The sequence below is a fragment of the Xyrauchen texanus genome, chromosome 6, assembly GCF_025860055.1.
Source record: "Xyrauchen texanus isolate HMW12.3.18 chromosome 6, RBS_HiC_50CHRs, whole genome shotgun sequence".
Classification (NCBI taxonomy): domain Eukaryota; kingdom Metazoa; phylum Chordata; class Actinopteri; order Cypriniformes; family Catostomidae; genus Xyrauchen; species Xyrauchen texanus.
Genome location: NC_068281.1, coordinates 37,014,801 through 37,086,889, shown reverse-complemented (window position 1 = coordinate 37,086,889; position 72,089 = coordinate 37,014,801). Strand labels below are relative to the sequence as shown.

Below are 72,089 nucleotides of genomic sequence, written 5' to 3'. Positions count from 1 at the left end.
AATGATACACCAAGAATGTAACTGACTGCACATGAAACATGCACTTCTCCTCCTCAAGCAGTCGCTGAAGAACCTGCCTTTCATGCTTCGAAGCATGCCTTTCACGAGCCCTTGGAAGATGGTGGGGGCATTGACTAATCAGAAAGACATGACCAAGTATTCGAAGCTCCCACTACGGGTGTTAAACGCAATATTCCACTCATCCCCCTTTCTAATACGGACCAGATGGAAAGCATTTTGTAAGTACAGGACATCAATGACAGAGGGTAATGGTTCTTAACCATGATGTCATTCAGACCTCAATAATCTATACAGGGACTAAGTGTGCCATCATTTTTCTCCACGAAGAAGAACCCTGCCCCTGCAGGCGAAGAGGAAGAGCGGATGGCACCGGCTGCTTAAGAATCAATAATATACCTTTTCATTGCCTCCCTTTCAGGAGCCGAGAGTGAATACAACAATCCTCGAGACAGAGAAATGGAGGAAGCAATTCAATAGCGCAGTCGTAATGGCGATGAGAAGGGAGGGTTGAGGCTTGGGATCGGCTGAACACCTCCCTCAAGTAGTGACATTCCAACAGGATGCCTGACACATTTGCCGGCTCATCCTGCAACGAAAAAAAAAGACTGAACAGGGGAGACAGCAGAGTTAAGACAATGAGAAGAACAAAAAGAGCTCCAAGACCAAAGAGAGTTGGTTGCCCAATCAATGTGAAGTATATGTGTTACCAACCACGGGTGCCCCAGCACAACTGATATATTTAATCATGGATGGAGCCAGATAACTGCTGCAAGAAGCAATCATGCAAAGCGTGGTCATTCCAGTCACAGGAGGCAACCAGGCAACCAATCCACAACAGATCGGTTCCCCAGGGAAAATCTAGATGAAATTCTCCCTGCTTCCCTGCCTTGTGTGCTGTGGTCGAAAACCCAGCAATGCGCTGTGGGAAAAGCCTCATAGGATGAGCAGCTTGCATGACAGTTGTCCCATACAGCCATTCACCATTCTCCAGCCTTCCAGGAAAGGTGCGTGATAACACAGGCAACCTTCATGATGTCGGAAGTAAAAGTAGAGGGCTGCATGGAGAAAAAAAAAGAGAACACCAAGAGAGAAAAGCCCTTACAGATCCTTCACCCGAGTATGGAGCTGGGGGAAGAATTTGCATGTCTTGAGTCAAGTCAAGTCAAGTCAAATGGTTTTTATTGTCGTTTCAACCATATACAGTTAGTACAGTACACAGCGAAATGAGACAACGTTCGTCCAGGACCATGGTGCTACATAAAACAACATAGGACAAACCCAGAACCACATGAGACTACACAGACTAAATAACATACCTATATAAAGTGCACGTGCAAACGTGTGCAAGAAGTACGGGACAGTACAATAAATTACTAACAATGAACAGGACAACAGACACAGTAAGAGACAGTGCAGCGCCGACTAGTACACAGTAGTGCAAAAAGATGACAGTTTCTAAAAATGCCAAATGTAAAAATAACATACTATGAGATAGTGTTCTATAGCAGCCAGTTATAAAGTGACAGTAATTAAAGTGTAACTCAGGACATGTGTGTGTGTCAAACCAGTCTCTGAGTATTGAGGAGTCTGATGGCTTGGGGGAAGAAGCTGTTACACAGGGGCGGGTCTACGTGGTGGCCAGGGGGCACCGCCCCCCCTGAAATTCGATTGGCCACCCCAGGTGCCCCCCCTATAAGATGTCTTGTGATTGGTTCATTTTACGGCCAGTCAGTTTATAGACTCTACTGAAGTTCGTGATTTTTTTTTTTGATTGATTTTTTTTTTTTTTTAAAGCTTAATAAAGTCATCTTTATTGCCAAAAAAAGGATACAAATCACAAGTGACTTATCAAAATATACATAACAATTTTCTCAAATAACTACTGTCTACAATTGCCGTAAATTGTTTCGACATACTTTTTTTTAATTTTTATTATCCTTCAACAACACAAACAAACAAGGTACATCAACGAATATAACCTCAATTGTTCAGCCATAGGTTGAGCATAGCTAGTACAAAGAACAGAAAACTATGAACAAACCAAGAATTAAATAGAAAAAAAACAAAAATAAATAAAAAGGGACTTTTTAAATTAATTTAAACGTATCCAAAAGAGAAATCAGTTTAAGGGCTTTCTGATTTTTAACAAATTTTAAAGATTTGCACAAGAGTTTAACCTCATTCATCCAGTGATTAAAGTTGGGTTTAGATTTAAACCATCTGCATTTATGAATGAAAAACTTTCCAAAACATAACAAGAAATTAATGCTATTAATTTTTAGACCTTAACCAATTCTGCACCTCACTCCAAAAGGGTTGCACCATATCACAATCAAAGAAGACATGCTCTAGATTTTCAATATTTCTTTCACAAAAAACACAATTATTCACATCAAAATAAAATTTCAATCTTAAAAATTCTTTAGTAGGATAAATCTCATTTAAAATTTTGAAGTTCACCTCCTTAGCTTTAGGAGGGAGAGGAAAAGACAAATAATTTTTCCAATTTATTTTTTATTTCAACCTTATCAAAATCTGGGTTTGGGTAATAAGCCTGTAAAAAAAAAAAATTCTAATGACTCTATTTGTACATTTTTTTATCACAAAAATCATAACCTTCTAAGGAGAGCTGTCTCAGTACTGGGGAGATTTTGGAGTACAACATGTCTTCTTTAACCATTAATCTTAACGGAATTGGTATAGCTCTAATCATTCTATTAAACATATTAACGGTACACTGTACTTGGAATTTCTCACAAAACTCTCTATACAGTAACAAATTTCCATTATCATCCAAGAAATGGGCAATAGCCCAAATCCCTTTAGATATCCATTCCTCAAGATATACAGATTTTCTGCCAAATTTTATATATCTACTATTCCAAACTGAGTGTTGTGAGGAGTGAAGTTATGTTTGAACAATAGTTTCCAATAGAGCAGCACTTGCTGATGGAAGGATGAAAGTTTAACTGGTAACGAGGTGCACGCAAAGTCACAACATAACAGAAAGTGTATTCCCCCCAGTTTGTTAAAGATAGCATTGGGGACAATAAACCAAAAGGAGTGGTTATTTTGAATGAAGGATTTTAACCATTGCAATTTCAAAACACCATTCATAATGTCAAAATCAATAGCATTCACCCCACCGTCTTCATATTTTTTAATCATGTCCTCCTTTTTAATGTACTGACACTTATTTCTCCAAATAAATTAAAAATTCACCTTATTTTATTAATTTAATCATTCGTGTCGATATGGGCAAGGAGAAGGCTGGATAGATGAGTCTGGACAAACTATCCATTTTAGATAAAAGAACCCTTCCAAAAATTGTAAGATCCCTCTGCGGCATTTATTCAATATGGACTTACATTTATCTATGTTATTCAACACATTTTTATTCTCCATAACATCCTTATCTCTAGAAATAATAATCCCCAAATATTTAACTTCCCTTTTAATTTGTATATTAGATAATGACTGCAAAGGAAACTCATGCAGTGTTAACATTACACATTTGTTTAGGTTTAAATGTAGCCGAAGCTTTAGAAAACTGGTTAATAGAATGTAAAGCTAATGGAATTTGATATTCATTCTTTAGAAACAATGTTGTATCGTCAGCAAACTGGCTTATAAGTATATGTCTATCCAACACTGAAATACCTTCAATACCATTATTTTTAATCAATATAGATAATAACTCTGCAACCATTATAAATAATAATGGTGAGCTTGCCAGTCACCACCGAAACAGAAGAATCCAGCTGTTTTAGTTGAGGTCTGCCTTCTTTCTTTTTCGACTGTTTTCCTCTCTTTCTGCTACTGTTTTTATTGTTTCTAAACTAAAGACTGTTCTTTAATATATTAGCAGAGCACAATGTAATGGTTCCATATTTTATTTTTAAACTGTGGTGTTTTCATTTGAACTGTTACAGTGCTAAATCTTTTACTCTGTGTTACTCAGTGTTACTCTGTGTTTTGGCCAAACCATTTGAATTATTACAGTGGGGGATTTTTTTATTTTTTATTATTATTATTTGAAAGAGATTGTGAATAAAACTACTGTATATTGTAATGGCCAAACTAATGAAAAGAAAATAGTTGACATCGTTTCTGCTTCTGGGTTTTTAAAATTGCTCATTATTAAAATTGCTTTTATTTTATAAACTTGTTAGTTTTATGAAAACACAAAAAATAATAAACACTGGCTCTCAAATTTAAATTAATGGATATATACAGGGATGACAAAAAACAAAATTAATCAAAAATGTGCTTTATTACTACATTTGTTTACAAGTAACTTTATATACCACCCCGTTTGGAGGCAGTGCCCCAGCATGGCCCCCCCACTGAAAATGCTCTAGACACGCCCCTGCTGTTACACAGTCTGGCCGTGAGGGCTCGAATGCTTCGGTACCTCTTGCCAGATGGCAGGAGTGTGTAGAGTTTGTATGAGGGGTGTGTGGGGTCGTCCACAATGCTGGTTGCTTTGCGGATGCAGTGTTTTTTGTAAATGTCTTTGATGGAGGGAAGAGAGACCCCGATGATCTTCTCAGCTGTCCTCACTATCCTCTGCAGGGCTTTTCAGTCTGAAACGGTGCAAGTCCCAAACCAGGCAGTGATGCAGCTGCTCAGGATGCTCTCAATAGTCCCTCTATAGAATGTAATGAGGATGGGGGGTGGGCGATGTGCTTTCCTCAGACTTCAAAGAAAGTAGAGAAGCTGCTGGGCTTTCTTGGTAATAGAGCTGGTGTTGAGGGACCAGGTGAGGTTCTCCGCCAAGTGAACACCAAGGAATTTGGTGCTCTTGACGATCTCCACAGAGGAGCCGTCGATGTTCAGCGGAGAGTGGTCACTCTGTGCAATTCTAAAGTCAAGAGGGGCGAACGCCCAAAACAACCGACAAAACAACCATCTCTTTTGTTTTTTTGACATTCAGAGACAGTTGGATCTACACCAGTCCGTTAGCCGCTGCACCTCCTCTCTGTATGCTGACTCGTCGTTCTTTCTGATGAGAAGTCGTTCAGCGCATCTGGAAGGGAGGCATCCTTGTAACAGGCAACTGATGTTGTCCTGTAGTTGGTGATGGCCTGGATGCCCTGCCACATGTGCCGCATGCCGCCGCTGTCCTGAAAGTGACTGTGGATTCTCTGGGCATGTGCGCGCTTTGCCTATGTGATGGCCTTTAGGAGGAATGACAAAGAACACAGCCCCATCACCATTAATGGAGCACCAGTGGAGAGAGTCAGCAGTTTCAAGTTCCTCGGTGTTCACATTACTGAGGAACTCACATGGTCCGTCCACACTGAGGCCGTTGTGAAGAAGGCTCACCAGCACCTCTTCTTCCTGAGACGGCTGAGGAAGTTTGGAATGAACCACCACATCCTCACATGGTTCTACACCAGCACTGTAGAGAGCATCCTGACTGGCTACATTACCGCCTGGTACGGCAATAGCACTGCCCACAAAGACCTTCAAAGGGTGGTGCAAACTGCCAGAAACATCATCGTAGGTGAGCTTCCCTCCCTCCAGGATATCTATAACAGGCGGTGTGTGAAAAAAGCTCGGAGGATCATCAGAGACTCCAGCCACCCGAGTCATGGGCTGCTCTCACTGCTACCATCAGGCAGGCGGTATCGCAGTATCAGGACCCGCACCAGCCGACAACATGATAGCTTCTTCCCCCAAGCAATCAGACATTTGAACACTTGAACTCTCACGATCAACAATAAGCACTGCACTTTATTAATTATCATCTTGTATCACACACTGGACTGTCAAATATATTCTCCCCAATTCAACTACTGTATATATATTTTATATACCTTACTGTTATTTTTTATTTGTATTGTATGTGTATTCTATATTGTGTGTATTGTTTACTGTACATTGTATATTGTGTTGTGTAAGTATGTGTACATGTGTTATGTAAATTGTGTTGTGTAAATATGTTGTTTATTGTAATTGGTACTGCTATGTTATTCGGAACTGCACACAAGACTTTCACCTACCGTTGCACTTGTGTACACAGTAGTGTGACAATAAAGTGATTTGATTTGATTTGATTTGATGGCCCAGGACAGTTTGGCCCTCACTGTTCTTAGGGCTGCCTTGTCGCCTGCTCTGCGCGTGCACCTCCGCAGTCATCCACAGCTTCTGGTTGGAGAAAGTGACATCATCAATACACTTACTGATGTAGCTGGTCACTGATGCTGTGTATTCCTCCAAGTTGGTAGAGTCGCCATATGTTGCAGCCTCCCTGAACATTTGCCAGTGAGTACACTCAAAACAGTGTTGAAGAGCAGAGATGGCTCCAGCAGGCCAAGTTTTCACCTGCTTCTGAAGCAGTTTTGTGCATCTGATGAGCAGTCTGTATATAATTAGCATAACAGAGATGTGGTCTGAGTAGCCGAGGTGGGGGTGGGGCTCCACCCGGTACACGCCTGGGATGTTCAAGGAAGATCAAGCTCGTTTGCCCCTCTCGTTGCAAAGTCCACATACTGATGGAATTTAGGGAGCACTGTCTTGAGATTCGCATGGTTAAAATCTCTGGCGACAATAAACAGTCCGTCACATGAGATTTTGTTTTCTTGCTAGCTAACAATTAGAATGTTGTATCGACCTTAGTAGCATGAAATCTTGTGTTAACAAGGTGACAGAATGTCTGTGGTACTTATCTCTTGATTTACAGTAGATGTAGCCAAGTGGAGAAATTTCATGAAATATTCCTCTTATCATAAATTGGACATGGCCAATTTTCTTATGCCTATTTTCTGGCACTCTTTTGTGTTGTGCATGTGTGCTGGTTAAAGATGTGAGAACATGTATTGCTAAAGAGAGCTCCAGGTTTTGTTCACCAGTTGAGAATTATTTGGGTAAGAATCTAATTTTACGCCAAAATTATTTTAAATTGAGTCGTATGTTCAAATTTTGTGTATGTTATGGATAATATTTGAAGGATGCATATGGATTGCATTTGTGGAGTTTGATCACGTTTTGTGCTCATGCAAGGACTGAGCATCTACATTTTGTAATAATCATACTTTACTTAAATGATTCATAGCCCAGTGTTTTCTAGTTTACTGTAAACACTAAAATAAGTGTAATTCGTGAAAATAAGAGATGTATTGTAGAAACTGCAATACATGTCATTAAAACCTGGTTAAAAATACATAAAATGCTTTGAGTGATTTAAGCATGTGTTAAATGCATAATATGCTTTTAGTGATATACAGTTGAAGTCTGGTGTTTACATATACTTAGGTTGAAGTCATTAAAACTAATTTTTTAACCATTCCTCAGATTTCATATTAGCAAACTATAGTTTTGGCAAGTTGTTTAGGACATCTACTTTGCTAAAATTAGCTTCTGATAGGAGGTGTACTGAATTGGAGGTGAACCTATGGATGTATTTTTGGGCCTTCAAACTGAGTGCCTCTTTGCTTGACATCATGGGAAAATCAAATAAAATCAGCCAAGACCTAAAAAAATATTGTGGACCTCAACAAGTCTGGTTCATCCTTGGGAGCAATTTTCAAATGCCTGAAGGTACCACATTCATCTGTACAAACAATTTTACGAAAGTATAAACATCATGGGACCATGCAGCCATCATATCGCTCAGGAAGGAGATGCATTCTGTGTCCAAGAAATGAACGTAGTTTGCTGCAAAAAGTGCAAATAAATCCCAGAACAACAGGAAAGGACTTTGCGAAGATGCTGGAGGAAACAGGTAGACAAGTATTTGTATCCACAGTAAAATGAGTCCTATATCGAAATATCCTGAAAGGCTGCTCAGCAAGTCAATGCTCCGAAACCGTCATTAAAAGCCAGACTACAGTTTGTAAGTGCACATGGGGACAAAGATCTTACGTTTTGGAGACATTTCCTCTGGTCTTATGAAACAAAAATTGACCTTTTTGCCATAATGACCATCATTATGTTTGGAGGAAAAAGGGTGAGGCTTGCAAGCCAAAGAACAACATCCCAACCACGAAGCATGGGGGTGAAAACATCATGTTGTGAGGGTGCTTTGCTGCAGGAGGGACTGGTTCACTTCACAAAATAGATGGCATCATGAGGAAGGATATTATGTGGATATATTGAAGCAACATCTCAAGACATCAGCCATGAAGTTAATGCTCCGTCGCAAATGGGTCTTCCAAATGGACAATGACCCCATGCATACCTTCAAAGTTGTGGCAAAATGGCTTAATTAAGGTCAACAAAGTGAAGGTATTGGAGTGGCCATCACAAAGCCCTGACCTCAATCTGCTCAATTTGTGGGCAAAACTGAAAAAGCATGTGTGAGCAAGGAGGTCTACAAACCTGACTCGGTTACACCAGTTCTGTTTGCACGCAATGGGAGGATTCTGGGGAGGCGAACAGGGCTACCTTTGCCTGCCCGTATGGACTCCAGATTAGCTGAACCACCTGAGGGTGGCGTCTCCACTCTCCCTTGCGGGTGACCTGTTGTGACAGTCCGTCCGCCGCTGTGTTGAGGTCACCCGGTATGTGAGTGGCTCACAGCGACTTGAGGTGCTGGCAACATGAGAGTGGAACATAAACCACCTTGGCGGTTGATATATGCTACCGTCGCCATGTTGTCTGTTCGAACCAACACATGCTTGCCCTGGATAAACGGCCGGAACCTCCACAGTGAGAGCAGTATTGCCAACAACTCGGGGCGGTTGATGTGCCAACGTAGCCGTGGGCCCGTCCAGGCCACTGTGCCATGACCATCTAGGGACTCGAGTCTCATATGCATCAACCCGAGCAGTGTGGCCACCGCTGAGGATGCCATATGCCTCAGGAGCCTGTGAAATAGTTTCTGTGGAACTGCTGTCTTCTTTCTGAACGCCTTCAAACAGGTCAGCACCAACTGAGCACGCTCGTTCGTGAGTTGCGCCATCATCGAGACCGAGTCCAACTCCAGACTGAGAAAAGAGATGCTCTGAACTGGGAGGAGCTTGCTATTTTCCCAGTTGACCCGAAGCCCTAGCCAGCTCAGGTCCCTGTGTGCACACTATGCTTCTCCAGAGTGAGCTATGATTAGCCAGTATGCGAACACCCACTTCCCTTAACAGGGCAGGGACAGCCTCTGTGATCCTCGTGAAGACGTGAGGAGACAAGGATAGGCAGAAAGGGAGGACTGGTACGCCCAACCCTCGAATGAAAACCGCAGGAAGTGTCGAAGTAAAATCGAGACGTATAAGTAAGCGTCATTCAGGTCTACCACCACAAACCAATCTTGATGCCGGACGCTTGCTAGAATGCATCTTAGCGTCAGCATCTTGAACGGGAGTTTGTGTAAAGCCTGGTTTTATTACCCGTAAGTCCAAGATTGGCTGCAACCCACCGCCTTTTTTCGGTACAATGAAGTAGGGGCTGTAAAACCCCTTCTTCATCTCAGCTGGAGGGACAGGCTCTATCGCATGCTTCCGCAGAAGGGTGGCGATTTCTGCATGCCAGGTGGCGGCTTTCTTGTCCTCCACTGTGGAGAAGTGGGCAATGCTGAACCTGGGCTGGCGCCTGGCGAACTGGTCTGGGTACGCCATCGCAATGGGTTGGAAAGTGCGACCCACACGTCCAAGCTCCGAGCGAGGGGGACCGGGGGAACAATCTAGTTTGATGTACCAGCGGGTTGGGCCTCGCGGTGGTGCGGAGCAAGGGAGGCCACATTGACGGGGTTTGAGCCCTGTGGCGGTGCTGAGTCGAGAGAAATAGAAGCACTTACCTGCCTCCTGATACTCACCAGTGGATCGGTCAAGGAGGAGGGAGGAGGTGCTTTGTCCCCACTGTCCATCGAAACCACCCGTGATTGAGCATGTTTGTGCCACAGCTTGGTGCGCAGGGGTGGGGAAACTGCCTCCGGTGCGCTGGACCTGCCAACCTGTGGTCGGGGTGACGGCCATGACGGAAACCGCTCTTTTGTTAAACTTTTGGGTACCACAGCTACTTGAGTGTGCTGCAAAATTAAATGAGAAAGGAACAAAAGATTCTCCTACTGGCCCTCCACTGGGGGATGCAGTGGTCTGTTCACCAGTTCTGGAATAGCGGGTCTCCTGGTCCATGAGGCGTCCGTCTCAGGGGTACTTCGAAGCCTTCTTCTTGGTGGACGGTCATGAGACGGGTGGCGTCTGCTTCCTGCGGGGGGGTTGGACACTGGGGCGGGCCAAGAAAGAGCCTGCGCAGGGCCACAGAGGCAGGCCGAGAAAGAGCCGGTGCAGGGAGATGCCCTTGGCGACGAGCAGACAGGGTGCCGCTTTCTGGGGAGGATGGTCTCTGTCTGCTGCTTCACTGTCGAGAATTGCTGGGCAAAGTCTTCAACGGTGTCGCCAAATAGGCCAGCATTGGAAATGGGGGCATTAAGGGACCATGCCTTGTCTGACTCACTCATCTTGGCCAGGTTGAACCATAGGTGGCGCCCCTGTACCAACAAGGTAGACATCACCCGCCTGAGAGACAGCTCCGTGACCTTCGTCGACCAGAGGCTTTGGCCGTCAGGGACGACGTAAACCTACAAGCGCTAGACGGGAGCTTCAGGCGCCCGTGCCATGTGGCAGCGCTCTGCGGGAATAGGTGCACTGCGAGTGCATTATCCACTGGGCCGCGGGGATTTACCCGGCGGAGGTGGTCCCATTCTGGTCCCCAAATCGCCCACTGTGCTCGCCACACTGGCCTCATACCATGGGTAGAAGGACCGAGGCAGGGAGCCATTACTACAACGTTGCCATTGTCTTGTCCTCGCTATGAGGACATGACGCATCCATGAAAGATGTCTCGGCATGGGCAGCACCCAGGCACAAAAGACAGCGATTGTGGCCATCTGAAGGCAAGATTTATCGACCGCATCCAGGAATAACACACAACCGGAAGGGCATCTTTAAAAAGACGCATCTTAAAAAAGACGTTCCGATGTGAGAGAGAGAAAAAAAATTTTATAGATTTTTTTTATAGTTTTTTTTAAGGACGTAGGATCAGGAAGACACTAAGACATCTAAACAAAAATCATCTAGTTCAACTTTTTTTTTCCCACCCAGGACTTCCATAAAGTTGGACTGCATCATCTGAATCTAAAGCAATGGAGTAACATATGTGTTTGGATATCAGAGTCAGCATGCCCTTGATTTCTTCTGAAGCCGACTCCAATTACCATTCATAGCTGAAATGAATGCCCATATTCTCAGTGGGTGTTTGGCTACATACAGTCACATCAGATCCCTGATGTCTTGACCTGCTGTGGATTCCTGAAGCCAAAGTACATTATAAAAGCTTTTGCACTAGAATACAGGAGGTCAAAGGTGTCTAGACTCAAAATTTACAGTAAATACATAAATGACTGCAAGACTCCCCATATGTATTTGTATGTGAAAGTGTTCTATGGGTTTGAACAGTGCATGATGTTTGCTGTAGCATTCATTTTCTGTCAATGTGAGTACTGAGGCGGTAATGCTTGACCTAGCAAAGGTTAATAACAACCTATGAAACTACATAGGTTATAATTAAAAATCTGGGACTTGGCAGTATTTCAGTGCATAACATTATGTACCTGAAGAGAAAACCACTGTTACCGATAATTATCCAGCATGCAGAAGCCAAATTATTTTATAAACTCCCTGAGGCAAAAACTAAATAATGATGGTTGTCAAACAGTTTGTCCTCAGCTCCCTGCACAGGCATAAACTGTATAGCTAGAAAAAGAAACCTTTTTATCCCATATAATGCAGCAGCTATAACAAGCTATGAGTCCTAATATCCAAGAACTATTGCCCTGAAAATTTGAAATGACTATTCCTTCTGATGACATTGAGTTGTAAATCATTCTCGTGTAACATATTGACCTCTATTTGAACATAACTGCATTTACATGAAGTTGTTATTGTCACATAACAGATAGGCATGTCCCTTGGGAAAGTCAACGGTTGTTCTACAATGTGGTCAGCACTGATATGAAGAAGAATATGGTTGTCTGTGTTGAATATTAAGCAATGCAGCATAAGGACAGTGAAATTATTGAAAACATTGATTGTGAAATTAAAGTTTCATTATGAAAAAAAGAGATGCATGGGTTTGAAAATTACACTATGTTGGATTTTATATCAAAGGATACCTAAAAATTCAAAATACCTAGTTCCCTTACGATTACTGTTCACTCGACATTGCGTCAAGCTGACGCATAAGTGAAATGCATTTTCTGGCAACCTAGTTGAAACGTTCTACAATAACAGCAATTCTAAGATTGGCCATGCATAGAAGCCCTCTACATTCATCACCATCGAAATTGGACAGAATATTTGCAAGCTTAGAAGACTCTCCACTCTCCTGCAGTGTTCCGGCGGACATTCTAAACCTCGCCGTTAGACGTTTCCTTGGTGAATGGGTCCTCAATTCAGAAACACACCTACTCCATGCAGCGCTTCAGCCTGAGTATCCTTTATTGCAATCTGCTATTTTTGAAATATATAAAAGAGCCATTTATGTGTTTGCAACTCTAATGGAGACGAACTGCTTTAGGTCTCAAGGTGCTTTGCTTGTGAATCCAAGCCGTATCGACAACGTCCACACTGGCTGGAAAATCACACTCAGCAGCGGGCCAAGCCGGTTCAGCACTCAATGTGAGCAAGGCTACGAACCAGAGATGTTTAAAGAGCTCCAAACCCCTATGGACTTAAAGCTGCGGGCCACTAAATTCACTGCACAGGCCATTGGCAAATCAATGGGCAACCTGGTGGTCTTGGATTGTTACATCTGGCTGACACTCGCAGAAATGCGTGATGCAGAAAAAGCCGCCCTCTTGGATGCACTGTTGTCTCCAGCCTGCCTATTTGGCAGCTCTGTGAATGGGTTTGTGGTCATGGCTCAGCAACACTCACAGGCTATGAGACATTTTAGGCTGATTCTAAAATGATGGATCAAAAACAGATCTTATCGCATGTTTGCCCACACGATTGTTTTGTGTCGACAGATCTGAAAAACGTGTTCTTTCGTGTACAAATTGTACCACATCACAGGATGTTTTTGAGATTCGCGTGCAAGGGAACCGTGTATCAATTCAAAGTCCAGCCCTTCGGATTGTCCCTTGCTCCTCACATGTTCACAAAGTGTATTGATGTGGTACTCACCCCTCTGAAACTGAGCACCATGCACATTTTTAACTATCTTGACAATTGGCTATTACTAGCCCAATCAGAGGCCCTGTTATGCCAGCAAAGGGACTTATTGTTCCAACATCTGAACAGCCTGAACCTCAATGTCAACTGGGTGAAGAGCACACTCTCCCCCAGCCCCCAAATCTCCTTTTTGGGAATCCATCTCGACTCCATGAGCAAGCGTGCACATCTCACAAGCAAGCATGTTCAGGCCATTCTCCAGTGTCTGTCTCAGTTCAAACTGGGGAGAACCCTTCCACTGAAGCTTTTCCAAAAAGCATTGGGGCTTATGGTGGCAACATAAGCCATCATTCTGTTAGGTCTTTTACACTTGAGACCTCTTCAGTACTGGCTCAAGCACTGTGCAACACGGCATGCCTGGCACCAAGGATGCATGCACATCACTATATCTCGGCGCTGTCTAGCTGCTATAGCACCTTGGACATCTCCTGCTTTCTACCAGCAAGGTGTGATGCTGGGGCAGGTTTTAAGATGGAAAGTGGTGACCACGGATGCTTCCAACATAGGTTGGGGTGCATTGTAAGATGGATGCCTGGCCTTTGGCACCTGGACAGGTGAGAGGAGGGTGTTTCACATCAACCGCCTGGAGCTGTAGGCTGTTTTCCAATCTTTGAAGGCTTTTCAATACGAAATAGAAAATTATCTTGTTCTGATTTGCTCAGATAACTTGACAGTTTTGGCATGCATAAACCGCCAAGGTGGAATTTGTTCCCTGCCAATGATGAGACTGATGTGTCACCTCCTCCTGTGGAGCAAGCCTAATCTCCTCTCCCTGCGGGTGACATTTATCCCAGGCCATCGGAATAGCAGTGCAGACCTGTTGTTACACCAAGTAGCAATGCCGTACAAATGGAGACTCCATCCTCAGACTGTCCTGAGGATTTGCTAAATATTCGGCAAAGTGAAGAAGCCCACTGTCCCCTCTGGCACTTCAAGTCCCAAGCTCCGCTAGGAGTTGACGCAATGGCTCACAAATGGCCTGCGAAAACCAAATGCACATTTCCCCTTCACTCTGTCATATACAAATTCCGAGAGGACAAGGAAACGATTCTATTAGTTGACCCGAAGTGACCCAATCAGTCCTGGTTTCCAGAAATTATAGAGATTCTGGACGGCCCTACATTGGAAATACAGATGAGGAGAGATCTCCTCTCACAAGTGCAGGACACAATCTGGCACCCTCAGCCTAAGCTGTGGAACTTGTATGTGTGGCCCCTGACTGGACCATGCTAAACGTGCCAGAACTGACAGCTGGTTCTGACACCATTTTACAGGCTAGAGCGCCATCTACGAGATTCCTTTATGCACTGAAATGGAATGTCAGTAATTGGTGCTTTTTACGCAGCAAAGTTCAAGAGAATTGCCCCGAATGCTGGGCTCACTCCGTCAACACTCAAAGTTTATGTAGTAACATCATTGTGTATTACGCACCTGAAACCGGCACCTCTATAGGCAAACATGATTTTATCATAAAGTTCCTTAGGGGAGTGAAGTGGCTAAATCCCCATCACCCGGCAACAGTCCTGACTTGGGACCTAACTTTGGTCCTAAATGCACTCGTGGGGCCCCTCTTTGAGTCTCTGGACTCTGTTGAATTGCAAATGCTTTCTCTTAAGGCCACATTACTGTTGGCTCTGATCTCAGTAAAACAGGTCGGCGATTTGCAAGTACTGCCAGTCGACAATTCATGCCTGGAGTTTGGTCAAAAAAGCCACCTTCAAACCCAGAAAAGGCTCTGTGCCAAAGATTTTATCCATGCCTTTCAGAGCTCTGGTGGTTCACATTTATGCCTTTTTCCCTCCTCCATTTAATTTGGATGAAGAACAGTCCTTGCATTTGATATACCATGTGCAAGAGCTACTCACAAATGTTGAGTGCATCCACCAGTTCAGACTGTCTGTCCAACTCTTTGTGTGCTATGGAGGAAGCACATAAGTAATGTCCATCTCCAAGCAAAGATTTTCCCACTGGATCGTTGATGCGATCGCCCTGGCTTATGAGTTGCAGTTTGTGAATTGCCCAATTTCAGTTAAAACACACTCAACTAGAGGCATGGCCTCTTCATGTGCATGGACGAATGGTGTGTACTTACAAGACATATGTTTTGCAGCAGGTTGGTCTTCTCAAAATACATTCACAAGGTTTTACAACCTAGACGTAACGTCTCTCTCTTCACAAATCTCTCTCTAGAGTGCTTTTTATTTCGTTGGCCAAACATAAACTTATGCCCCCTTTTTAAGTACGGGTTCCACCAACATTTTACACAACCACCTACATTCAAACCATTTTAATTTCCCATGAAGTCACAAGCACTTTTATTGTAAATATAATGTCCCTTCCGACAGGGTTCATGAAGGGGTTAATTCATACTATATGACTATAGTTCATATATCCATTCTAAGTACTTCCCTACTGGCTCACTATGAGAGTTATTCACTTACGGCATACTCATGTCAGTCACCGTCTGCGAAATCATGATCTTTTGAACCCTCTCTGGGAGGGTTATGTCGTGTAGTGCGGCATGATGGACTCTGTTTTCCATATATGTCAGCTTGACACAATGGCAAGTGAACTGTAATTGTAAGGGAATATCTCAGTTACGTATGTAACCTTGGTTCCCTGACATGAAGAGAACGAGACTTTGCGTAAGCTGTCACACAGGGAATTTGTCATGAGAGCTATTTAAATAAAAAGTCAAATTACACAAATGTTCATTTCCTTTTGTTGCAGTTGTATGCTGGTTTCAAACAGCTGTCTTACATTTTAATACATTTATATTTTTGTAATAGCTCTTGGGTAAATATGTGATCACATTCAAATCAAGCTTTAGCTATAATAAATATATTTTAACTGTTATCTGTATAAATGTCAGGTCAGGGCAAGTTGACACATGTATTTCATATATATAAAGGTATATATAATTTATTAATTGCAATTTCTGTTGACAAAAACCATGACTTACTAGTTTAGTGGGTTTTTATTTTGCTGTTTCATGATTTTTTGTTTGTTAGTTTGTTTGTTTCATAGTTGTTTTAGTGTTTAAATTTTAAAACATATTACATTTTAATAATAATAATAATAATAATTCACTTTAAGAGGCTGTTCAATGACAGACAGTCATTGTGACAATTTACCCCATCTAATCTGTGACAATGTGCCCTGCTATAGGACAACATTCAAAAGGTCAACATGTGCTCAATGAACTGTATGTTTTTTTGCTGGGCAATAATGGTGGAAATAGCTTTTCAAAAGCTTCAATAAAGCTATAGGTTTATTAGCTTTTTGCAGCCAGAACTTTAAGGTATGTTAAGGTCACATTAAGGAATGTGACTTTCTTAAAAAATATTCACTGTAGTAAAATGTTTGACAACTAGCCCCGGTCTCTTCAATACAGTTTTTACTTTTTTCAGGGATAGCATTCTACTGCACTAAAATAAGCCATACATTAACACCAGTATGTGTGACTAAATCATATAGCCATCAGGCTTGATTTAGTGCTGACCTCAAGCTGCGTTTGGAGACCGTTTTAGTAATATATTCTAAATGTTTTCCCATTAATGTCATGTAGCACCAGCACTTTTCTATATTTAACCTAACATGCCTTGACAAGAGCTGCCTTAAACTTCTGCATGGTCCTGCTGCACAATTTTGCAGGAGGTGTTGGTCATTGTATTTGTTGTGATTATGTATTTTGGGTTAATTTATATGGCTAATTTTCCAGTTACAGGGTTTTAAAGAATTAAAGGCACAACAGAGCTCCTCACCAGTCATCAATTACTCACCATAATGTCATTCTTTGTCCCATGGAACACCAAAGGAGAAGTTCCGCAGTCTTCCATACAATGAAAGTGGATGGGGGACTGTCAAGGACAGGACCAAAAAAAAGCATGTAAAACTATAATTAAATTAGTCCATGCACTATATTCCAAGTCTCCTGAAGCAATTGAACAGCTTTTTATGATGAACAGGCTGAATTTTAAATTGTTATTCACTGAAAATCCTTGGAATTCTTGCTTAATGTTCTCACCATTTACTGTCATGGTATGGAAAGCAACACCCACGACATTTTGCAAAAAAGAAAAAAAAAACGTTTCATGAAAGAAAGTCATCTATTTCTCAAACCATGAGGATAAAGAAAACAATGAAATCAATTTTATTTTTGGGTGACCTGTTCATTGAGAGTTTGAGAATGAGATCTACTGTACATTCAAGGATAATTATTTTAAGTGCAGCAAGCTACCACCTAATTTGATCTAAATCTCTTGTATTGCACATGGATAAATCTATTTCAAGGTATTACTTTTTTAAAACGTAATTTTCCTCTAGGTTTTGCTGTGTTCATTTCATCCCCAGAACAGAGGCTGAGTAAGCAAATCAATACTGTATCCCAGCATGTTGTCTGGGGTTTCATTTGCTGTGCAGTTGAAAGTAATCAAAGAATCTAGAGATGACTAATCAAGGTAAAAGAACAGATCCATTCACACTTAAAATACCAGAAATACTCTACTGTATTGTACTGTACTGTATGAATACTGCATATATCTACCTGAAAATATTGCATCAGATCTATTAGTATTGCACAAGATGAGAAAAACCACAATAGATATTGTTTTGTCAGTGTGTGTGTGTGTGTGTGTGTGTGTGTGTGTGTGTGTGTGTGTGTGTGTGTGTGTGTGTGAGCGTGTATTTATCACTTTGTGGGGACCAAATGTCCCCATAAGGATAGTAAAACCCGAAATTTTTGACCTTGTGGGGACATTTTGTCGGTCCCCATGAGGAAAACAGCTTATAAATCATACTAAATTATGTTTTTTGAAAATGTAAAAATGCAGAAAGTTTTCTGTGAGGGTTAGGTTTAGGGGTAGGGTTAGGTTTAGGGGATATAATATAAAGTTTGTACAGTATAAAAACCATTATGTCTATGGAAAGTCCCCATAAAACATGGAAACACAACATGTGTGTGTGTGTGTGTGTGTGTGTGTGTGTGTGTGTGAGCATGCATGCGTGCGTGCGTGTGTGAGTGTTTAGATGCTGCTCTGGCATCACACATTTTCTTATTATTCCCCCAGCACCCCATATGAATATGTATGCACATGCATTCCTGGCGGGGATATAGTTAGCTATGTATTTCTATGGATGCATCAGGACTATTAATTAATATAAGGCATTATGTTTATGCTGCTTAAGCCCTTAAGCTCAAAAAGTCTTCAGATCTCTTGCAGAAACTTATGGGTTTTAATTTGTAGGTTTTTCTGAGAACTATCCTGTTTTAAAAGGTATCTAGGGGTTCTCAATTGGGTTCTGCCACTGTGGCAAAAAATGCATCACAACCATGGTTTGGAAAAAATAAATATTTCTTTCCCTTTGATTATCTAGATTTATGATGAAAAAACTAAAACATTGGAGTACTTAAACAGAAGGAGAGTATTTCATTTTAGGAAGAGATGTTCACAGACTAACATCCAAAAATATTTCATCAGCATCTATAGTGATTACCTCTTTTCATACAAGTCAGGCTTTTAAAGGGACAGTTCACCCAAAAATTCAAATTCTCTCATTACTCATCCCCAGGCCATCCCAGATGTTTATGACTTTCTTCCGTCTGTAAAACACCAAAAAAGATTTTTAAAAGAATATTTAATCTCTATTGGTCCTAATGCAAGTGAATGGCAGCCAGAAATTTGAAGGTCTAAAAGAATAAAGCAACACAAAATTAATCTATACAACTCCAGTGGTTAAATCCATATGTTCTGAAGCACACGATGGTGAGAAACAAATCAATATTTAATCCTTATTTACCGAAAATCTACATTTTCACTTTTACATTCAGCTGTGACTAGTCATGTGACTAATTACTTTGGAGCCTCAGAAAAATACATCTTGACCATGTAGACTGGCTGATGGCACCACAATAATCACTTTCTTATCTGTGCATGTTGATGTCAAGGACAGTAGACAGAAGTAGATAAGTCCATTTCACACTTGTAAGAGCCCTCCAGAAATCAGCACATGTAAAGTATCTACTAATATAATTAAATATTTTCAATGTTGCTTGAAAAATATTTTGTCAATGCATGGCTACTTTGGCCGTCAATGAAGAAAGATGCTTTTGGCCATCATAGTGGTGTATTTACCAGCAGGGACTGCCGATCATAACTGGCCAAACCCTGACCACTGAATCTCCACAGCTCATTTTTACTCTACCTAGAAAGTTAGAAGGTATAAATTCATTTCTTACTACTCTACTTTTATGGAGATTAATATTATTATTATATGTTTTCTGCTAATCAGAGAGGTCAAGGTAATCCTGGAATTAAATTTTGATTTTGCAAATTGCAGTATGTTAATATTTCATACATGAAATCTGCTGCAGGATGTTCTTAACATGCTATGACTCTTTATAAACTCGATTTAATGCCACACACACACACACACACACACACACACACACACACACACACACACACACAAACTTGTTTTATATCATATAAAACCATCTCCATAGACTTCCATGCATTTTATGGATTTTATACAGATCTAACAATAATTGCTTTCCACTAACCCTAACCCTAACCTAAATCTAACTCTCAAAGAAAACTTTTTACATTTTTACATTTTACGTTTTTATGTTTAATAAGCCATTTCCTTCGTGGGAACCGCTTGTTGGGCCCCAGAAGGTAGGTGATCTTAGGTTTTACTATACTTGTGTAGTATAAACATGTCACTCACACACACAGACCTTTGTCCCATAATAACCCAAACTTCTCCAGAAGATACATATATATCCATATTCTTTTGGTTTGGTTAAAAAAGAAGCATTAAAAAAACAATCAAGCTTCTCTCCAGAATGGAAGATGTGCCTCAGCGATCGGGTCATCTATGCAGTGTGTTCTACTGAGGTGCAGGAGATGATTACCACACAAATAAGCTGTGTGCCTGAATCCCTCAGCTCTGCAGGCTATGTGAGGAAGATAAAGAAAGGAAGGGAGCAACAAAGAGTAGGAACAGCGAACAGGGGGTAAAGTGAGGAACAGAGAGTGAAATGAACATAGGAAAGGGGAAACAGGGAAGATGGGAAGAGTAAGAGAGGGCAGAGGTTTTGGAACATTTCAATTACTCTGTAAACAGACAACAAAGACACTGGAGACTATAGCAGTCTTTAGCCTCAAGGGAAACTCATTTCCCCTCCCTCAACTCTGCTCCACACTGAAATAATTTCAGAGACAGGCAGAGCATACATTTGATGTTCCGCTTTTACTGACAGACTTTCATTACATCTGAAATTATCTTCAAATGCTTGAGGGTAATGAATTGCCCGTAAAGATTAAATGTGAGCAACTTACCAAGAGCGGAGATAACTTTTTAAGAGTACGTAGAGAATATTATGAATAAGTGTCCGGAGTATTTTTAATTTCACTTTAATAAATGTGGTAATAGCTTTTGTAATTGGTTGGAGCTCCACATGGAGAGCCATGATCTGGACAGAGCAGCTGTATTTTCATTAGGCAGAGAGAGAGAGAGAGAGAGAGAGAGAGAGAGAGAGAGAGAGACTATGAGTTATGCTCTGGCAAGAGAATAAGAGAAACAAAACAAGTGTTCATTATTATCCCTCAGTTTTGCCATATACAGTATATATTCTGTATAAATGCCATTCAAAAAAAAAATAAAACTCTCTTTGGCTGAACTTGATTCAAACATGGACTGTGGTTCCACATGTTGGAGTTTTCTTAGCTTAAAATGACTTTGTAAATTCAACTTAAATACTTTGTGATGAGAAAACCTTATTGAATTTAACAAGTCAAAGTAACTCAAAAGAATCTTTGATTTCTTTATTAGCTAGAGATAGTTAATGTTAGTATACTGAAAAAATGCTGATGCGAAGCACTATATAGTACAGCTTGGTGACTACACTATGGTTATCATAACAATTGCTCAATAAAGAGAACAATAAGTATCATGTACTCTACATTCCTGTCTCCATCCTAAACAACAAGCTCCATTCTTTACCAAAACTCCAACATATCAGAACTCTTCTAAATCTCAACTTAACAAAACATTAAACACAAAAAAGTCTCCCCTTTTACATTCATTTTGTACAAAAACACACAATAAAATAAAAAATAAAAATACATTTTTAACATTTACTCTCCCTATCGAGTCTTATGCATAGCATGCTACAAACTAAAAATCGCCTGACCAGTTACGGGATCCCAAACAAAAGTATTCATGTTGTCTCAATATTATAAACTCCTCGCTATCCTAAGGACATGTTCCAAGAAACTTGATCCTGGAGAGCTAGCTATTTTTTAAACCAATTAAATGGTTTTTATGTCGAAAATACTAGAAAAGGTAGTATCCTCCCAAATTTGTTCATTTCAACAGAGAAATAGTATATATGAACAATTTCAGTCAAGATTTAGGCCTCCTCACAGTACAGAGACTGCACTTATCAGAGTTACTAATGACTTGCTCTTATCATCTGATCATAGTTGCATTTCACTTCTAGTGCTTTTAGATCTTAGTTCTGCATTCGACACAATAGATCACGACATTCTGTTGGATAGGTTAGAGAATTATGTTGGCATTTGTGCAGTTGCATTAGCATGGTGTAGGTCATATTTAGCAGACCGCTACCACTTTGTCTATGTAAATGAGGAATTGTCAAACCAAACAAAAGTAAAGAATGGAGTGCCACAGGGATCAGTTTTAGGGCCTCTACTTTTCTCCATGTATATGCTTCCCCTGGGAGATATTATCAGGAATCGTGGAATAAGTTTACACTGTTATACCAACGATACCCAACTTTATATTTTTTCAAAACCTGATGAGATTTTACAATTCTCCAAATTAGCAGAGTATCAATTAAATAAAAGATTGGATGGCCAGAAATTTCCTTCTACTCAGTTCCAACAAAACAGAGGTTCTAATTATTGGACAAAAAACCTCTAAAAACAAGCCGCTAAAATATAATTTGACTCTCGGTTTTTGTACTGTTACATCATCTTCAATAGCGAAGAACTTAGGTGTTATATTTGATACCAATCTGTCCTTTGAAAATCTAATTATCAATGTTTGTAGAACAGCATTCTTCCACCTAAGAAATATTGCTAAATTAGGACACATGCTCTCTGTTGCTGATGCCGAAATATTAATTCATGCGTTCATGACCTCAAGACTAGATTATTGTAATGCATTACTGGGAGGATGTCCAGCAAGATCAATAAATAAACTTAAATTGGTTCAAAATGCAGCAGCCAGAGTGCTGATGAGAACCAAGAAATATGATCATATTAGCCCCATTTAATCATTGTTACATTGGCTACCTGTTAAATTGTGTTGTCATTTTAAAATTCAGTTAACTACATACAAAGCTTTGAATGGTCTAGTTCTGCAGTACTTAAGTGACCTTCTACTACACTATATTCCATCACGTTCATTACGATCACAAAATTCTGGCCTGTTAATAGTTCCTAGTATATCAAAATCCACAAAAGGAGGTAGATCCTTTTCATATTTGGCTCCTAAACTAAGGAATAGTTTCACTCAGTTTAAGTCTAGACTAAAGACTCATTTATTTAGCCAGGCATACACCTAATTTATCCATCAACTCACAATTAAGCTGCTTTAGATAGGTCTGCCGGAACCAGAAACAGTGATCATGATCTATAACTCTGTAATAAATTGAATGGCATCTATGCTAATATTATTTTATTTGTTTCCCTGTCTCAACCTCGGGACTCCTATCCTGAGGCCAGATCCAGCTCCTGCTTATTGTTGGACTCCACTGCTACGTGTCGCTGTGTGATGATGACTAATAGCAGCCGGTGCCAGCCAAACATCAGTTCAGTCTATTACAATGGACATCAGGGGATGATGCCAACTCCAACCATAAGACATGGGATACATCACATGCCATTGTCTGAACCTTGGACTTATGATAGTCCTCACTGAAATTACCGGCCAGGTTGAACTGCGATGCACCTCACTGATCTCTGCCTGCATCACCTCGGTCTAATGATGGACTACACTCTTATAATGGAATACACTGACTATCAATTAATTCTCAACAAAAGGCTTCATCAGCCAATTAACAAGGACAATTGCATCTATGTGAACTTCTGCAGTTAATCCTGGATGGACTTCAAAGACATTAGTCATTAATCTTACAGTTCATATAAAATCTTTATTTAAACATTGACCCTGAACACTTACCTAGTTTAATAATTTTAAACCATGATTTTAACTATCATAAGTAATATTTACATTATATTCATTATGTTAGCCAGAGGGAACTGTCCCCCACAGTGAATCTGGTTACTCCCAAGGTTATATAATTACTTATTTTACTTATTTTAAAACACAATTCACAATTGTATTTTATCAAACTACACAATGATGACTCTAAGACATTATAGACATTACAGCTGTATCTTCTGTTAATGCCTGATCTTCTGTAAAGCAGCTTTGAAACAATGTGTGTTGTGAAAGGCGTTATACAAATAAAAATTATTTGACTTGTCCCAACACAATTGGATTAAAGTAAAATGTTTTTTTCTTCTTCATTAAAACAACTTAGTTAAATTGAGTTTACTTGGTTACATGCATTTTTGGAGTAATATGAACAAGGGAAGATAAAGTAAACCTAATGTTAGTGAAAGTTATTTTCAAGTGTGTGTGTGTGTGATGTAGTAGTAACATACAGTGGAGTCCAAAAGTCTGACCATTTTTAAAATCATTTGTATATAATTTGTTTTTATTTAAATCTTGAAAATAAACAATGTTTAAGAATTGTGAAAAATGAAATAAATAAATAAATACTAATAGTTTTCACATACAATGAAAAACAAATATTTAAGAATCTGCTCTATTTCTGGGTCACTAATCGTGTGCAAACTAATTCCGATACTGACCACCTTACATCTTTTACAAAAGTCAAATATTCTTGCTTCTTTTGCGGCATATGTTAACCGCTCCGACAACGACCACAACAAGCTTTTGATTTTCTGTAGATTTATTTGCCCCAGAAATGTTCTCTTTTATTTTCTGCAAAAGATTCGGGGCGGAAAACTTCAACATCCACAACAGGCATTAACTCCTCTTATTCTCTATATTTTTACTCTCTAATCCTACTTCTTACAGCACACCCAACATTATATATTTTCTTAGGTTTGCCATATATATATCCTCTTAACATATTAGTGCCAATTATCTACAATAAACCTAAAGACATGAAACAAATTAAATAACAATTCTTTAAGGTCATTACACATACAAGATGCTCTTTGGAACATTCTCAGATCATGCTGGTATAACAAGGATGGGGGTTTGCACAAACATGTATGTTGTCGATAAAGCACAAGGGGGGCATTCCAGATACAAAAAAAAATCTGAAATTCATGTACATCTTTTAATTAAACTTTTGGTATTAAATAAAAAAGGATGCTCAATAGAAATATTGTCACTAGTGGTGTCAGACTTTGGACCCTACTTTTGAGAAAAGAAAAACTCAACTTAAAAAATGCATAGACCCAGCACTAGGGTAATGCTGCATGTAAAATGTATTACACGTTTGAAAAAGTAAAAAGTTGCACTAAAATAGACAATATTCCACTACTTACAGGCATCCTATGCTTGATTGATTAAGTCTCTTGTGAATATAAAACAGCTCCTTTCTTATACTTTCTCCTCTCTTCCCAAATATAGTTTTCAAAGTTTCGTAGCATAATCAATGCTTGTGGATATGTTCATAGTCTCCAGCACAGTTGAAATGTGTATGTGGCCATACACACCAGTTGGTTTAACACATTAACCAATGGAAAAGCTGTTTAAATTATGGCCACACTACAATTTTTTCAGGGCACGTTTTCCAACAAAAAGGTGAGGTGAAGGTGCAGAAAGAAGTGATAAAGTTAGTGTGTGTGTGTGTGTGTGTGTGTGTGTGTGCGTGTGCTCAAGAGAGAGGGGGGGCGTTATAGCTCAGAGTGAAAAGGCAGATGTTCGGGTAAGAAACAGGCATTCATGCTCTATCACATCTAACAGCTGATCAGCACTGGAGAAAGTCATCCAACGTGCGAACCATAGAACAGAGGAATCCAAAGAATACTTTATGCTTCATATTGCTCCGAAGAGCGTTACCATCGCACGTTTCCCTAGTATGCAAAGACATTTTCGGTATTTTCCACTTTGTTCTCTGTGAGACGTGATTCAACTTCCATTGAGAGCGAGCGTGGATTTGGGAACGCCTGCGCACCTGGTTTCAACCACTCCTGATATTTTGACGAGACCAGTTCCATCTATTCTGAAAGGATCGTTTATGTTGATTTTTTCCCCAGTGGATTTTATATTTATTTATTTTAAGTTGAATATTTTACACTTCGTATTTTCTATCTCTTGGATACCTATGAAGTCATATCAGGTAGTGACCCTCTTTCAGAAATGTATATGATGTTAACTTGAAATCAGCGTTTGAACACACATATAGCCTATTATTTGAATTTCAGGAGAAAGAAGGGATTTGAGATGAAACATGTATGGCTGAAGGATGTGGGCTCGGAGTGTTGGTCCCAGACCGCCTGACCTAATGCTCTTATGGGAGGGGATGGTGATCTGTCTCCGATGGTGCTGTGTGCTCGTCTCGCTGGCTGTGTACATCGGCTCAGCGGCACCACTCGACTGGCTGCTGTCCGATAAAGGTCCGTTCCACTGCTCCCAGGAATTCATTGAGTTCACCGAGAGATACCAACACGGGTTTACAACCAGATACAAAATATACAGGTACGACAGAGTAACTCCATGCGCAATATATATATATAAAATGTATATATATGTATATATATATATATATATATATATATATATATATATATATATATATATATATACATTATATATTTCAACCCCCTATTGAAAGTGTATGTCGGTTTTGTTTTTAATTAAACGTTTTATAAGTGTCTATGACATTATTTTTGCCATTCTAATTGCAAGTATCTAGTGGTGTAGATCATATTTGGAAATATCACATACTTTTTTCATTTACCTTTTTAAAAATTCTTTAATAACCGTGTTGGGTTACTCTAAACTCTAGTAATTACTCTAAACTCTAGTAATTAATTACTAACTACAAATGACATCTACTGTGTAATTAGATTACTTTACTAATTACTCTGTCTGAAAAGTAATTGCATTACTTATTACTAACTACTTTCTAAAACCCTTATCAACCTCAACCAGATAAAAAATAGGCTACAAGGATAGACATGAAACTGTTCTTTTAATTCTTTAAAAAAAATCATATAAAATCAAATACATTTTTCGTGAACTGGCCAAAGAATTTAAGGGAGCAGCATTAAATTAGGAAACATAAATTTTAACATTAGATGTTAAATTTCGATTTTAAATTCGCTATTATTTTATATAGAATTGTTCTATAGTCGATAGAGTATTTAATGCAATTACATCAGAACTAATTAAATTACTGACAATTAAGAGTAATCCCTTAATTACAGTAATGAATTACTTAGTAATGCATTACACCCAATACAGAATTAACTCCAGTTAAAGTTTGTCTTGTACAAGACATTTAACATGAAAGTTCTCAGTTTGACTTGTATTGTAAAATGTTTGCTATTTAAAATAATTTTGCATACAGAACTGCAATTTGTCTATTTATTTGCATGCTGATTTACGTTTGATGTGTGTTAGTTGCATTCATTCGCATTTTGTTCAAAATTGAAAAATAAAATATAAATATCTTTTTATTTAAAAAGAAATAGGCAAAAATGAGAAAACGGCTTGTTTTGTGGTTACTCGTTTTGTTTTAAAAATTGAAAAGTGAGAAATCAGCAAACTTTTTCATGTTTATTGTTCATGAATTTAAAATGAATATTCAGTTTGAATTTGCACATGTGGATGGATCTGAAACATGATTGGTCATCCTGTGCTATCTGTCCTGCCTCAATCATGTCTGTCAGAATAAGAGTTCAACACCATACAACTTTGCAGATCAATATAATTTTTTTTAAAAGAATTAACATTATTCCAAACGTTTGGCAGTTTTTTGCAACTCTGCTCTAGCACATAAAGGAACCAAACAATGGATTTCAAGGCCAGCTAGTAGTTGTTTTATCTCAGTAACTGCTCTGTTATTTTAAACTTGCTCTTACAGTAAAGTAATCATGACTGACTGTGAATGGCTGTGTCTATGGAATATCAAATCACAAATCTTTTGTAGTCCATTTTCAACTCACCTCAGCATTCTTAAAGCAGTTCTGTGCTTGATGCCATGATTACATCTTGTGCTTTGATCATGTATGTAATATACAGAACAGCTGTGCCCTGAATTCAGTTCGGTTTGTGTGCATCGCTAACGTGCCCTTACAGCGTTATATTTAGGGTGCTCCAGATTTACTTCAGTTGCACATTTGCGTAACTCCAAATATGTTTGGCCATTACAAGTGTGTAAACAACGTAACTCCATTGTACTGGGGTTGTGTTGATCGAAAAATGGAGATGAGAGCATGTATTATATAAGCACTTAAATATGTAACTTTTTAGCACCAAAAGTGTTCATGCTTTAGAAGACATCAATTTAACCACTGGAGTTGTATGGATGTCGTTTATGCTGACTGTCTGTGATTTTTGGAGCTTCAAATGAGAAATCTCTATTCACTTGCATTTAAGGACCTACACAGCAAAATCCCCAGTGTTAAATGATTAGTCATTGGTGTCTCCACAAGTCCACTCTACAAGAGTGTTAATAACAAACACTGAGTAGTGTTGAATCTACTCTGTGTTGTGATGAATGTTGAATTGGCCAAACAGTTAATGAGATAAAGTAGATACATTCTATGAATGATGATTGATCATTAGTGATGACACCTGCCGCTAACATGCAGTCTACTGAAGGATATACGGCAGGTATCAACGGCTTTCTCCTTCTCTGCACGCCAGTGCAGCTTTGCCTCTGGGCACTTCGACAGCGCTTCTGAAAAAGAGAGAGAATATTTTCTTAAAAGAGTTTATTTTCTCTAAAAGAGCACACACAGCATGCGTTGAACATCCTTTTCAGGATGCGTCTTTTTAAAGATGCCCTTCCACCTCTGTGTAGTTCCTGTATGCGGTCGATATCTCTCCGCTCCTGATGGTCATAGACACTGCCTCGTGTTTCTGGGCCGCGATCACACTGAGGCAGCGTTTGTGGATGGTTCTTGTTCTCACTGCGAGAAATTAACCATGGCAACGTTGCAGTCGCGGCTTTCCTTCCTAAAAAGGAACGCCCCCTGCGATTTGGGGATGGCAGCGGGTTCTGTTTTGCCTGGTAAATCCCCACGAATGGCACGCTCGTTGAATTCCGTCCAGCTTGAGGTGAGTGCGGCTCGCCTCAAGGCCAGTCCGACTTCTCCCTTGGACCCGCCGAGTTGGATGATGTATTCGCTGCTGCATCGGAGAGGATCCCGGCATCTGACGCGAAAGACTCGACTGGGTTCTCCTCAGTCACTAACCCGCCCCCTGCCGGGTGTGCAGAGCAAGGTAAATGCTTTGAGTCTTTTCTCAGCACCAAAGTTGCGGGATGCGCTTTTGCCTCCCAACGCAACACTGCCTACTCCGCCCCACTGCTCCACCCCGCCTGGTACATCGAAAACGATCGTCCCCTTAGTGTCCCTTGCACGGAGCTTGGACGCGTCTAAGTCGGGAAGCACGACCTGATCATCAGGGTCCTCAGAGATCCCATGCCTATTCCCCTCATAGGATCTCTCCATGGTCCCTTCAGGCCTCCAGAGACCCCCCTTCGAGCTGCTAGAATCAGTCAAGCTCAGAGCCCTCTCCTTGAAGTCGGCCATTCCTGATTATGCTCACTTCCATCAAGAGGGTTGGGGACCTGCAAGCCTTCTGTCAGCAACACTTGCCTGTAGTTCAGTCTGGCAGACACCCATGTCATCCTAAGTCCTCGACCGGGCTATGTGCCCAATGTTTCTATGACCCCCTTCAGGGACCAGGCAGTGAACCTGCAAGCGCTGCCCCGGGAGGAGGCAGACCCAGCCTTATATTTGCTGTATCCGGTAAGTGCTTTGCGTACCTAAGTGGACCGCATGCAGAGCTTTAGATGTTCTGAGCAATGTTCAACTCCCGTTGGTGGACAGCGGAAAGGGAACGCTGTCTCCAAACAGAAGCTAGCCCACTGGGTCGTCGAAGCCATCGCTTTGGCCTATCAGACCCAGACCATGCCCGCCCCTTGCGGGTTCCTGCACACTCTACGAGAAGTTTGGCATTCTCGTGGGTACTGGCCAATGGCACCTCCCTAGCAGACATGGGAAGGCTGGGAAACACCCAATACCTTTACGAGATTCTACAATCTCAGGGTTGAATAGGTTTCGTCCCATATTCTCTCAGGTCTGAGCACGTAGAACTCGGGAATACAGAACGTCTGACCGGGTGTTCTGCTTGCACATAGCGCCCTTCCCCTCCACTGAGGCGATCACGTGCGCTCTTTCTCCCAGGAGAGTCCACTATACTTGCACTCTCTAGATATCCTTCCTCCCTAGCCCTCTGGTCCGCGAATTCTGCGGAGGAATTCCCAACCAGACCCACTATGGGTACTAATTACTCTGTACTAGAATAGGTACTCCACAGGGTTGGCCTTCACAGATTATCCATGTGTGTATTTTCCGTGGTACGGACCCCTGCCGGCGGACCTGCGTCTCCCTTGGACCTGCGTCTCCCCCTCTGCCCCCCAGTCGCTGTGTTTGTAGCAATTCCTGCCTCGCAGCAGGAAGGATCTACCACCGCGCCACTTTCACATGTGTTCTGAAAACCTATGTGATGTATTCGCCACATTTAACCTCCCCCAGCCTGGGCAGGATGTGGTCTCCACCGGGTCTTTTCCCCCTGAAAGAATAGGAGTTGGGACAGAATGCCTTCCTCGATGTGTGTTATAGCGTTAAATGGCCCCAGCCGCTTTATGCATGTCTGCACCTGCGTCAGCAGTTCACGTACACAGTTCAGCGCATCCAACACAACGACGAGTGAGTGAAAGACGGGGAACATGTTACTGTTGTAACCTCTGTTCCCTGATGGAGGGAACGAGGCGTTGTGTCCCCCCGGCCACGACGCTGTATGGTAACGGCCGAAACTTATTCTCAGCTCCTCAGTGCAAAACCTGAATGGACATATGCACTATTCCCTCCTTTTATAACCGTATGTCCAGGGGAGGGACATGCAAATTCTGTCTGCCAATTTCTCATTGGCCTTTTCTCAAGTTCAGAGGTAACCGAGGCTTTCAAGAAAGACCCCTAGTGTCGCTTCATTTGACACAAAGTCTCGTTCCCTCCATCAGAGAACGGAGGTCACAACAGTAACTTAGACGTTTTTAACACTCTTGTAGAGTGGAACACAGGGGATATTGCTGTGTACTGAGCTAAGATATTTTTCTGCTTTTCTTCAAATGTGTTCTGGTAAAGAAAAAAAGCCATACACACCTGGGATATCATGAGGGTGAGTAAATAATGAGAGAATTTTCATTTTTGGGTGAACTATCCATTTAAGCTAGTAGCGTTGCTACTTTTAGTTAACTCTCCACACTGCTGGAACCAAGAAGGCTGAAGAAGTTTACCAGTTTATTTCTATGGGGAAAACAACAATACAAATGCAGGTTTTGCATTTCAAATAAAGAAAGAAATACAAAGCTTTTTTTCTTCACCTGCAAATTTAATTGAATAAGCTGAGAAAAGACACTTCAGCAACAAGATGTGACAGTATATTTCTGCATATTTCCAAAGGAGTGTTTTTCTTTCTTAAAAATAGACAGATTTACTGGATAGTTCTCTTCTTTTCTACATATACAATAAAGGGTAACCAGGGTTACCATGCTTTTTTTCACCTGTGCTAAAACACATCATCAATAAATTACACATTGCTAATTGTATTTAGGGCCACCTTTACACAGAAAAGACAAACTCGTCCAAGCCCTAATAGTCTTAGAAATCAAAAATACACTTTCAAAATTAACAATGCATAATTAAATGAACCTCCACGTGTCACATGAAGCCATGTAGCCAGCAGATCACTTGGTTATTATTAGCTTCAGTTTCAACTTGATCTCAACTTCATTTCTGTCTCTGGTTTCCCCATATGATTACTAAACAGCTTGTGGTTTTTGATTATATGATGCCCTCAGGTTTGCACCCAGGCTCTCAGAGAGCTCTCCAAAAAAGGAGCGGCATGCCCTTTCTGGTCTGTCTGTGGTGATCAGTGGCTTAGGTGCTTAATGCTGATGCTCATCAGGCTCTTCATCTGACAATTACACCATCCCTCGTGGGGTTGATTGGTGATAATGACATCCTTTATTCCTTTCATGATTGTACTCTAGATTGGACTCTTCATGTGAGTGATTGGATTGGCTCCCATGAGTCCCTGTCACTTGTATCGAGACTTTGTGCTTAGATCCCTGCTTAGATCTCCAAAGACAGATTTCTTCTACCAAGGCTGTTTTCTCCAGTGTGGAGACTAATAGACTTGTAATGGATGAGGGGAAATAGGATGAAAATAATAAATATTGTTCCAACAGTGGTGCGTAGGAACCTGAGAAGAAGCATATTATTTTGCTTGCCATGCACTTTAATTGCTTGATGAATTATTACCACATGAGGCAAAAGGATCTCCTAAATATCTAATTTGGTGTTATTTATCAGAATGGTATTAAATTATATTAAATAATCATGGTCAATGTAGCAGAAATGCTTATTCGAGTAGTGACCCTGAAATAGTGAAGCATCCGTCTCGGTTACCTACGGAACCTCGGTTCTCTCTAGATGAGGGAACGAGTATTGTGTAAGCTAGCTTACGCTACGGGAAAGATTCATCTTTTCTGAGATATTGAAGCCAAAAAATTATCCTTAATTTTGTATCATTTGTCAACGCAGTGCAGCAACTGCAGACCTTGAGCGGGCTAGCTAGCGAGCTCATTGGTTGCTCTGCGGCAACTGCTGCAGCCTATAGACGAACTTGCGTGAACTCGCGCCCAATGAGAGGCGCCCGCGCGCTCACTGTCCCAAAGCCCGCCAGAATGGGCATGGCTAGGGTGCATATAAGCGCAGTTCGTAGGCTGGAAACCTGGTTTTCATTGAATGAAGCAAAAATCGCTCGTGGCGCGAGCACGGCCAGCTACGCAATACTCGTTCCCTCATCTAGAGAGAACCGAGGTTACGTAGGTAACCAAGACGTTCTCTTACGAGAGGTTCTCTCGTATTGCGTAAGCAAGCTTACGCTACGGGAACCCATTGTCAACGCCGTGTGCGCCAAGCATCCACTGCATGAGCCCCAGGGGGGTGGGGGGACCCGGGGGAGCCCTTGTGAGTGGGGAAATAATATTTGGCCGGCAAGAGTGCGGGTCAGTGTGTGTGTGATACATAAGCACATAGTGGGAAGGGAAAAACAGAGCAGCGGTGCCGGTCTGTGTGGAATGTGTCCCATTAGTGCAGCTCACCAGGGGAGCTGTAGCGTATTAAACCGCTAGTAGTTTTGCCTGCAGAGCGGGCACTTCCAGATTGTAAAATCTAAAAAAGGTGGAGGGGGAAGCCCAGCCCGCTGCCACACATATGTCCTGAATGGAAATCCCGCTGGACCATGCCCACGAGGAGGCCATGCCTCTGGTGGAGTGAGCCCTAATGTCTAACGGGCATGGCAGGTCTTTCGACGCGTACGCGGCAGCAATAGCGTCCACTATCCATCTAGACAGTGTCTGTTTCGAGGTGGTGAGACCCTTGGTGCGCCCTCCGAACGAAACGAAAAGCTGCTCAGCGCGTCTGAAAGAGGCGGAGCGCGCAGTATACAATCTCAGTGCTCTGACTGGGCAAAGGAGATTTGTGTCGGATGCTGGCAGAGCTGATCGGGAAATAATCTGTGCTCTGAAAGGAGTACCGATCACCTTGGGGACATAGCCGTGTCTAGGCTTTAAAATGACCTTGGAGTCACTTGGTCCAAACTCCATACACGCAGCGCTGACAGACAGCGCGTGAAGGTCTCCCACACGTTTAACTGATGACAGGGCAGTCAGAAAAACGGTTTTGAGTGAAAGGTATTTCAAATCCACGGATTCAAGCGGTTCGAAAGGGGGGGCTTTCATAGCTTCGAGAACTACAGAAAGATCCCAGATAGGAACCGATGGGGGGGCGCGGGGGGTTCATCCTTCTAGCTCCCCTGAGGAAGCGGATGACCAGCTCGTTTTTTTCCCCGTGACTGGCCGTGCAGGGGTTCGGCGAACGCCGCGACGGCCGCCACGTACACTTTGAGCGTGGATGGGGATCTGCCCTTATCCAACAGCTCTTGTAAAAACACGAGCAGTGACGACACCCCACATGTCCGTGGGTCCAGGTCTCTGTTGGTGCACCATTTTGAAAACACCGACCACTTGGACGCATAGAGTCTTCTCGTGGAAGGGGCTCTAGCATGTATGATAGTGTTCATTACTCCTTCTGGCAAAGCGACGGGTAGTCGTTGATCACCCACGCGTGCAGCGCCCAGCGCTCTGGGTGGGGATGCCAGATCGTGCCGCGAGCTTGAGAGAGGAGATCTGCTCTCACTGGGATGGGCCACGGGGCTGTCAGTGACAGCTGCGTAAGCTCCGGGAACCATGTCTGATTCTCCCAGCGTGGGGCTATGAGGAGCACCGAGTGACGCGTTTCCCTGATCCTCTGCATTACCTGTGGCAATAGCGAGACGGGAGGGAAGGCGTAAAGCGGGCGGTTGGGCCAGTCCTGGGCCAGCGCGTCCTCGCTTTTCGAGAAAAATACTGGGCAGTGAGAGTTCTCTTCTGACGCGAAGAGGTCTATCTCTGCTCTGCCGAATATTTGCCATAATTTCTGGACTGTTTGAGCGTGCAGAGACCATTCCCCTGGGGGAACATTGTCTCTGGACAGTCTGTCTGGGCCGTCGTTCAGGTGGCCTGGCACGTGCGTCGCCCTCAGCGAGCGCAGGTGGCCCTGGGACCAACTTAGTATGCGTTTTGTCAGATGGAAGAGGTTCCTGGATCTGACACCGCCCTGACGGTTTAGATAGGATACCACAGATCTGTTGTCCGAACGGACCAGGACGTGGTGACCCTGAATGACCGGGAGGAAGTGCACGAGCGCGTACTCGACCGCTATCATTTCCAGACAATTTATGTGAAGGAGCTTTTCCTGAACTGACCATAGGCCGAAAACCGGCGAGCCCTCGCAGACCGCGCCCCAACCCATGTTGGACGCGTCTGTCGAGATGACTTTTCGGCGAGATACAGCTCCCATCGTCACTCCCCGCTGATACCATTCGGCCACCGTCCAAGGCTGCAGAGCTGATATACAGGTCTGAGTCACTCTGATCGGCTGGCGGCCTGTGGCCCACGCCCGGCGAGACACGCGGGTGTTTAGCCAATGCTGAAGCGGGTGCATGCACAGTAAACACAGCTGAAGTACTGCTGCGGCTGAGGCCATGTAACCTAACACTCTCTGAAATTTTTTCAGAGGCGTGAGGCTGTTCATCTGAAAAGACGCGCGCCGTGTAGATAAGCGAGCCGTCATTGCCACAGAGTCTAGTTCTATTCCAAGGAAGGAAATTGCCTGACTGGGCTGTAGTGAGCTCTTGGTCCAATTGACTGCAAGACCCAGACTGTTCAGATGACTGAGGAGAACTGTCCTGTGAGACAGAAGCTCCGTATGTGACTGTGCCAAAATCAGCCAATCGTCCAAATAGTTCAGAATTCGCAAGCCCTGACTCCTCAGGGGTGCGAGTGCCGCATCCATGCACTTCGTGAAAGTATGGGGTGCTAAGGACAGGCCGAACGGAAGGACGGTGTATTGATAAACCTGACCGTCGAAGGCGAATCTCAAGAATGGCCTGTGACGGGGATTTATCTGAATCTGAAAATAGGCATCTTTCAGATCGAGAGAAATAAACCAGTCCCCCTGGCGCACATGCGCGAGGAGTTTCCTGATTGTAAGCATTTTGAACAGTCTTTTTGCAAGCACCTTGTTCAAAACCCTGAGATCTAATATTGGTCTGAGGCCACCGTGTTTCTTGGGGACAAGAAAATAACGGCTGTAAAACCCCGACTCGCTCAGTGAAGGCGGCACTCTCTCTATGGCCCTTTTGCACAGAAGGTTTGCTATTTTTGAACGAAGCATGCCTGCTTCCGTGTTCACAGTATTTTCGAGCCGCGCCCTGAAGCGGGGAGGGCGGCGATCGAACAGTAGCAAATAGCCCTGTTTTATTGTGCTTAACACCCATTTGCATATCCCTGGGATAGCTTCCCACGCTTTGAAGCGTAACGCTAGAGGGTGAATGGTGGCGCGAAGGGCGAGGTCCGTCGCGCTCCTTAGATCTGTAACAGCCTCTGGGTGCCTGCCTTTCTCATCCCATTCCCGAAGAAGGTCCGCTTGGAGGATCTGCAAGACGGCCATGGAATGCAGAGCAGATGCGGCTTGGCCGGCGGCGGAATAGGCGCGGCCAACACAGGCGGAAGTTTTTGCAGGCCTTAGACGGGAGCACTGGCTTAGACCGCCATCTCGCGGAGGGCGGGCAAAGGTGTGCTGCTACCGAATCCTCGACCGGGGGGATGGAAGAGTAGCCCTTCTCGGCGGCGCCGTCCACTGAAGCGAGAGAGGTGGAGACGTGGGATCGAATCCTGGCCGAGAGAGCGCTGCTCCACGATTTAGAGAGCTCGGCATGGAGTTCCGGCAGGAAGGGAGTGGTCCGGCCGCTGGCGCCAGCGGTGACGGCTTTGAAGAAAGCAGCCGTCGAGTCTGTTGGGAGCCTGCTCAGGGGGCGGTGACCACTCGAGCCCGAGGCGGTCGACGGCCTGTGTGAGGAGGCGTATCAGTTCCCCTTCGACTCCGGCGCGGGTCCTGCTGGATTCCTGGGCCGATGAGGAGGCTTGTGACCACTCCTCGCTGTCCGAAGCCATGATAGAACAGCAGCCCTTGTCCTCCGCCTCGCTCTCCGAGGTGGCAGCAGTGTGGCTGCTCGGCGGCAACTGCGCGTCCCGGGGGGGCGGGGAGGGTGAACGCGATGCTCGAGGGAGAGGCTCCGGCGATACAGTCGCTACTAAACCCTGTTCCGGCAGCCTTTGGGAGCGGCGCTTCTTCCGGCGCGGCGAAACAGAAGGCGGCGCGCCGGCTTCGGTCCTGAGCGCTTCGAGTCGAGCCCGCAGGGTCGACATCAGAAGCTCCTCGCAGAGGTCGCATCCGCCGTCAGCGAAGGCGAGCTCTGCATGCCCCAGTCCCAGGCAGAGAGCGCAGATGATGTGGCGGTCTCCGGTGCTGAGAGGGGTGCGGCATGAACCGCAGGTGCGAGGCATCTTTAAAAAGACGCTCGTGCTCTTTTGTGAAGTTCACTGAGGAACTAGTTTGCTTTAAAAAGGATACGTCGCCAGATGGCGTAGCTCGCAGGATGGCTGAAGGTGGCGGCGGCCGGCTTCTTCGAGCGCTATCCAAGCTTGCTTGATGCCCCTCGAACGGCGACGCAGCTTCTTGCAGTTTCAGAGATGCGAAGCGCTTCGCTGAAGAGATGAAAATCAGGGTTCCAGCCTACGAACTGCGCTTATATGCACCCTAGCCATGCCCATTCTGGCGGGCTTTGGGATAGTGAGTGCGCGGGCGCCTCTCATTGGGCGCGAGTTCACGCAAGTTCGTCTATAGGCTGCAGCAGTTGCCGCAGAGCAACCAATGAGCTCGCTAGCTAGCCCGCTCAAGGTCTGCAGTTGCTGCACTGCATTGACAAATGATACAAAATTAAGGATAATTTTTTGGCTTCAATATCTCAGAAAAGATGAATCTTTCCCGTAGCGTAAGCTAGCTTACGCAATACGAGAGAACCTCTCGTAAGAGAACTAAATATTTCTCATTTGTTTTGATTTAAATATAAAAAGTAAAATAAATCTTAATAAATACATAAAATCAAGTTCTGAGTAACTTTTGGACCCAACTGGATAACTATTTATATTTGAAAAGTTTCTCATCTTAATTTTACCGAAGCTCATTTATTCCACACAAGTGGGATGCTTTGTCTGAAGATCTATCATTGAGCTCTAGCTCCAGGGAAAGTAGCTAATTCTGTCAGACCTGATTGTAACAGAATATCAGATGACTGAATCTTTTAAACTGAGCTCTCTCGCTCTGTAGTGTTGGGTGTAAATGTACTAAATGTGAAAGTAGATTCTGTTGTCAACCCACAATACATATTTCTTAGTTTAGTGGGCATATGCATTTAAGTTTCCTTCCTTTAGTAGTGGAACATAAAAGGTTTGGAGAGATTGTTATCTTGTGTGAGGGCATGGGAAATGTCATGCACATTGTAGCAAATGAAAACCCTGTGTGCAACCTCAGCGTTTGATTAGAGCCGTTAAAGAAATAGTTCACCAAAAAAAAAGAAAAAAAAAATTAATTACTCACCCTGATGTCATTGTAAAACTCTAAGCAACTACCATAAAAGTAGTCGATATGACTCATGCACCGTATTCTAAGCATTCTTAAGCTGGAAAAAAGATTTGTGTGATGAACAGACCAAAATTGTAGTAATTACTCATTATCAAATCATTATGCAGCTCTCAAAACGTTTGATGACGTTTTGTCACAAGATACTCAAGAACCAATTAAGCTTTATGTTTTTGGTTTCCATCCTGTGTCATAGGTGCTATTTCTGACTTGAGAGCTGCATTCAGAAGACTTGGAATGAAGCACCCATTTAAATTTTATTGTGCTTTTATAGTGCTTTTTTATCCCTTTTGGTGCTCGACAGCCCATTTTCACTATGAACTGTTGTTTTATGAAAGAGAACTGCACGGAAAGGCTTCAAGCTTCTTGTTTAGTTTTCCATGGAAAAATAAATAAAAGGAATGTTCCGGGTTCATTATAAGTTAAGCTCAATCGACAGCATTTGTAGCATAATGTTGATGACCACAATCATTTATTTCAGCTCGTTCCTGCTTTTCTTTACAAAAAAAGCAAAAATGGAGGTTACAGTAAAGCACTTACAGTGGAAGTGAATGGGGACAATGAAAGTGAATGTGGCCTTATAGCCACATATAGCCTTGTAGCTTATAATTTTGTAAAAGCACTTGCATGAATTCTTCTGCCAAGCTTGTGTATTATTTGAGCTGTAAAATTGGCTTTCGTGCGTGTACGTGTTTTTAAAATGTAAATTGGTATTATTAGTTAGCTGCGACATAATGTATGATGCTCAAAGGCATAGGGTGTCTTGTTCATTGTGAAACTGTGTTTTCTTAATGGCATGAATCACTCTGAAGACCTAGACTTAAAATGCACGGCCCGTGGCTGTTGTTCACATTACATTTTCATGCAAACGAATTTGTAAAATGGCTTTACACAAACGGTTAGTAAGTGACTTTATCACACTAAAATCATGTTTACATGCATACAGTTTATGTCTTGTGACTATACTTTTGCAACAGTGAGTATTTTAACGATCAAAATTTGGCCCCCATTCAAGTGCCTCACTGGAACCTCAATATTTGCTTTTTTTTAAAGAAAAGGAGGGACGAGTCTAAATAAATTTTTGTGGAAATCAACATTATGCCACAAATGCTGTCGATTGAGCTTAACTTGTATTGAACCTAACATTCCTTTAATTTGGGTTTGGTGACATGATGGTGAATAAATAATGACAAATATTTCATTCTTGGGTGAATTATTTGTTCAAACAATGGTTTGGAAGTACAGCACTAACTTGAACAGCATAGAGGTTGTTCAAGGTACTGATGTACAGTTAGTAAATCATTGTTCGAAATGCACAGGCACCAAACAGAGTTTAAAAGGGGATCTTAACGGATTACATGACCAATTCTTTGTGGAAATATGCTCAGATTGTGCACCTGGCTCCCCATGGGGGCTCTTCAAGCCTCTACACAATGAAATACCACCTACCTTCCTGACAACACTGCTCAAGTCCAAAAGGAATTTTTGGAATGGAAGCAAACATCGAGAGGGAGAGACCTGGAGAGGAGCCAGATTAAGCTGATGCATGAGAGGCTGATATGAATGTGACTGTAATGAGTATTGTGAGGGCTAGGTGGGGACTTTCTGATTACTTGTGCTCTACAACAGGCTCATATGACATCTCATTTGAATTATTATGTACCTACAGGGAGTTCGGCCGATGGAAGGTCAACAGCCTTGCTGCAGAGAGGCTGGAAGGCAATGGGGTGGCCGTGCCCCTTGACCCTGACTTCATCCATAACATCAGGCTTCTGGGGAGAAGGCCAAGCCTGCAGAAACTAACTGACAACATCATTAAGAAATACGGGACACACTTCCTGCTCTCTGCCACTCTGGGAGGTAAGGGAACATTATTATGTGTGAGACAGTTATTATCCCTGCAAAATAGATTTTCATTCTTGTCCTGTTCCTGAGTTAGTAAGGACATCTTTATATAGTCTCAGTGGAGGTAACGTTGACACGACATTATACATTATTGAACACAGAGGTTAGTGTTGTCTACTTGATGTGTCAATCATTGTTTGGCTTCATGGATTATCTCAGTGTATTAGTACAATTTATTGTTAAAATACAACAATATACAACAGATTGTTTACACAAAGCTGCTTTAAGTGAGCATGAATCACATTTACTTGATACATGTTCCTGATGTTATTATGCACAATTCCTCTGTGCATGATTTTACAAAGAAAACAAAATGCTTGGCTTAAGCTTTTTCAGGCAAATTTAATCTGGGCCCCCCTAAAAATCTGTGACTGCAATCGGCTGCAAATCTATTAAATTGAAAGCTTTTTTTTTTTTTTGCTTTCTTTTCCCACACTCTTCTGCATTTTGTCATCAAATGGCCCTTTTCCACTGCACGTTACGGTTCGACTCGCCTCAAGTCTGAGTTTGCTTTTACACTACTGTTTAGTGCTGCCTCAATGTGAGTGAAATTATAGGCTGATTGTCATAGTTGCGCCGCCTCTACTGTCGCGACATCATCTTAAATGCGACACAAACATTACTGACCATAAACAATAAAACTTTCCCATTGTAAACTAAATAAAGTGAAGCTTTCGAGCTGAATATAGAATTTACGTAACAAAACGTACCATCCTCCATCGTGGCTGAGTCCAGGGCACTCATTTTGTATTGAAGCTACTTAGAAGGATCAATTAACATGGAATTTGTCTGGGAGCAAGAAAGTATTTTTCACCAAGAGTTGATGATGTCAGACTTTGCCTTTTTTTGTACAGTTTGATAGTCATGCACATCAGTTCACAAAATGATATAAATGCTTATGATGCTTAAACACTCTGCTAAAGATCTTAGTAAACACACAGATTTTAATCAATTATAATTAGACTTGTTTCGGTCATGAACAAAGTGCTTTATCAATGGTTAATGACTCAAAACACATAAAATATGTTCATTTGTTGCTGTTGCCACCTACTGGCATTATAGTGTGACTTACAAAAATGATGAACTAATCTTATTTTATTTTCATATACCTTTTATTTTATCAGGATATTCTCTGATCACAATCACTTATCCAAGCGATTTTCTCGTTTCAAGGAATTCAAAAGACTCAAGTCGAGTGTTAATGACAGAGAAACATCATCTGGAGTTATTTCACTCCACTAAATAATGACCAAGCTAAATGTAACGTTTATTGCAATGACAGATATTTGTGGAAAAAATTATTCATGTTCTATCATTTTTGTTAATAGATGGAAAAATAACACATTTTTCTTTAAATGGTTCTTTTAGCAGTTTCAGTTATCTGTATAACTTTACAAATGTGTTTATTATAGAAAATGCCAATATTCTGAATTAATATTAGCTGGCTATCTTGAATGATGTATACACACACACACACACACACACACACACACACACACACAAAGACCCCTAAGATTGAAATCCTAGAATTGACCATGGCATTCACCTACGAGTCAAAAAGCCTCCCCAATGTTGGTGCTAGTGGTGTATCAGAAGAGGAATAGACCACAACTCTGGCTCCATTCTGGCATGGCTCAATTCATGATTCAATTAAGCCCCAGAGGATAAAAGTAAGTACAGCTATAGATTTTGCTGGTTAAATATCCAGTTTCACTCAGAAATACTTCATATTATGGGGGTAAAATGGGTTGTGACTGGTGGTTCATGTGGAGTTTACAAACTACTTCAAAGGTACTTCAAAGAATATAACAAAAATATTATCATGGTACTAAATGTATATATACTGCAGGGTGATTCCACACTGAAAACCCTAATAATTTGACTTAAGTCAATTGTTTGAGTAAACTCATTCCCTCTATTGAATTGATTAATGGCATGTCCAAAACGTGTGAAATTAAGTTCACTTAACTTGGTGTTCATATAGAATGTACTTAACTGTTTAAGTTAATGTAACAAGATGCAACTCAGATATATTTTCATGTTGTTCTACTTAATAATTTATTGGATGGACACAAATTTAGGTTAAACACAGCTTAAATAAAGATGATTATAACCCCCAGCCACTGAGGGTTGCATCAGGAATGGCATCCGCCGTAAAACCTGTTCCAAATCAAATATGCGGATCAAGGATGGTCCGCTGTGGCGACTCCTAATGGGAGCAGCCGAAAGAAGAAGATAACTGATTGTGGGTCAGTCATTAAATACATTTCTCTACAGAAGTGCATATATTCCTGAACTTCAGTTGCACATGCACAAGGAAAACTGAGATCATGTTAACAGAGTCCAAGCTGAAGGGGACACAGATCACACTAATCTTGACATCACACAAAACAACAACTTTTTTTTGTTCAAATCAACATAGACAAAACAACAAAAGAGCTAAAACCTCTATGAATTATTTAAAAAACATATAAATGTGCCCATATGTTCCCATTGACCACAAGAATAATTAAATAATTCAAGTGCAAGGCATTGTGGGTATTCCCCATAGCCTCAATTTTGCATTCAATCAATTGAGGTCTTAACACTTAAAACCTTAAATCTATGGATTTTTAAGAACAATAAGTTAAAGGAACATGTATATTAGTAATATTAGCCCAAACTTGATTTTCAAGTAATTTTTTTATTAAAACATCTTGATTTTTCCAGTAATGACAACGCTAGGTTTACAGTGCATGGTGGTTTTTGTTACCTTTTTTGTTAGTGCCAAAGGTACAGCCCACTGTTAGAGACCTATGGCTCACCTTACGTGCTATAGCTTGAGCTGGTGGATAGGTGCATTACTTTCCCTGTCTGTTAAGCTGCTTTTCATAGGTTTCAGCTTTGAAAACTATTTCATGTGTTGATATACTGCACCGAGAAGTCTTTCAGTAATCTCTAATCTTTCATACCTTCCCTGCTGAGAGATTGTTTACACCTCTTCAAAAGGTATTTTCAGTCAATATTTCAGTCCATAAATATCACTCTTTTGTACCATGACTAAGGCTGAAATTCGAGATCATTTGAAGGTCTGGCTTATGCTCCACAGGACACCTTTTGACTCCAGCATTTTTTCTCTTGGATTTATTCTCTCCAAACAAACCTACCAGCTGAGTCAATTGATTTTCATTGGGTCTCTCTCACTCAGAGTTGAATGAATCTCTCATCTATACCATGCATGTAATGAGAGCTGACGTGTCAGATGGTGAAGACTGCCGTGGCGTTGCGGGCCCCTGACGGGCTGAGTTGCGGCAAGCTCATTCTGTAGATGATTAGGGTTAATTAGCTTCTCCAGCTGAGATGATCATTTTTGTCTGCCTTTTGATCAGGCGAGGAGTCCTTGACCATTTTCGTGGACAAAAGCAAGCTTAGCAGAGGTCAGCAGAATGGCGGTGTCTCCAACAGTACGGCTGATTCACTGACCCTTGAAGCCCTTCACCAACTGGCTGCATCCTATTTCATCGACAGAGACAGCACATTGCGGAAGCTCCATCACCTCCAGATTGCCTCCACTGCCATTAAGGTAAGACCCCACAAGAAGCGTCATTCCCATTCAACTGAGGGGCATGTGCCCCCTGCAATTTTTTGAGCAAAGTGGATTTGGAGTGCAACTTCTGAAAAAATGAAATGATTTAAATCTTAATGAGATTAATAATGTTTTATCTAAAAAACTGCATATAATAGAAAGCAACCATTCAATGTCTAAATTTGGTCAATCAAATTGAGTCACACACTCCCCCCGATTATATGCTTTAAAGGTAAAGTGTGTCATGCAAATAGTTCCTTTCAAAGGTCCATATCACCACCTAGAATCACAAAGAGTTCACCAGATAGGACTGAGTACATATCAATACAATCATATAAGATGCAAACATACAATTGATCCCATAACAGTACATGATTTCTGGTCCACTACCATCAGCAAACGGTATTGCAACCATGGCTGCATCTAAAACCAGGAATATGCTGCCTTCGGAGGCTGTATATGGAAGTTGGACGGCATCAAGGCATGTCCAAATCCAATGTTCGTGTCACATCTTGTCTACTGAGATACCTTCCTCCGATAGATTTTTGAAGGCAGCATAGATGTATCCTCACTGCCTATGAAATCCCACAATCCTATGTCCTGTTGCACAACAGCTGAACTGAAGGGGGGCGGCAAAAGAGGGCGTTGATAGCCAATTTGAGTATAAATGTAAGTTAATTCACTTTTTCCAACTTTTGATTCCATTTCTAGTGAGAAATTGGTATTGGTTAAGTTATCACCAAAATTCACTTGATTTTGTTCTAGATTATTAGACCAATGAAGCAGTCACGTTACCTTTAGTGGACACCAGATAGCAAAAATCATTTGCTGCTATCCTAGCAATGATGTGACATTATGCTGCCTGAGTAGCCTGTCCAAAAAAAAAAAAAACTCTGGAGGTACCTTTGTACGCAAACGCTGTCTGTTGAGTCATTGACTGATAGGACAGCTACCTTTGATTTCAGACTCAGTCAATGATAACTATTTTTTGATGAACACTACTCCCCCCTTCTGCTACTGGTCAGAAAAGATGTTGTCCTGCCATAAACTCATGCCCATTGGTTGGGCCATTGTTGCTATGTCGGGTTGGATGGAAAAATGCAAATGCAAAAGTAACTATTTTGTAAATATCCCAAACTGCTCAACTGCATGCATCAAAAGGGCATCATTGGTTAATAAGTTCAGTTCCAATTTTTATGGACATGCTGACATAATTTTTTTTTTAACTTTAAGTCTGGGGAAGGCTGTTTTCTGTTCTAACAATTCCCTGACCTCCCTGATGCTTTTGTGTATGAATTTGAGCAAATCCCAACAGCTTTTTTCCAATGCCTTGTGGAAAGCCTTTTTCAGAAGAGTGGAATCTATTATAGCAGAAAAGGGAAATATTAATGGCAATGATTTTTATTTAAATGTTCAACAAGCTAATATGGGTTTGGCTATACACATACTTTTGGTCATGTAATGTAGGCGTCTGCTGCCCCTAACCCTGTGGTAGTGACACAGGAAATTTTGTTTGAGATCCAACCTGAATTTATGTGAATAAAATTAATTAAACCTTGGAGGTGAGCTCATTATTCAATATGCAGTTATCAACAGAGTACTGCACCACTGCGTCTGCAGCTTTTTTGATACACTCTGCACTGATCTCATATGCTCAGTCTTTCTTTAGAGTTTCTGCCAAGTACAGCCTTTAAATATAAATCCATGCTTAAAGCATTGAAGTGCTTCTTATGTGAATGACCCAAAGTTTTCTAAATATCTCAGAGCAGTCATCAGTGAAGCAGGGTCTTAATCCCAGGCAGCAAATTTACATCCAAAAGCCATTTACAACTCGAAGTCACTGCTGCCACATTCAGTCATTTGTAATCTCAGTCAGACAAACTGTTTTGGGGTCCGTGCCTAGTTGCAAAGAGGATCCTGGGCTAAATTGCTATTAATGAGGACAAAGCGCCTGTCGGTGTTAGCCACAGCATAGATCACAATGATGGATCAACCTGGCTCTTCCATTTAGATTCCTTTCTGCACTGACTAATTCAACTCATTAGTTGCATCTAACATGAAGCGAGCTCTGAGGCAAGCAAACATATGAATGAAAGATACATGATAGGGTTACGAATGGTGTTAAATAGATTCTTCAGTGTTACACTTATGGATGAGAGGGTGAGAGGAGTATTAGACGGGTGTTTGAGGCCATACATTTGTGGTTTGATTAAGACGCACTGGTTCTGAATTTATGGGTCTCATTTGTTTAGCTGGGTCTTCAGCAGAGTCACAGATGGCATCAGTAACTGACCTCATTGCTTGTTTGAAGGATTAGCTGTCTCTACACTTATCCACTGTGTTAAATGTCTCTAGAAGAGCTCATTTGTCTGTGTGGAATATTAGTTGTTTAATGTTATAGTTGTTTAATGTATACCCTTAATTATAATTATTGATTATCTCAGCAGGTGTAACTCAGAGATAACTTGTTGTTTGAATTAGCTTTTTCATTTTCTTTTTTTTCACCCAGCCCTCACTCGGCCTTTGTATTAATCAAAGTAGTAAGAGTAGAGGCATTCAAGTTCCTTCAGAGCAAGTCAGTTCACTTGGTAACACCCCTGGGCATCCATTTTCTATGTAGGGAATAGGCATGCAAGTACAAGTCCTACTTGAATGGGGAAAGACTGTAATGAACATTATTTCAACAATATATTTCAAATCAGCAAAAACAAAAAAGGGGGGGAGGGGGGGGCAGTGTACTTTATATAAATATCAATCAATACAAATTTAATACATTTAATGAAATTATATTTAATATAATCTTTGTTATTTTATATTAATACATTTAAATCAAATTAGATTATTTACTATTATTCAAGTTGATCCAGCAAATGTGCATGTGTTTTCTAATGTAAACAAAAAAGTAATGTCTCTATCAAAAAGGTGATTGGTTGTTTTAACTGGTAGAAGTGACTTCCACTCCTAAAGCCCACCATATTAAGTATTACGATTTATCCATTAATTCTATCAATGAGTGACCACCTTCCCGTTATACTGTATTTGGAGGAATTAATTACACTGTCACTGCTCTTCCTTTCTTTTACCCAAGTCAGTTTAAAGCAAATGTGTAAAAGTTTTTGAATGTTAAAGTTCCTTCTCGTATCCCAGCTTAATATGTAAGGAATAATGTGAACAACTACTACTTCACATCGGGGTCCTGTTCGCCCTGTCAGAGTTTAGTTGGTGTTTATTTTGTATTTAATAACCATCTGACTTCTTATTACAAGACTACTTGCCAAATAAATGTATTAATTACTGCACATGAAACTAGGGTGACCACCTGTCCCACATTTTGCGGTGTCAAAAGGTGTCTTTGTTCGTATTATAAAGAATTGGAGAAAATATATACATGGTTAAAACCAGTTACAGGTGACCCTAAAAAAGGAGAGTGCAGGGTACGCCACCGAAGTTTCACGGACAGCTCTGCTGAAGCATTCCAGTGCCCCAAACATGACAGCTCTGATATCTTTGGCTTTGAGCATTCCTGTCACCAATGCGTTCGTGGAGAGGGTGTTTTCACTGATGACCGATGCGTGGACAGAGACAAGAAACTGAGCATCTGTGGACCTCATCAAAAGTGAACTCCTGGTGAACTCCTGGTGACTGTAGGAGTTCTACAGTCATAATGAATGAGAAGGCCCTACTCGAAGCAGCCAGATCAGACAAAATTTTTTTATTCAAGATGCACTAAATCCAGTAAGAACACATTTAATCTTTCTAGTCTTTAATAATGGAATTGATGTGCTAATTTGGAAATGTGCTTTTTAACAATTAGATTATTATTTTCACTTCATTATATTTACATATAATGTAAATATATATATATATATATATATATATATACATATACATATAAAGGTCTGAGCTGTTAAAATGAGTTTGTATCGTAGACCTTTTGCCAAACTGAGTGACGTTCTAAGCGACGTCATTAACATTTAACATCACTGCAAAAATACATCTAATATAAAATCAATATTTATTCACCTAGTACAATAATAGTACGTTATCTCTCCCTCGTGTCCTGCAAAATCAGGTCTGCTGACCTGCAACAGAGCAATAGACCCTACATGAAACATTGATTTGAGTTCAAATTATTTTATTAGCTTCCTTTTAAAGACCGCACAACCCTTTCATATATAATAACTTGGCCCCGCAGAGTAGCGTCACAAATATGTGTTTCTCCAACAGCCAATTATGTCACAAGTGCCAGATTTAAATTGACTTTCATGCCGACACAGATTGTGCTGGCAAGCATCTGTTATTTATATTCATTCAAACAGTAACTCATACAGTCTTTTAAACCACAGAATAAGTTTATTTTATATACACAAATCCAACCGATCACCAAAGTACCATGATAAAAAGTTTACAGCTCTAATACGCACAGTCAATACATCAACGTGATCTTCCTCTGATGTGTGCTGCCATTTGTTTACATTAGTAGTTATTGTCATTCATCAAACAAACAGCTACTCAAAGAGTCTTTTAGAGCACATAATGTTTAGTTTATGTAACAAACAGCCTAATTGTCACCAAAGTACCATGATAACAGTTCATAGCTTGTATATGTACAGCCATCATTTCTAAAGGTGATCTTCCCTTATAATACGATTGTTTCTGAAACAGACTGCCAAACTTTCACAAAAGTACCATAGTAACAGTTTAAAACTCACAGTGAAAACATGCTGATCAAGCATGATTATCCGATGCATATAGCCAAGTCTGTTTACATAAGCGCTTGTCACACGCACACGCACACACAAAATGTCTGAGATGTCAAAAAGTGCATTGGCAAACCGGACCGCTGATATAATTATTTTTTTACATGTATAAAAACGATATGAAACAAATACAGTACCAGCAGACATAACACATTTGTTCACATGTTTACTATATTATAAAAAGTATTTTATTTTTTTATGACAAGAAATTAAAAAATTATATAAAATAAATAAAACAAATACTCTACACTCTGCCCACCTCTACCAGTTGTGCCATGCCATGTGCAAAAATAACTCACTCCAGGGGGCACTGCAGGGGAATTTAGACCCTACTCATGAAAAGGTTATATGTGACCATGAGATGTCATACTGTAGATGACTGAAATCCATTTTTACTACCAAAGTGTTCCTAAGTCTGCAAAGAAAGATTTGAGCAGGTTTAAGCACTGTTTACCCAATGTCTGGATAAATGTTGTCTCAGTACTCTCCAAGAGAGATCAATATCTGTGCTTTTATGCCATAGAGAAGGATTGGAAAATGAAAAGTTACTGAGAGTGAATTAATTTCTTAATTTGCCTTCCGTAGTTGGAATACAAAGCATTTTATGAATTCAAATCAAACCTTTATAATTTACCATGTACAGAATATAATGATCTATCCTATTTATTTATTTGACATACAATTATATGCAGAATAAAACAAAAGGCTTATTGTTTTTTTTAAGGTCTTTCCAGTGACATTGAGTTGGCTCAGACTGCACAGAGATTTTTAGGGATTTAATGAATCTCCCTTCAACAGCATTAGCTGAAGCACAAGAGCCTGCTGTGGGTGTAATGAAGTTGCAATTTTATCTCTCCTCATCTCTCTCTCTCTCTCTATCACACTCTGCTGAATTCCTGCCATTGATGTGTTTGAGTACTTTTTTATAGATTTCTTTATTCCTAGATGATGAATTATCTCAGCTTTTACATTACTTTGCTGGATTTGTAATGCCCTTGTGTACAAAATACCTAATGCTATATACTAAAGTTGAGAAAAGAGAAAAGAGTTCAGGGAACAAAAAAAAAATGCAAAGACAATAATAATAATAAAGCATGTTAATTAAATACAGTGATGTTAACTTAATTAGTTTTGTGATAAATTAGGACCAGATGAAACAAACTCTTACATCATTAGACAAACAGCATACAGCTGCTTTAACAAGGGAAAATGTTTTTGTAAAAGTTTTGTATTTTTCTTATTACAGCAATTATTCATATTTAATTTTTGGATAGTGTTTCAAAATAGTGAAAGAATCAAGCACATGAAAGAAAATCTGGCAAAATTGGGATTTTATTTATTGATTTTTTATTTATTTATTTTATGATTTACATGCCTGGGAACAACGTAATAATGGAATGAATGGGAATTAATACAAACTTTAAAAGCCACGTCATTAAAAAAAACTTACATTTGACAGTGAATTCATTTAAATTCATTGGTCAAAATGTCTGTGAACCATGGTGTGGATTGTTTAAGGTGTGTACATATTTGATGTAAAAATACTTTCACCTGTCCCTGCTTAATATGCAGAGATGACTGTATAATCCATTTGTAGGCGGACTCCACTGAGTAACACTATTAAAATATTCCTCTAATTGTTTGAGCATCCCAACCAACCTTACACAGCAACACTGGCTCAACAAATAGTGTTTGTGTAGGGACTACCTGACCAATGTTCAGGAAACCTGTTTGACAATTTAGCCATTATTCTTGCAGTTCCACTTGGTGATGCTAGTGGCTGTTTGCCTTTTAAGATGGTTTAATTTAAACTCCTGTCCTATATTAGTAATTTACTAGTTAAATAGCCAACCATTTTATTAATCAATAAAAATGTGCAATTTTTTTCTCTCTTCCCAGGTAACTGAGACCAGGACCGGCCCTCTGGGCTGCAGTAACTATGACAACCTCGACTCTGTCAGTTCCGTTCTGGTTCACAGCCAGGAGAACAAAGTTCAGTTGCAAGGTAGATAAATACACAATCCCTGGTGGCTTCATGGTACCACACTTCCCCTCATCATGATGCTAATTCTAGAGCATCTTCAGAGGTTGTGGTTGTCTGAGGAGCCATGGTAGCTACATGATCAAAGCATTGATGCCAGCGTTGTCTAATTAGCTGGCTAATTATACACAAAACTTGAATGTTGATAGTTGACTGTACTTGCTAATTAGATTTAAGGATTTAGCAACTGACAAGAATGAGGCCCTAATGATTTTCAGCCAAGGAAAAACTGAGGAACGTATGGTCTGTTTCACACATTCCTTCCTATATTTCTTCTTCTAGGACTTCAGGCCATTCTGCCTAGTTATTTAAGAAGCAGTTTTGTTCAGGCTGCTTTAGGCTATATAGGCTGCAATGCTGAAGGCCAATTTGTGTGCAAAGACAATGACTGCTGGTGCAAATGCAGTAAGGAGTTTCCCCAGTGTAACTGCCCTGAGGCTGATATCCGCTCCCAGGAAAACTACCTGGAGCGCATGAGGGAGGCCTGGAGGCAGGACAACCAGGAATTTCAAGACTCAGGTGCCAAAACAATGAAAAGTTTCTCTCCCATCCATGACACTCTTGGTCCACCAGCTAGACCATCACCAAACCAGCACTTAGTAACCAGCAAAAAACATCCTGAACCAGCATAGAAATTTATGCTGGTTTAAGCTGGTCTTTTCAGCAATGTTCTAAGCAATGTGCAACCCCCAAGTGACTCAAATCTAGCTCTGTCCCAAAACCTAGTGAGCTAATTTCTGTCTGCTGCCTATATAGGATACTGCCTTATAAGGTAGCATCAAACCTGAAATGGAATCTCATAAGTAACTGAACTACATAGACCACAACTCTGCACACCTTGGTAAAATTTTAAATTTTTAATTAGATCATTAGATTTTATAACAGTAATTATTTTATTGAAATAAGTATAAAATATGAAATAAGTTTTTGAATGAAATAAGTATAATTATTCAATTAAGTTGAATTTCTTTCAACTTCTGAGCTTGTGGGAATGCATTTGGATTGCCTTAAAGGTTACAAGCAATGCAAATGTTGGCAGCTCAATTATTGTTAGATCTTGGAACTCAGCATTATTATGCTGCTAACCTTTCAGAAAAGCCTTTGCGTCAAAAGCACACATATACATTAAATTGTTATCTAGATAGCAGCTCACTAGGTTTTGGAACAGAGCTACTTATTCGTAATTCTCTGTCCTTGACATTGAAGATGTAATGGACAATTTATGTAGAACACATGTATTTATTATTAGTATAGGATTGGTGTATTTTACTACTTTTAATAATCTCTGATCGGATGCATTACATTGGTCTAAACAAGTAATTTTGGTTTCCTTCTAATTTGCTAAGAATATTAGGCTAATTAGCATCTAGTGTGCATAATTTATTGTGAATGACATCTAAATTTGAGAAATGTTAAAAAACAAGTTGTGTTAAGTCAGATCTCTTATTTCATCAGATGAGTTCCAGAGTTTCATGGGTAAATTACCAACACAGGGTGCTCTAAACTCATCAATCAGTCGGCAATTGTGGAGTGCAGATAGCGCTCTACAGCAACGCTACAGGCAGCTAGAGACCCGTGTCAGCCTCCTGCTCACCAAGACCCGTCGAACTGCTAACAAGCTCTTCAGCCTCAGCAAGAGATGCCGCTCACAGCCCAAAATAGTCTCTCTAAGGGAGAGGTAAAAATATTTATAGACATACATTAAACCTTTGGATCCCAAATTTGTTGTTGTATACAGTAATTATGCAAGTTATGCTAATGAAGCTACATGAAAAGCGGCACAGTTTTAACAATGTCTACAAGGAATTATGAATGTTTGGGCATCCTCTAACTCAGAAGTTGGGTTTGAGATAGCTGAGATTGATTATATTTTCGATTCCATCCTGTATGAAAGAAAAATGAAGATGTTTGCAGCTTCTCAGAATGCTCTCGTGAAAAAAAAAAGACTCAAGTAATCTTACATGTGTCTCCTCTGAGGTTTTAGGAGAAACATCTGGGACAGATGGTTACTGTTTATAGTTGATACATAAATTAAATATTTACAGTATAACTATGGTCTCCATAAAGTACACTAAGCTGTGAACGAATAACTCCTTTTGGATCTTAAAACCCCTAATATGCTCAATACCCTGCTCATTGTTTTCATTTGAAAGCACAATAGTTTTTCCTATACCGACCTCCAAATGAGCATAGAAGACTAATGACTAATCTATTGTTTAACCACCCACATTGGGCTTTGAGGCTATTGCTGCTCTAACAAATTACTTTTGTCCTACCATTGCTTTCAAAGGCAGATATTAGCAACCAAGGTTAGAAACAAATTAGCACCGTCACCAAACAAAGCTGTTTATTGGCAGTCAGTACATCATTCATCGTTTGTTGATAATGATTGCCTTTATGAGCTTTGCATTTATTTGCGTACATAACAATGCATAAAATCAGTCCATTGCTCACATTGTTTGTTCACTTACTTTTGGTTTTCAGGCCCTTGAGCTATTGGCTACAATTCACCCTCTCCATCCTGTACTGCAGTGAGAATAACCAACTGGGATTTTACGCAGAGGAATTACGGAGATGTGCCTGTCCGTATGAGAACCCCTCTTGCCAGGGTATAATCCCTTGCGAGGTGGGTGATGGGCCCCGTTGTGCTTCCTGCTCAATGGAAAACCGCACCCGCTGCTCCAGCTGCAACCCTGGTTATGTGCTCAGTCATGGTGTTTGTAAGAATGCTGTACCTAACCCCACAGACCACTACCTGGGGTTTGAGACAGACTTACAAGACCTGGAGCTACGCTTCCTACTGCAGCACCGAGATGGCCGCATTGCTACAAATGCCATTTTTGTCAGCAACGATGTGCGCCTCAACACTTGGTTTGACCCCTCCTGGAGGAAGAGGATGTTGTTAACATTAAAGAGTAACAAATATAAATCCAATCGTGTGCATATGCTCCTGGGCATCTCGTTGCAGATCTGTATGACCAAGAACTCCACCTTAGAACCTGCACTGTCTGTCTATGTCAATCCATTCGGTGGTAGTCATTCAGAGAGTTGGACCATGCCCATCAATCAAAATGGCTACCCAGACTGGGAGAAGACCAAGCTTGAAATTCCTTTGGACTGCTACAACTGGACCTTGACTTTAGGCAACCGATGGAAGAGCTTTTTTGAGACAGTCCACTTCTACTTGAGGAACCGGATTCGGACCGACATTTCTCATGGGAACGATACCATCTACTTTGAACCTCTAGAAGAAACGGATGCCACTCTGAACTTTGGATACATGAAAATCAACAATATGCAGTTGTTTGGTTACAGCATGCACTTTGACCCTGAGGCTATCCAGGACCTGATCCTTCAGTTGGACTATCCGTACACTCAGGGCTCTCAGGACTCAGCCCTGCTGCAACTAATGGAGATTCGATATCGGGTCAATAGACTATCTCCTCCTGGATCACAGCCATTAGATTTATTCTCCTGCCTACTTCGCCACAGGCTCAAACTCTCCAGCCCTGAGGTACAGAGAATACTTTCCACATTGCAAACTTTTAGTGCCAAACAGCCCTTCTACAAAGAGTACGAAGCAGCAAAACTTTGTAGTTAAAAAGCAAACCAATTTATTTTTGCCATTGATGTTTTTCTTTACTGACTGGAAAACTAATTTCATTGGATTTTCTTTTTTTAAATGAGGGGGGAGGGGTGGGGGGGTCAATTGTGGTTGGTGTTTGATATAAAATCATTAATGCTCATATACATATATTTGATGTCTTTAGTTAAAATGGTAGTTCAGATGAAAACATTTTGCACAGTCTTATCAATTCTGCCATGTCTTAAGAGTTAAATACATTTGGCAAAAAAATTAAGCTTGCTGATTGGGGCTGGCTGGCTCCCATCTCTGCAATAGAACATGTTGAGCATCTATTCAAAATTTAAAACACTCTCCTCCCTGTCTCATTTTTACAAGTGAATATCAGAGAGCGTGTCAAGAATGTGTCCTGGTTATATTTTACCTCATATTAAAAGAATGAAATAGGAAATTATATTTTGTTCTGTCTTTAATTAATGTTGATTTTTAGACTAAATTGTTGTATTACATGAAAGCTACTGAGAATCACCCATGAGAATAATTGGAATTACATTAACAAATAAATACCCTCAAGTGTTATTTTCTGTTTGTAACAGTAGAAAATTGGAATGGAATGTGGAAAGTGTGCTTAATTGTCAGGAAAATAATGTCACAATCCAATCCATACTCAATGGTCCAAAAACTTGCAAAATGTGAGTTGATATGTGACCTGGACATGTTTTTCTGGAATGAACTCTTACCCTACTTTGCATATTACCTTATAATCATGCAGTTTCCAATTACACAGTGACAAAAAATAATTCACCCTGATCAAAAAAGTATGAAGGCAGAAAACTAGTAATGACATTCAGGTGTGTATATGATATGCACATTTATTCAGATCTTTGATTAATTATATAAAGTTGCTAGAGAAAGTATGTAAACCCTAAGATTTAACTGATTCACTGAATAAATTGGACATCAAATCTGATCTGATCTTTAATTATGTCACAATTATCAATTTTATGGTGGAAAAATTCTGTGAACCCTTGGATGTAATAACTATTTGACCCTCCTTTGGCAGCAATAACCTCCAACAAACGTTTCCTGTAATTGCAGAGCAGACCTGCACAATGATCAGGAAAAATATTGTACCATTTCTCTTTATATAACTGTTTAAGTTCAGCAATATTCTTGGGATGTCCGGTATGAATCACTATCGTGAGGCCGTGCAAAAGCATCTCAATCAGGTTGAGGTCAGAACTCTGACTGAGCCACTCCAGAAGCCATATTTTCCTCTTTTGAAGACATTCTGTTGTAGTTTTACTCCTGTTCTTTGTGTCGTTGTCCTGTTGCATCAAGCAACTTCTGTTGAATATCAATTGGCAGACAGATGGCCTCAAGTTCTCTTGCAAAATGTCCAGATAATTCTGGGAATTATTTTTTTCTGTCAATGATGGAAGGCTTTCCAGACCTTGAAGCAGCAAACTATGATGGCCCCTCCACCACACTTAAAGTCTGGAAGAGGTTTTAATTTTTGTGCGTATTGTGCCTTGTTTTCCTCAACACAAAGCGTTGTACGTTTTTTTCAATCAATTCAACTTTGGTTTCATCTGTGCAAAGAATATTTTGCCAGCTGTGCTGTGAAGCATTTTTTCAGAGATGATCGTAATGGGGCTTTCACATGACTCGCTCTAGTGATGCCAAGTACATTGGTGTACTTTATGGAGTGAAGTGTCAGGTTCAGCGTTACACTTCTGTCAACCGTTGTAACGTGTAGCTCAAAATTCAAACAAATTCAACTTTGATTTGTTACTGCTGACCATTCGAAGCAACATTTCTTTTGTTCGAGGCATGGGTCATATCAGGCATTGCTGCTTGTGAATAGCACACTCAAAATGTGTTAGTATTTTTAGAAGGGCAGACTGGCTCTGACCTATACCTCCATTCTCGTCTCATTTGGACTCGTGCTTAGTTGACTACTGACTCCAGTTAGCTTTCTGGAGAAGTCTTTAGCCTAGAGATTCATGTACTCTTTCCACCCTTCTTTGTAAACTGTTAAAAATTTGTTAAAATAAACATGAAAACATATCATTGTGTGTTACTTGTTTAAGCATACTGTTTGTCTATTGTTGTGGCTTAGTTGAAGACCAGATAGGTCTAACATTTTATGACAGATTTATGCACCAATCCAGGTAAATTCAAGGGTTACTTTTCCTGCAACTGTAAAAAATATATGGATCTGTTTTTTGCATATTTGAGATTCATTTTGAAATTTATTATGAAACATTTGCATTCTGAAAAATAAATCACTAGAACATGATCACATGGAAAGTTGGCATGTTGTTTTTTGAGAGTTCCAGTATCCTAGGGATCAGCCACATTATGCCAGCTCACTGACAAGTGGCATGACCAGAAGCACACTGTGTTAGCAGCGTGGGAGACCCGGGTTCAGATCCTGCAATGAAACCGGGAAGTGGCCGTGTTTGTGCAATCATTGACGAGTGCAGTTTGGTTCAGGTCACATCCCTCTAGCACTGCATTTTTACTCCACTGATGGAGTAGTAATAGGTTTAGGTTTGGGGTTTGAATTGGGGCATACTGTTTATAAAATATGCATTCCTCTTCAATGTATTACTTCCTTTACAGCTGAAAACATCTCGCTTTACAACTCGCTTCTGGCAACCCTCTGTGGACATTACTCCCACAAAAAGAAGTTCACACGTGCCCATACTCCCAACAACACTTATTGCTTTGGCCACTGGGGGCAGTGTTTTTCATTTTGGTAAGCACGGAGCAATTTTAGCTAAAGAAAAGTCAACCTACTGTTTCTGATTTCACTGTGAGATCTGATATCTCAGTCATTAATAAACATTTACTCCCTGATTCACAATGCATATTCTAACTCATCCTTTAATGTCCCCTTTCACTTTAATGTGTGAAGAAGCTCTTAACAATCATTAAAAATGAACCAGTGAAGATGGACTGCATAAGGTTCCTACCATTTCCTTTGTGGCAGATTTAATGACCCAAGTGCACGGTTCCCCAGAGACAAGCGCTGGCACTTATCGGCAGGCGAATAACGATGAGGAGAGTGACCTCCCTCAGTCCTCCGCTCTGTCATTGCTCCTGGTGTGATGAATGAGTGCTCAGGAGATGGAGACATGTGGCGCTTGAAAGGCTGGCACCCTGGACAGAGCCCATTATCTGAGATGGTTCTCCACAACTGCAGGAGTCCGTTTAAATCGTGTGAACTATTTACCTTGGTTGCCGAGGTTCAGATGAATTTGATTTAGGCTCTGTGAAACCATCTGCTGGTCGCTGGGTTGTGATTGACAGCAGCATTGTAAAGCAAATTTCACTATGTTTCTCTCTCTCAGGCAAGATTGACTCACAAGGTGTTGCCACATAAGGTGACCAAGCTTCCAGTCTGTCAGAATGCATGTGATGCGTGGTGGCAAAATACAAGTCCATTTCGGGGCTTACTGGACCATGCTAACCAGCCAGCTCTTGAACCTTTGGTAGAAAATTAAGAAGATGCCAACATGGGCAGGAATGACTTTCCCTGATCCTGGCCAGACTTCATTAAATACATGTTCACTTACAATGACGATAATGTAATATATGAGACACAGTGTTTTGTGTGGTGATTTATTAGCTGTTGAAATTACTTAATATTTTTACTAGTACTGTCAAAGTTGACACATTAATAACGCATTAAAACAAAATGAGTTTAACGCCACATCTTTTTAATGCCGTTAACACATAATATGACTGTGGCATGGGGGGGGCGTGGTCATGTGTAGTCTGTGAGAGAGGGAGAGTTGTAAGGCTCGTCACTTGGCCCGTAATTATCTCTAAAGCTGTTTTCACACTGGCAGCGACCCGCAGCGACAAAACGACCTCATCTCATGTATTTTTAACGAGAGTTGGCGACTTCCAGCAACACGAGAGATGGCCGGACCGGATGTGGGCGTGTCCAGCCAAAAGACAAAGTTGAGAAATGATTAACTTTATGCAAATGAAGAGCAACTTTCGGGAGCAACAGCCAATACGAGAGAAGATGGTAGAGCTCACGTGATCCTAATATTTTAATAATAATATGAATTGTAAAGAAACAGTGCTGTTTAGACTCCCAATACACACCACTAGTGACCTAACCACCAGCCACTGGCGACATGCAGTGACAAAGTAGCTGGCAGTGTGAACGCAACTTACCACCTGTCTTTCATTATAGTGATGGCGGAGGGAGACCTAAAGAGCACGTACAGAGAGAGAGAACTACAGGAAGCTGCCCTGTATTTGTTTCTGTTTGTGTGTTTTTATTTAAGTTTATCATTAAATGAATATTTATGTTGTTTAGCCAGTTCTTGCCTACACCTTTCCCTTTAACCTTGTTACAATGACCCATTCAATAAACCATAGTTCTTGAGAAGCAAGTCAATTCACTTAAACGCTGCTAATGTTACATGCATTGATCTCAGGAGAACAGATGGTGGGAGACATTATGCTGAGACCTGCGCCAAGCATTTTATCAATGTAGCATTGCAGTAGAACATGCCCGCAAAGCACAGATAGAGCTCTTAACTTTGAAACATGAATGCAGCAGCAAGACAGCTACCATTTGAACACCTGCCTTGCACTGCACAGGGCCAACATGTCAAATGGAAAAAATCCAGTCATCTCATTTCTGTGTTTATTTTGTGCTGTAATGCGATGGACTAAGCATGCAGATTTGAAGCTCAGGTATTTCACTAAATGTTTGTGCTTAGATTAGATTAAATGCAAGTAGTATAATTAAGAGAAATGGTGCACTAGTGCATTCTTTATTTTTCTTTCTTTCTTTTACTAGACTGACATAGGCTAATGATTGATGTGTCATTAAAACAGAGAATCTCCATCTAAATCCGAAGACTAGGGAAAAAACAAAACAAAATAAAACACTCATAATAGGCTACAGCCAGTTATAGCTAAAGCTATAGCTAGTCCACTTCAGATTGGATCACCCAAAATGCACATACAGGCACGAGCAGTACTTTTACATGCAATCATGAGTAAACTCTCCCATTGACGTTTGTGAATGAATTTCGAGATCTACTCACCTGTCAATCAACTGATGTGCTAAAGAGTTTTAAACCATATGCGTTGTGTCCTTCTCCTCCAGAAGACACAATGCAAGACTGTTTTGAAGCGATTGTGAAGTGAATTGCTTTTGAACTGCTTTCGCAAGTGTGACAGATACAACTTTGTAAACTGTCAGGAAAGTTAAACATGGCAACACAGACAATTTTTTATATGTCAGACATTGATATGTTTTAACTGTCAAAAAACAGTGAATACAGTAAAAACCCTGCTGCTGTCTCCAAGGTTCTGTCACAGTGTCTCTGTTTCATAGTGCCCTAGCGGAGACATTGCTGGAACCCTGCAGGAATCTACAGTGTCATTTAACCCCACCTGTTACAAATGTGACCCGGGTCTAAAAGGAGTTTTTGATGTATTTTGCTTGTCAATTGTAAATGACAGTGCATACTTTTTTGAATGAGTGGTGAAAATAGTCACATGTACCAGAGATATTTAATTCCACTTTGCTCCTGGAAAGATTATGTTTGACAACTCCATAAAAAGAAGCGAAAAAATCCAGTCATAATACACTTGATTTTGTACATAACTTGAATTCCGTTGTGTTGTTTTCATTTTCTGTTGTTCAACTCTGTTGGAGGGGCAGGTTTTGTGTGAATGACTGAAAAATACATCTGGATGAAACATACTTTGTCCACTCATGTTTATAAAGATATTACGGTTAATCACGAAATATCACAAAAAGAAATCATGCGATTAATGGCATTTAACGCTTTTAATCATTTGACAGCCCTACATTTTAAAGAAAAGTATTGAAGTAAAGGGTTTTCGATGTTCCAATTTAAGGATATTTAATTTGAATTTTTTTCTACCATAAACAATTCTGGTACTTTATTCGGTCACCACATGATGTCCAAAGTAAAATTCTATGGCTTGGTGGACAGGAAGAGAGATCTCAATTATTTTTCTGTCTCACTTTCTAATGCTCTAATAGCAAGTTAAATTTTTTTTTTTTTTTATATCAACACATCCAAACCTCTGCTGGTCTCATGATGCATTCAGCAAAACACATGTCTGTATTTCTCAAATCAGGAATGCAGAAATGCTCATATTTCTTTTTGAGAGGGAGAATGTTTAATACCTCAGATAATCAAAAGATAATATAAGATGGAGAGTTACTGGGAGATTTACTGGACTATTGAACTGCCAATTCTGCAAATCAGAATGGCAGTATAATGTGGACGGACACAGGTTCTGCTGAGTAAGAACAACAACAAATCCCAGAACATAATAAGACGGAGAAAGAGGACTCAAAAATAATGACAACAAATTAATAAGAGAAAATAACAAGCGAGTACCAATTAGGTTAAAAGATGAATGACAGACTTGAAAGCAAAACTGGAATCATGCTAATAAGTGGAACACTCTAATAATTATACATGTATATATTAAAGCAACAAATACTGCCATGATTTTTGCATTTTGGAAATGTGGGGGTGAGTGATTAATCATCATGAAAGTAATGTCACATTGCAAAATAATAACAATATTAATAATAATAATAATAATAATAATGGTCTTAAAATAGGCTTTTTTTTTAAGGAAAATACAATTTCTTATTTTTATTGTTTGATTTCCTCATGACCTGGGCATGCTCTTGACAGGTTTCTCAAGATTTCTCTTTATTGGGGTTTGTAAAGTAAAAATAAATTAATATATATATATTTACACACACACACACACACTCACATCCATCCTTGTTTATATATATATATATATATAGAGAGAGAGAGAGAGAGAGAGAGAGAGAGAGAGAGAGAGAGAGAGAGCGTGTGTGATCACCTGTTGTCACACCCAAGCAGAGATACTGTCAGCTTTCTGGAGATCAGCATTCTCAGTGGAAAAACATAAGCGGAGTGATACACACACACAGCGAAGCATCGGAGTGCTGATGTTGTCAGACCATCAGTGTTCATGGAACGTCTCTTGTTCAATCAGAATCAAGGAACGGAACTAACAGTTATTTATATATAATATGGAATGCCACAATAGTGTGACATTTATTTTTATCTGTGGTGTATGTTCTTTATATCTGTGGCTTTTCATCTCATTGAACCTATGTTAAATGGGCTGATATCGAAATGAAAAGATCTAAATCTATAGACCTTAATGCACATATCCACAGGAAACCTACTCCATTCCTAACCAAACGTGATGCTATAATGCGATATTCATACACTAAAATGATTATAAATGACAATAAAAGCAGATGTTACAACAGTCAGATGGAACAGTCATTTTCTCACTGAAGCTGCGTATGGACACTTTTACAGCAAACATCAAGGGGGATAGTACACGATCGCACACATACACAGCAAGGTAAAATTATGAATCGTATCAAAATTCAGTCTATTACCATTTTTAATGTTCACACACTCACGCAGTACTCTGTTGTTATTTAGTCGATCTCCATGTGACAGGGAAGTGGAGAGAATGACAAAATTATTAGACCTCAAACACAACATTCCATAGGTCGGTGACATCCTCAGCAAAAATAAGGTTATTTTGAACCGGCTAGTGTCACCACGGTTTTAATATACTCTTATGAGACCCATTTTTGACTGGGCTGGCCGACACGATGTCGCAGAAAATAGAAAACATTCCAAAAATAGAGTGTCCTGTCATGGCAGATTTCGGAAAAACTCTGTTTAATGGAAAATATACCTTTCATCGCATGTCGCAGGATCACGTCTAGTTAGGATATGGTGTGACAGTGGGACTTCGTTTTCTTTCATGGTTTCTTTTCATCAGGCAAGGCAAACGAAGCCTTTTCTACAATCAGAGAGCATTAGAAAAGATTTTATACAGTAGGAAAGTTTCATTGTATCTATATGATTTTAACTGTGGTATTTGCATTAAGTAACCAAAGGTAAAAGTACCACGTCACCGGTAACCATTACACATGTAACGTTGGTTCCCTGAGATGAAGGAAACGAGACATTGCTGTAAGCACTATGGGGAGTGTCCTTCACACAACAATGTTGAAACCCTAATACAATCACGCCAATCTTCTGATTGGCAATGATGTCTGAGCCCCGCCCTTTTAGGCACGTAGTCAGCCTATATAAGCGGGCATTCAGTCACCATTTCTTCAAAATTTTCTGACTGAGGGACAAGAGTGAGTCAGTCATATTAAGAAACTCTGAAGTAGTCGTGCGGGCAGCATTCTCAATGTCTCATGAGGTTACATGTGTAACCAGAAACGTTCTCTTTCGACTCAGTTCACTCGACAGTGCTGCAAGCACTAATGGGAACAATATCCCATCACACCGCACTCTGTGAAATTACAATCCCAGAGTTATAACACTAAATAGAGATATTCATGAGGAGTCACAGGCCACAGGCCTGACTCCGGTGGAAAGAGTACTGAAAAACCATACTCAACCATACTAAGTAAAATCTGTAGTGTGCGGAGCTCTTTTAACAGCTCTGGATTGGGGCCTTGCTCATCCGTTTTTTTAAAGGGCACCTATTATGGAATTTTGAAAATTACCTTTCATGTAGTGTGTAACATAGATTTAAGTGAACAAAAACATCCTGCAAAGTTTTATATATGAAAGTTCACCGTAAAAAAAAGTTATTGTCTCTCAAAAGTAGGAGTCGACTCTGAGTCAATGTAATGAATCGTTTTTCCAATGAGTCATTTTCCTTTTCGTTATGACGTCAAGACGAAAAATTATCAAATTGGCCGCGCCCACTCATTGCGTGAAAGCAGACACCAGGGAAAACTTGAAAACATCATGTCGACAACAAGACGCTGTGTTCTGAAGTGCATATCAAAGCGACCTTTTTTCACTGCCCAGGGACGAGCATGTGAAGAATCAGTGGCTAGAGTTTATATTTACAACTATACCACACAAGTATAGCCCGAACCTTGTGCTGTGTTCGCGTCATTTTAATGACGATTGCTTTATGAACATGAATGCTTTCAAGTGTGGATTCGCGAGCCGGTTGATACTGAAGGAAGGTTTTATTTTATTTATTCATTTATTTGTCAGGGACAATGCAGCGCACATTATTACATACATAATTATCATAGGCAAAGCCATAACAAAATGTGTAAATGTGTTACATAAAAGGTTTCTAGCCAATAGGCTAATTTGCAACCCCAGTCCCTGGTCAGGCCTTTCTAAAAAAAACATATACCTAAACATGGCGTAGATTACACAATCATGCATCAAATACATTATAAACACTAACATTGACATTTTACACAATCCCGACCACATTACACAAAACAACACATCACATCCAGCACAGACAAAAATGACTCAATGTCCACATATTTGATTTTCTTTCAGCCAGTGTTTCACCTTTCTATTAAATGTTTTTAGGTCAGTTTCTGTTTTTATTTCTGTTGGTAAATCATTCCAAAAATGGGTCCCTATCACTGAAAAACTTGACTGGCCAAAAGTGGTTTTGCGCCCCTCTGCTATGCAGTTGCCCCCCGCTGCTCTCCTAGTGGCAACTCTCCTTGTGTTTATTTTTGTCACAAAAGGACAGAGTACAGCTGGAGGTAGATTATTTGTGCATTTAAAAATCAGCTTAAGAAAAGAAAACTTAATAAAACTATCAAAATCTAAAAGCTTGTATTTCTGTACAATTAAACAGTGATGCCACATAATTGGTTTCTGATCCATAATTTTCAGTGCTTGTTTGTATAATGATATGATGGGTTTGACTGTTGTCTGGGAGGCTTGGCCCCATATAGTAACACAATAAGATAAATGAGAGAGTATCATAGCATGAAAAAACAGCAAAGCTGCCTTGACAGGTATATGGTGCCTAATCATTGTAAAACAGTTTAGGTTTGTCCGGACAGTCTTACAGAGTTTATTAATGTGTATATTGAATTTGAGTTGGGAATCCAGAATAATACCTAAAAATCTAAATTCCTCAACTTCCTCTATTGCTTCTTGATCTATTTTAATAGTACATTTAGCTTTTCCTCTAATTGAGAAGCACATAGATACCGTCTTTTTGATGTTAAGCGTCAGATGATTTTCTTTAAGCCATTGGGATATACCCTCCATTTCCTTGGTCAGGGTCTCTGCTACTATAATTGGTATCCTAGCTGATGCATAAATTACTGTATCGTCAGCATACATTTGGCAGTTGGCTGACTGACAGCATGTAGGTAAGTCGTTTATATATAGACTAAAGAGCAGAGGCCCCAAAATGGAGCCCTGTGGAATACCTATTGTGGATTGTAATGATGTTGAGAGTTCTGTGTTTATTTTAACACGTTGCTCTCTATGCTCCAGATATGAAGCAATCCAACCGATGGCATGTTCAGAGAAGTTGAAGGTGGTAAGTTTATTCAAGAGTATGTTGTGGTTCATGGTGTCAAAGGCCTTTTTTAGGTCTATAAACACAGTTCCCACAACATTACCCTTGTCCAGCTTACTCTTAATGTTCTCGGTAAGATAACAATTAGCCATTTCTGTAGAATACCCTGCTCTAAATCCAAACTGCTTGGAGTTGATAAGTTTATTACCTTCAAGATGTTCTACTAACTGTTCCATGATAATTTTCTCTAAAATTTTGGATAAAACCGGCAGTATTGAGACTGGCCTATAGTTGCTTACTTGGTTCTTTGCACCAACCTTGAAAATCGGTATAATGATAGCTTGTTTCCAACTTTGTGGGAATTTGCCCACTCTGATGGAAAGATTTACAAGGTGGGTTACAGGTTTAAAGGTGGGGTATGTGATTTGCAAAACGGCCGGCAGATTTTGAAAATACACAACTCATAAGGTCCTACCTTCTCTCTTCCAACGCTGGCCCTGACTCCACCCATTCGAAAAACATGGACGCGCAATCATGCACGAGCGAAAACTCAGATGCAAATTGTTGACACAGCAGGAGGAGGGGGTCGCATACCACTCTTGAAAGGTGTAGAGCTGATTTTCTCATAACTGTAAAAAAAAAAAGAACATAGCCAGCCCTGGCGTCTGTACAGCGGTCTTCTATTCAAAACAGGATTCATAGAAATGTGGAACAACCCCACTAGCACTATAAAAGCTCTATTCTCCATACATAAATACAATCGCTCACATCAGCTTCCTCCCCAAAACAGGATGTTTAGCTAGCTAGTTCATCATATGGCTGGGCTATAACGTTAGAACAGCTACAATTCTCATGCGCATATCGTCAGTAAAGACAGTTCCCTGATTAAATCGGCTTCTCACCTGTCAAGCAGAAAAAATGCCACAGCCGCATCTGTTGGTAGTCCTTCCTGGTCCTTCAGTTGCCGCCAACGTTTAAAAGCATCGCCTAGAATGACCCTTGTTTTTGACCTTTCTCTTTCGGCCGTTTTGTTCGCAATTGCTCTCTCGAAAATAGATTTTCTTTTCTTTTCTGTGATGGTGTCTTGTCTGCCATTCTACAAACGGAAGCAACTACACCTTCACCTTCTCCTTCTCCTTCTCTCTCTCTCTCTCTCTCTGTGTACCGGGGCGACTTGCACTTCCTGTTACTGGGTCACGAGCTTTGAGTATGCGCACGAACGGGACACGCGCGCCAGGGTGGTGGGGGGGGGGGCATGGTACGATCGTTTGATTGACACATTTTCTGTCCAATGATTCTAGATGGTCTTGAAAATGATAGGCTGGAGTTTTTCGAGTCCTGCCCGTTCCACAGATGATTAAATTGCTTAATTTTCATTTCAGTGCTTCTAATTTACAGCCAGTAAGTGGGTTAGGAATAGGATTTCAAGTTATTTTGAAAAAATGGTCAAAAAAGAAAATCACATACCCCACCTTTAATCAAGGCAGAGCAGTAAGTTGTAATAAAGGCAGTATCCAACCCAAATACATCCTTTGCCTTAGATTTATTTAATTTATTAATAATTGTATGTACTTTTTCCTGACTAACCTCTTTAATGTGAAAAAGATCTGATTGATCAAACTTTGTAGTCTGTGAGAGGGTTGCTGGTTCAAAAGTCTCAGCAAGCTCCTCCACAGACTGAATAAAGAATTTATTGAATTAATTTGCAATAGCTGAATTGTTAGTGCTGATAACTCCATTCACTTCCAACTCGGCTATTGTTTTTTGTTGACTAGGCTTAAGTTTAGTAAGGCTATTGAGGTGCTTCCAAAGGGATGCACTATTTCCTTCCGATTCCTCAATCAATTGCATAAAATAAGCTGTCTTTGCTTTACGCAATTCTCTGACTACTGCATTTCTCAATCCTTTAAAGTTTAGGAAATCGATATTTGTTTTGGAGAGCAGCGATTTTTTCAGTGCATAGTCTCTTTTTTTCATTAGCTGACGAATGTCATTGTTCAGCCATGGTAAGGAGGCTTTTCGTTGCATACCTTTGAATGTCTTACTATATTTCTCAATCAGATTTGTGAGGTTTTTCATCAAAGAGTTACAACAATTTTCTAAATCATTCGATTGTAAGACATTATTCCAGTCTAAATTATCTAAATCATTTTTAACTTGCGTCAACTTATTTTTTGGGATCCCAAGTTCCGTTTTACTTTCGTTCATAAATTTGGGTAAACGCTGTTTAGTAAGTTTCCATACAACCATGGTCATATTGTGATCAGAAAGCCCTGTTAATAAATTATAAGTTCTGATAATTCTCTGTGGTCTGTTAGTGACTATCAGATCTATCATAGTTTTATTCGAACGTGTGATCCTTGTTGGACCTTTAATCATCTGATGAAGACTGTGTTTTGACAACAGTCTCTTTAATTTTTTTCTTCGACTTTTCTCTAGCCAGTTAATATTAAAGTCACCAAGAAAAACAGATTCGGTGCAAGTATTTACATATTTAAAAATTGTGTCTAAATTCTCATAAAATGAAACATCATGTGATGGTGGATTATACAGCACTATAATGTTAAAATTCATCTTAGGGGATAATACAACATTTAAAGCCAAACATTCTAGTGGTGTATCCAGTTTGATTTCATTACATTTCAGAGTGTCCCTAATAGTACTCCTCCCCCCACCTTTTTTAGATGTTCTATCCTTTCTATGACAAATGTAACCAGGGACATCAATCATACTGGTCTTCTGGATATTACTGTGCAGCCAAGTTTCACTCAACGCTAAAAAATCTAAATTAGAGTCAATTAACAGATTTTGGATCTGATCCCATTTAGGCAATATACTCCGAATGTTCAGATGTCCACCTAGAATACCCTAAGGTTTAGACATAGGCTCCCATATTACCCGTGCGTGGTTTACAGTCTGAAAAAATCTGAATTCTCGTTGCTTCCTTACTGATTGGATACCGTCACTGTTTGGAATTCCTGTTACCTCGGGGAAGACGTCCATCTCTCCGGAGCTCAGCCGCTGCACGCACAATCCACCCGCCGATGCACCCTCCGGGGAAAGGCCAGCAACAAATGGGCCTGGATTCAATTGTACGTCACCAGACAGCAAAATCAAAGTCAAAAGAACACCGAAACCACGCCAATTGCAGCCTCTCTGGTAATCATGCTTTCTCAGCGTGCCGTGATGGGTGAGTTCAATTTGTTTGGTGTTCGAACAGATGACAATGTTGTTTTGTTTGCTTGGCGTGCCGCGACGGGGGTGATCAGATTGTTTAGTGATCAAGTAGATGACAAGGTATCCATGTCCGAAGAAGTTTAATCTCGGTAATCCATTCATATTTACTGACTGAGTTTGTCAGCCTGAGACATCTGTTTGTTTGCGCTTAGATGTTGTCCAAGTGGCAACAACAGAAGCCAACAGCAAAGCAGAAATACGCAAACATTTCCTTCATCTCTATAATTATTATTTAACTGGTTTCTTTGTTTTGTTCTTAAACCAGTAACTATTTGAAAAAATGAGTTAGAGAATATTGGAGTGGGGCCTGACAAACCACCCAACACGTCAACCGCCATCGTCATATGTGGTGACTTCAGCTCATAAATGCTCCATGTACAAGATTCCAAGTACTCCAAGTGTTCATGTACATGTATATATACATGTATATGGTTTGTGTATAGGGCTCTCTTATAATATGATGTGGTGGCTCTTTAGGATTTAACTCAGTACTAGGTTCAGTACCAAGTTTATTTGGATGCTGGTTCGAGCCCCACAGCCACCACCATTGTGTCCTTGAGCAAGGCACTTAACTCCAGGTTGCTCCAGGGGGATTGTCCCTGTAATAAGTCCCTGTAATAAGGGCTCTGTATGTCGCTGTGGATAAAAAGTGTCTGCTAAATGCATAATTGGTATTCCCTCACAACCCCGATTAATTGATATATTGATATAAGTTCATGGTAAATATTTGTTTAGCCTTTGTGATGTGTGGATTGAAAGCCTTACAATTTCTGTCTGTTCATCATATATTTGTCTTTTATTCCATTTCAATGCTGTTTAAAATGTTGGGGCTATTTAATACGATTTTAAATTAGTTTAATCATGGACACATTTTGGGTTTTTTATAGAGGTTTTATACAAATAATCAATGCCGAATCCGTGACCCAGCCTGCGCTTCCCGAAGCATTGTTTATGATGATCTGCTCGTCTGAGTGCTCAAGATCAGTCCATGTGTAAATGCATGACTCTGCGCTGATGTGTCCATTGAGCCTTGAGCCGCACTGACTGATCCAGGTTTCCTTTCGCTATTGGAACGTTTGCCGTTTGATGTAACAGCACACAATCAGAGAGTCGGCCAACTTTGTAGTTGCAGCAGTGCGACATCTTGCAAAGCTTAATCACACTGTTAGGAAAAATGGTCACAATATTTAGTCGCAGTCTGGAACCCTGATATTTAATTCAAATCACACATCCAAGAATTACAAGCATATTCAAAGTGACACTGTACTAAACTGTATGCTAATAAAATCAAACAAACTTCATCCAAGAACTTAGCCTGTCTAGCAAGGAATTCAGTCCTGGCATTAACCTTACCTAAAATTTGCATAGCCATACTAACACCACTTAAACTACTGTCAAGAACATAACTAAGATAATTAATAAATAATCACCAGCCTTAACAAACAACTGAGGAGTTTTGTGTAATTTATGTTGACAAATATTATTGCCTCAGTTTTACCTAAGTGTAACAAAGGTTTATTTTTAGACAGCCAAACACCCATCTTGTCTAACTCTTCACCTTGTCTCTCCTGAACCTTACAAATATCCTTATCTGAAACTAGTAATGCAGAATCATAAGCATACAGTAACAAATTAATAATGGCCCCAAAACACTCCCCTGTGGAACACCACAAATCAAAGCTTCTACTTCAGAAAAGGTCCCACAAACCTCGATGAGCCCTTCCTGATAAATAAGATATCAACCATGCGGTGCTGGTCCAACCCCATTTGGCACCCTAGGCAAGACCCTTCTTTTTGCCAAACACAGGTATAACAGAAACAGAAAGAGTAGTATGGTAGTAAGGCATTTAGTACACAGTCTATTTGTTCCATGGAGGGCACCACAACACGTCATCGGAACACAAAGGGCACATTTTGCTCAACGCAAATTGAACACATACTTATTGGCATGGTAGCTCGGCACCCTAAAGCGATTCTGCCCTAGGCAGAATATGTCACCAAATGGTTTGACCGGCCCTGCAACGATGCAATAGTTGAACTCAAAAAACCCATAGATTATATCCAGAGAAGGTTACAAACCCATCATTTAACACAAAACTACTTTACAAAATAAAGCATTCAGTTCTAAGATCGATTTTAATTACACCATACTGCCACAATGTGTAAATTCAAACAATTAATTAGTGGGATTGTATTTGAACACTAAAACATCAAATCGAAGAACACAACTTTCCAAGAAGGAGTGTTTATTGGCACCCCGGTGTAAATAGCATCTGCTACACAGGGCAGCTAATTGCACCCCATAGTCTGGTGACACCACAGAAATATACAACAAATGTATCCAATAGATGTTGCTGCAGTAGCATGGGGTGTAAAGACAATGTGTGAATATGTAGTGTTGTCCTAGAAACAACACTACGCAGTTCAAATCTGCTTTATGTCCCACTCTATTTCTCATCTGATTTCCTGTTTTCACTCTTAATATTTCCTTTAATACTCCTTCAAATTAAAGATAAAAATGAATAACATATGTTGATTTCATCACAGTGATTTGGTCATGGTGAATGTGGGGAGTGCACAGAAGGGTTTCATGTAGAGGCGGGCTCTGTCGATTGCACTAGTTCTCATGTGAAACCATGGTTGCTGTATAAAACCAAGGTTATATTTTTCTAAGGTAAGGTTAAGGTTAGGTTTAGGGGTAAGGGTTCATGTAGATTGTCTGTGGGACTCTAAATAAACTCAATAAATATACTGCAGTGATGCACATACTGTTTGTTAGTATTTAAATAGTGATGTGCAAACAGTACCTTAAACTATATTTGCACCAGACTGCAATTAGCATCTACCATTATTTGCACAAGAGTTGGGGTGCAAATAATATTTGCCACTATTTGTACTGGGTGTAAATAGCATACTGTATATCATTTGCATCTGACACTCTGTGCACCAGGGTGCAATTAGGATCTACCATTATTTGCACCAGGGTTGTTGATAGAGCATTTTTGGCAGATGCTATTTGCAAATAAATGTTAAAATGTCTTCTATTCTTGTTTCTTTATAATGATCCAATGCTGAATGTAACTGCATAATTCAGGAAAAGGATGTTATTAATGCATTACTCACACCAACAAATGGAATCAAAAATGCTTTAGAGCATTGTGCAAATCAAGATGTGAATAATTTACAATTTATCAATGATAATTTGAACTGTAACCTTTCATTATTTAACAACCCTAGTATCAGATCTGTTAGTAGGTTTATAGAGACGAAATGTAGAGGATTCAAATCTTCACCAGCTGCAGCCTCTTAGTTTATAATTCTTAGTTTATATAAAAAAGAAATGAAAAAAAAAAAAACTAATTAAAAAATAACACAGAAACACCACTTCATAAATAAGCCACTTACAGGAAACAAGAGGGGACATTTTTGTAATTAAGGGGCATGTAAATATAATAATAATAATAATAATAATAATAATAATAAAAATGTCCATGTCAGCAATCTGTGCAGACCTGAAAGCCATATCTTTCAAAACCCGGTGATAAATAATCTCACAATTCACTGCACCACAGCCTGAATGAAAACAAGCAACACCAGAGACCACCATGCCTAATTAGTGTTATTTGAAGTACATGATTGGATTGAACTATCCAACCACAATCCCCTATAAATAGATGTCAGTTAGTAAACTGAGTGAAGAGTCATTTTGAAAGGCACAGAGATAAAATTGCAGCTGGAAAAATGTCAAGAAGCATGCATGTACATTTAATGAGGATCTTCAAAAAGAGATTAAATATATAATAAAGGAGTCACAGACAGCCTGGTAATGTGAGGTGTGAGATTTGTGGAGCTTGCTTGTCCATCACCCATGGAGGCTGAACCGACAAAGCACAGCATGTTCATACAAAAAGCATGTGGATGCTGCTAAAAGGAAGTGTGCCACAGCCATTTTCTTTTGTGAAGCAAAGTTCAGAATCTGAAAGGATGCATGCACGTAAAGGACTTTTTGCTTATTATTAACATTTATGTATTTGGCAGACGCTTTTATACAAAGCGACTTACAGTGCACTTATTAGAGGGGCAATCCCCCCCAGAGCAACCTGTTTTCCAATTGTCTTCTGCCCGCACCAAATCTGAAGCTGTCATATGAAACGTACTCGTTTATGTGTAGCTGGACTATCAGAAATGACTGCAGCATGGCAACACACATTTCCTCTCTCTTGGTCCAGCTCTTGAAAGAATACTACACATTTCCAATGGTTTGTGTGCATACATTTCTTTCTCAAGGAAAATGCCCAAAGTTTCTAAAAGACATTTTCAGCGATCCTTGCACAAAACTTTGAACTGACTTCACACTCAAGCAAACAGCTCTTTTAACCGAGCACTGGAGATAGTAGAGCAAGACCACATATCAGCCACAGAAGTGGCTTTGCACATTCATGACTCTAGCAGGCTAGGCTGGAGGAATCATTCATACCCTCTGACATTAAAAAGCAGTTGAATGCCCTGGTTGAAGCTGGTGACATGCAAGCGGATGATTTCTTTTGTGCAGTGAGAAACATATTAAGCATTTGTGGATTACATCCAAAATTGGAGCCACTCTTTGGAGTACAGAGAAAAAACTTGAGTGGGCCCTACTGAGAGACATCCCAGAGTAGAAAGACATTCAGAGAAGCCTCGAACACTTCTACTCCAGAATCCCTGCAAATATGCTATTGTCTTAGTAAATATGTGGTTGTGGAAACAACAAGTATAATAAAAATTAGGACTGTCAATCGATTAACATTTTTAATCAAATTAAATACACGGTATCCCGATTAATTCATCACATATATATATATATATTCAGATAATTAAAATGCATTACATTCTTGTGGCAGAAGAGTTAATCGTTGATAAGACAAAAAAAAATAGCATATTATTGATCATAAGTCAATCAT

At 40.4% G+C, this 72,089-nt stretch overlaps 1 protein-coding gene across 1 annotated transcript; it reads left to right on the top strand.

Moving 5' to 3' along the window:
- The first annotated feature begins 25,235 nt into the window (after positions 1-25,235).
- LOC127644703 (BMP/retinoic acid-inducible neural-specific protein 3-like) lies at positions 25,236-53,580 on the top strand. Its single transcript, XM_052128026.1, has 8 exons — positions 25,236-25,605; positions 25,691-25,964; positions 39,321-39,511; positions 42,925-43,118; positions 49,781-49,886; positions 50,205-50,441; positions 51,378-51,600; positions 52,407-53,580. Exons 2-8 carry the CDS (start codon positions 25,732-25,734, stop codon positions 53,521-53,523), a joined length of 2,301 nt encoding a protein of 766 aa, XP_051983986.1. The 5' UTR covers positions 25,236-25,605; positions 25,691-25,731; the 3' UTR covers positions 53,524-53,580.
- Positions 53,581-72,089: the final 18,509 nt, after the last annotated feature.

Excerpts from the sequence above, each read along its gene's own strand:
- LOC127644703 (XM_052128026.1), top strand. The coding sequence starts at position 25,732 with ATGTGGGCTCGGAGTGTTGGTCCCAGACCGCCTGACCTAATGCTCTTA. Across the intron at positions 25,965-39,320 it reads ACCAGATACAAAATATACAG|GGAGTTCGGCCGATGGAAGG; the intron begins GTACGACAGAGT and ends ATGTACCTACAG. Across the intron at positions 43,119-49,780 it reads TTGCCTCCACTGCCATTAAG|GTAACTGAGACCAGGACCGG; the intron begins GTAAGACCCCAC and ends CTCTCTTCCCAG.